The 51,160-nt window shown below is 40.9% G+C and overlaps 1 protein-coding gene across 3 annotated transcripts; it reads left to right on the forward strand.

Annotated features, from left to right (window-relative positions):
• Window positions 1-9,655: 9,655 nt before the first annotated feature.
• Window positions 9,656-29,499, forward strand: tmem102 (transmembrane protein 102). Of its 3 annotated transcripts, none has more exons than XM_068308268.1 (6): window positions 9,656-9,978; window positions 11,542-11,753; window positions 22,878-23,216; window positions 23,881-24,074; window positions 24,805-25,017; window positions 25,166-29,499. In XM_068308268.1, the coding sequence occupies exons 2-6, from the start codon at window positions 11,552-11,554 to the stop codon at window positions 25,763-25,765; spliced, it is 1,548 nt and encodes a 515-aa protein (XP_068164369.1). In that variant the 5' UTR covers window positions 9,656-9,978; window positions 11,542-11,551; the 3' UTR covers window positions 25,766-29,499. The 3 variants fall into 3 exon arrangements, with proteins under 3 accessions (XP_068164369.1, XP_068164370.1, XP_068164368.1); XM_068308269.1 differs by having other exon boundaries at window positions 9,656-9,929; XM_068308267.1 differs by lacking the exon at window positions 9,656-9,978 and adding an exon at window positions 10,026-10,181.
• Window positions 29,500-51,160: the final 21,661 nt, after the last annotated feature.

Below are 51,160 nucleotides of genomic sequence, written 5' to 3' on the forward strand. Positions count from 1 at the left end.
CACACAGATCAATAATAGACTTGATTGTAGTTAACAAATATAAACATAATATGCTTCCCCATGCAATAATCTGCAGACTGACCAGGCTATACGTATATGGATCAATGCATTCTAGGTGATATTACACCTCGTGGAATGTGGTTTTCACTGAGGGTCAGACCAGTCGGAATCGGTGGCTGCTGCAGCCGAGGGAAATCATTGCTCCAGCAGCGCTCAATGCCTTTACAGATTCCAGCACTTGATCCCTTAACTCACAGAACACAAAGGAGTTCATCACCCATGGCCTCCCTTCATCAGTAACATTTCCAACCACTCTGCATTCAAATTGGAAGTGAAATCCTCTGAAAGACTAATTTGCTTTACTAACTGTAGGCCAACGAATGGGTATGTTCAGAAAATAGCGGTATAAATCTCTGGGTCAATTTGCCGGGGTCGACACATAAGCCGAGGCTCTGCACAGAAGAGGGGGTTATTGACTGAACACATTACCAATGAGCTCTTGATCACGACTCATGAAACCCTCATTAGAATTAAGTAGCTGTTGGGAAGCATTGCCGCTCCAGGACCAAGCAATCGCACCAAAGAGAAATTCACATATCTCTGAATCACAACATCACGCTTTACTGGAGACACTTCGCTGAAAGTTGCAGGGAGCTCTGCACTGTCATATACTATAAATATATACATTTATATTTGAAGTGTCATCATCATTTCAAGGGAACATCATGTGGTTCCCTGACTAAACGTCAGCTGCAGTACAAATTTTGACCGGTTTCACACAGGAATCTTATTCTCAGGATATTTATGTCTCTCCTGTGCGGCTGACTCTCAGATGTGTGAAGGCTGCGGCTGCCAGTATAACATCTCTGTGCTAAAACCCATCTGGATCGAGATGTTCCCGTTCACAGAAGTGAATTGTTTGCTGTGCTAAATTTATGAAAAGTAATAAAGGGAGACTGACGGCTGCCTCTGTATATTATATCTTGCTTGTAGTTTCTTTAAATTATTTTTCTACAGCTCAGCTTATAGTTCATTTAATTCAGTTTTAATGTAGTGGCTTTCATGATGATCAGATGGAAAAAACTGTGTAAAGTGAGCATTCAGTTTTTTCTTTATTCACTGTAACAAAAAACTATTTTACAACCATCTATTGTCAAAGCAGGAGTGTAGGAGGGGAATAAGTCAATAAAAAACTTCACAATGTCTAACTTGCAGAGTCACATTTACAAAACCCTTCATCAAAAATCTGTGGAGGCTTTCAAAACATGTTTTGGACCATAATTTAAAAAAAATTATGACACAATTTCACGCCAATTTGTAACGTTACACAGATGTATTGATGTATCCAGTAGAGATCTGGAGGGACTTTGCCTCTTTGTTGGGGAAATGAGAGTTTGACTGGTGGAAATGCAAATTTCATGCCAAATTTAAACCTAAAGATAAGAACCCCTATCAGCCAGTTGTGCAATGTGTCCATTCACTGCAGGCACGGAAAATCTGCAAACAGGTTGAGCCCCACTTCCTCTTCCTGAATTGACTGTTCATAAGATTTCCTATTAGATGGTAACTCAGCATAGTTTATGGGAAATATGAACATTAATACCTCCTGCTCCCAGCGGTCTTTTAATTGGGCAGACTCTTAAACCAAACTCAACTATTAAAGTAGTAGGAATATGTGTTAGGATTAAACCACTGGAAGTTTTTACTCATTCGCCTCTACAGACTCAATCAACACACATTTCCTTTATTCGGTTACATCGTTAGCCAACCGTTCAATATGCAAAGCAAGGTCCTACAGTTTTATTCAATTAGATTTGATCCAGCAGAATGCATTCATAAGAAGATAGCATCAGCACACAATATTATCAGCTGCCGGTTAGCTAGCTTAGCATAAAGATTGGAAACAGCTTCATAAGGATAATTAATTATAACTAACCCAGGTTAACAGTACTTACATTGCTTATTTATTAGCAAGTTTTAGTTTAAAAATGATGATGTGCATCTGAAATGTTACCAGGTAACCTTCACAGACACCATGATGATTCTATGTCCTGCGTAGAAAAGCTCAGCTTATGGTCAATGTGTTCTTCTGTGTCGTTTCACTTTTATTTTTTTTCCATGCCTAACATGCTTATTTGCATATGGCACAGGTGGCACGGTGGGTAGCACTGTCAACACACAGCAAGAAGATTCCATGTTTGAGTCTTTTCTGTATGGAGTTTGTATGTTTTCCAGTGTCTGTGTGGGTTGTCTCCTAGTTCTCTGTATTCCTGCCAACATCCTAATGCATAAAATTTAGATGAATTGATCCAAATTCATTGTAGGTGTGAGCGTGAAAGGTTGATTGCATTTTGAGGAGACGAGGCGTTTACGGTGGATGAATGTATGGATGGACGCATATACAGTACATACATACAGGAAATAGGCCTTCTAGCTGTGCTTCTATTTCACCATGGGACCGCCACTGTCGCTTATGCTTGCTCTGGAGGGTTCTGTTGGTTTCTTTTGGGTTTCACCAAAACCTATTTGGGATAGGATAGAATGGCGGTACGTGCACACGCAGAGCCTCCTCTCTCTCCCGCTAGAGCAGTTCTTTAGTGGGTTTTTTTCTGCCTGTGGGTCTGAGAGGACTGTAATTTCATCTGTGCTGTATGTCGTGCATATATGGTACACTTCACAATAAAGTTGATTACCTGTATGACTATGACATTGATCAATAGCAACAAAAGCCTCTTCAAATCCTATTTATTTCATTCTAAGGTAAGAAGAACATTTTGGGTAGGATGAATATTTCTTTATGGTTCAATCCACCTAAAATAAACCAGGATTCTGCAGAACCATCTTTGCTGTAAAAAATCTTATGTGTGGTTTTACATCTCTGCTGTTCTTTATTGTTGTGAACATTAGAGAATGAAGAAGCACAGCGAGTAACAGCAGATATTGTTAATTATATCTCCAGGGACTTCCTCTGCACTTCACAAGCTTTCTTATGCTTTATTTCTCTTACCCTGCAGTCGGATTTAATTACATCAGCTTTTTCTGACTCCTTGATCCACTGATTTCTTGGTCTGAGTCTGTTTTGGTCAAAGACGAGGAGGAGCGATTTTGTGAGAGTCAGCTGTCATGAGCAGGTTAGGTAATAGAGAGCTTACAGCTGATGGGTTGGCTGTTCATGGATGTGCGTCACCAGATCCTCTCTTGAGGACCTGGAATGAAACTTTCTGACCAGGCCATACATGATTACCCACAGCCTCATTCTTCTCACTCACATGGAACGGAGTACAACACAAATCTACCCACAGACACACACAGACTATATATACACCGCAAGACCGGCAAATCTTCACTCAGGCATCAATCAGACAGCGGCAGCTCACACAGCGAAGCGGAATGACGGTATGGCCATTTCACATTCCCACATTTCAGTCCTGTGGCTGATCTTTTCAAGCTACTTAAAGGATGGTCAGCGCTATCACACCTCCAGATAGATGACTCTCTCACTCCAGTGGACACTGAGGCCTCATCACTACTGTCCCCTCTTTATGGCTTGATACCAAGTCATTTCACTTCAATCTGCGGAGCAGTGATGATTGCTATGCATCAAGGGAGCTGAGGGGATTATGCCGATGGGAGCTGCCATTGTTACCACATTACCATAACCACTATCAGCAACAGCCATCTCAGAGTAATGTGATGTCTGGGAACTGTTATTCACCAGCAGGGTGATTGGAGACGCTGGCAGAGGTAGGGGTTATGTTACCTAAATCATTACTGTCTATAACAACACGATACATTTTTACAAGAGAATGGAATGACCTCTCAACCTCTAATCATACCACAGTGATATGTTAGTACTCGCTCACGAGAGCTAATTTTTTTCTCTTGTTAAAAGACATGGCTAAAATCATATGGTAATTTTCCGGATGGCGGCACGGTGGTGCAGTGGGTAGAGCTGTCATCGCACAACAAGGTGGTTCTGGGTTTGAGTTCCGCTCTGTGCGGAGTTTGTATGTTCTCCCCGGTTCTTTCCGGGTTCTCCGGCTTCCTCCCACCTCCAAAAACACGCGCTTCAGGTTTATAGGCCTGTCCCAAATTGCCCGTAGGAGTGAGTGAGTGTGTGCATGTTTGTGTGTATATGTGTAGCTCCGCGGTGCACTGGCGTAGTGCATGGAGTTTGCCCCTTCTCACGCCCTATTCTAGCTGGGAATGAATGAGTGAATTTTCCAGACCAGACCACATTAGATATATTCATGACTTTATGTAGAGAAGACTAAATCAGTTTGTGGATCCAGCTACCAGTGCTCATTCAGAATGTCATTGTCAAAACCCTGACAAAAACTATGAAATAGAACCACATTTCACCAATTTACACTCCCAATCAGTCACCCATTGAATTGATTTTAAATTCTTGGAACTCACTTTTATGCAACTCGGTGGTTCTGGGCCAAAATACACTTCCTTATGGGCCAAGTGAACCGTCAGGATCCCCGGGCCTGGCCTACTCTTTGCCCCAAGAGTCAAAACTCAATGCAGTAAAGCAATAATTTGTCAATGGCAATGGGAAGGGCAGGCCTTGGCAGTTTTCCCAAGCCATGCTACAACCATGTCTGTGGAAAGGAGAAGCGCCAACTGGTCCAAGATGAGATCCGGTCGGGGGTGGAGGAAGAACGCTGCAGCAAGACGGTCGGCATGTCCATGCAAGGGGCGCGGTGTCTGTGGGAGCAAGTGGATCCTCGCAAACTCACATGGGCAGAGCTCTGGAGAGCTGAACCTCTGTGCACAAAGTTTCTCATACAATCCGTCTATGACGTTCTCCCAGGTCCCGCCAACCGTCACACCTGGGGCCTGACAGACACTCCGTAGTGCAAGTTATGCTAGAGGAGGGGCGCCATGGAGCACATCCTGAATTGCTGCCCAAAGACGTTAGGAGAGGGGCGGTCTCGCTGGCGCCATGACCAAGTTTTAAAATCCTTGGCAGATTCCATCTGCACAGCGATACAGAACAGCAAGGCTCGAGTCACCCCGAAGCAGCCAATCACGTCTGTTAAAGCATGTCAGAAGGCAAACCAACAGCCATAATCTTCAGGAGGGCTCCTCGCTACCGCTTGTGATTGGCTGCTACTAGTTGACCTGGGAAGGCAACTTAAGTTCCCAACTAACATAGCTACCACTTCACTCCGCCCAGACATGGTGTTAACATCGGAGTCTACCAAGCAAGTGGTCATATTGGAACTGTCTGTCCCATGGGAGGACCGTATTGACGAGACCAATGAGCGCAAGAGGGCCAAATACTCTGAGCTCACCAGTGAGTGCCGAAGAAACGGCTGGAAAGCCCACTGTGAGCCCATTGAAATCGAGTGCAGAGGTTTTGCTGGTAATTCACTCCAGGGAGTGTTCAAACTCCTTGGAATTAGGGGACTGCAGTCGAGGAGAGCCACTAAGAACATCATTGAGGCCACAGAAAAGGCCTTGCGGTGGCTGTGGATCCGTAGGGGGGATCTGTGGTGGGCTACTTGGACACAAGCTGGGGAGTGATCGCCCCGGCTGGTTCGCCGGGGGGGAGGATGTCTGTTGATTAAAGACCCGAAACACCAAATGAACTCAGGTTCATCACCGATGACGTCTGAAAGTATCAATAATTTATTATTATTGTCAAATTACACTCTTTTTCTGCACAATACTGCCGCTGTCTTTGTGCCTCTGTTCCACAGGTGGAGAACGCGGATGGAAGACAGGATATGGAAAGGCCTGGAAAACCCGCCCCCAATTCAGCGACAGCACACTATGGACATTAAACTCAAACTGGCCTATCTGCCACTCTCTCACTCTCTCTCTCCCTCTGTCTCTTGTACTTGACCTATCTCTTTCCCCAATGTATTTCTCTTTCCCAACCAACAGGTCAAGGCGGATGACCGCCCTCCAAAGCCTGGGACCTGCCCGGAGTTTCTTCCTAAATGAGGGAGTTTTTCCCCGCCACTGCTTGCTCTGGAGGGCATTGTTTGGCTTTCTATCTGTAAAGCGCTTTGAAATGTCGTCAGATGTGATTAAGCGCTATATAAATAAAAGTTGATTGATTGATTGATTGATTGATTGATTGATTGATTGATTGATTGATTGATCACCGTAAGGGGTATTGAAGAACTGTCACCATACAACAAAGACCAAAGCTTAATCTATCTACCTACCTACCCCTGCTCTTTCCATCTTTCTCCATCCATCCATCCATCCATCCATCCATCCATCCATCCAAAACCATTCACATTCACTAGCTACATCCCAAATATTTGCTAAATTGAATCATTAATCATTACCTGTGTTCCCTTAACTTGATAATCGTTGGTTTTAAACATCACTGGCTAATTTAAAGAGTATTTTCTGGCCTTACCTGACATTTTAATCATAAACTTCATACCTTTAATGTATTTCATTTCGTTGTGAAGCGTATCGAAATGCTTTGATGTATGAACTGTGCTACAAAAATGCAATAAACACATTTTTGTCTGTATTTGCCTAATGTTTCCTACATGTCAATTTGATGAATTAGTTGAGCTCCCTCAGCCATTATTTAGCTAATATAATGTATATTTTCATCACCATCTGCTAGCATTTGCTAATTAGCAGTAACAAAAATAGACCACCACAATGCTTTGCTGGTATTCGATCACCATATTGGACAAAGAAAAAGCCTACAATTCAACCCGACTTTTCAAAGAGAGACAATTATTTGATAGCCACAATTCTAGACTTGGAGTTATAAATGGAGCAGAGACACGAAAGCTGGTAATCTCTTTCCATTTCTGCCCTTAATGCATAAACAGAAGGCAAAGGAAGAGAACAATTTGAAGGCAGTGAGCATTAGGGACATTGTAGTCCTTTCTTGAGGTATCTCACCGTGTCTGCTGAAGGCCAGGGTTGTCTCTCGCCTCTCATTTGGCAGGCTGGTATCGTTACACCCTCTACTTACTCATTCGACCCTGTTTGGTGCAGCGTTATATTGATAAATGTCCCACTTACACCACAGAATAGGCTGATGAATCAGAAACTGTATGGCAGCATATGGACAGTTCTTCTCTCTGTCTCCAAGACTACAGTTTGTAAGCCTGTAATAATCCATCAAAAGACTAAGAGAGAGGTTTGACAGGTTATTCCAGGCCCCATCCATCCAATGAAGTTTAGCAGCAAAGCAGGAAATGAATATCTTTCAGTGTAATCAAAGATGTTTATGCACATATATTAAATAGAAAAGGAGCCCCGCGCAGTGATGAACTGATATAAATTCTGGGGTGTCCCAGGTGAACAAACAACTGAAACGTTTTTTAAATAGATTCTGTTTTCAAGACACAAGAAACATTATCTATTCCACTCAGCAAGAATAATTCATCTAATTCACATTCGTCCTGGAAATATATGGAAATCAAGATAATATTTATCTAAACAGAAGAAATATCTGAGTTGAGTCTTCCTTAAGGGCTGTCACCTGCATAAGTGAATATTCGATATTTAGCAAAGAAAGATGCATTGAACCCGTTACATGTCCCCTGGGACAACGTTTGGAGGCCAGTCTAATCACTCTTGTTGTCTCAGTTTGTCTCCACATTCCCGAGTTAAACACTGGACATGCAGTTGATCTTTCTTGTGATGAATATATAGGAGGCAGTATTTATTTGTGATTCTTAGTCACTTGTAGAAAGTCTTGAATTTTGAGCAGTTCAGTCCAAAATAATTGTATTAATTTGATTGTTTCATTTAAATATTTTACTTTAATTCCTAGATGTCCGAAAAATTAGATTATTAGATTATTATTTAAAGATAAGAGACAAAGTTTAGAAACATGAAAACCAAAATGGCCCATTAAAATTTATATCCCATTAAGTGTTGCAATTGAGGAACCCACATAGACAGGTAAAATGTTTCTCTTTCCAGAAGCCCCTAACTGAACTTTTGCGTGGTGATTCATAGCCAGAAAAATAATTGTTTGATTCTGTTTTAATTGTGCCATGAATCACACAAACAATGTTTGTCAGTTTAATTTTCCTATTCTGGAAACTGCTCATGCCGGTCATATTGATAGCTACAGCTATAAGAACAGAGAATCAGACATTTCAGGTAGAAGAGTGGTGACTCCATCTACACAAGGTCACTCTCATTGTGCGTTCCATTTACTTCAGAGACAGGAAGCTAGAGCCAGGAATGACATTATAACCAAGATGAACACGTTCCAGTAAACAAGTTACATAAATAACTACCGAAGTTGTGATTTGCCCATAAAATGCCATAGCAACACATCTATGTCAAATGATATGCGTACAACTGATTTAATGAAAAAGACGTGCTAATAAAAAAAATGTATTACATGAGCTATCCTGTTAATATGTAGAGTAGAAATCATGATCTTGGATCCTTCCTCAGGGGGATGAAACTCCTGACAGCTGGAATGCACCATTAAAAAACAAAATGTCACTTGTGCTACTGTTGGGTGGGCAATTTTCTGTTTATGTACTGTCACAATCTTAAGGACCAATCACAGAGAGATGTGTCACCTCTATATTTATATCAATGGCATCTACCCCAAAGCTGTTATGACGGATGAGGCTACTGTAAAACCCAGAAAGATAGCAGGTTTGCTATTATGTTGATGACTACTGACGTGAAATGTTTCCCTAAGTATCTACGTGCAAAAGCTTTTTTGAAGCAGTGCAAGTTGTGTAGAAACGTGGGACTAGACAAACACCAGGGGGTTATACAAAGCAATATTTATGAATTATCAAGGAATGTTGGAACAAAAAATTGTTTCAATATCACAAATGTTCCAAGGGTTAAACTGGATGAATCACAGCTGTGACCTATCCTGCAAACCTAAGCTGGTCCAGAGCAGGTTCTGTTCGGAACTTTGGATTAAAACATCTACAAAACACTAACCTTTCATCATCAAATACTTATGCAGATTTACTGAGCAGTAATGTCACGATACAAAGCCGCACAATTTCTGGAGAATAGAAACTTTATGCATCTAGTGTACTGTATTATTGTGTTCTGTTTATTTGCAGGAGAAACTTGCAGATTTGTTCAGTTGTATCCTAAAAAACCCTAAATCAACAGAAAACTGAATAGATATGATACACTTCTGTGGCATGCTCTTTATGGTATTACCCCCAGGTACGCACAGTTATGTCCAGCTTACATAAAACATGGGTATCAAGGGTAATCTTTAAATATCTATAGAAATTGATTGAGAGCAGTGTCAAATATACTATTATGATGGAACCTGTTGAATCAGAGGGGACACTTCAGGGAGCAATCAGTGTCATAGCCCATCATTTCTACTCTTAGGATAACTTTTAAAGCAAGATGTAATGTTTTCACAGCCATGATATTTGGAACAGCAAATTGATTTGTATGAAACTAATCGAAAAGGCTCTCATCCAAGCATACGAGATTAAAAAAATAATAAAAAATATTTATTTATGAAAAACACAGGAGCCATAATGCAAAAAAAAAAAAAGCGACATCCAAACCCGTAGTTTATCCCACCCACGTCTGTCACGCGTGGTGAGGGCATCCACACCACTGGACCCCGATGCTTTGCTGAACATTGGTCTGATCGTTCCTCACATGCGTTTTAACACTATCTGTGCAGTGGTGGTGGGGGAAAAAAACAAAAAAACACCCTCCCCTGCAACAACTAAGCCGTAGCACAGTCTCAACCCCTCCGCGAGGACAGAGGCACAATTTTAATCAGAAACCTGTGCTGTCAAATCCGTCTGTACTTGTGTGATGTGGGTCGTGCTGCTACTCACTACTAATCCCCGCATCCTCAGAGACGGACCGTGATTTCTGGGACCGTGTTGACAGGGGGGAAGGTGGCGCTCGGAACCTGTTGGAAATGACGGCTGACGAGGGCGGATGGAAGCACAGGAATCATAATAACAGTAAACTTAGAAGATAGCGAACAAACTCCCGTGCAGCAGTCCGTGGAGGGTGTGTGTGTGTTCTATTACGCTATTTGACGGGTTTAGCTTGAAAGCTAACAGTTTCACTGTGACCCACGACTCCTAGGCTAACGGGAACCGAGTGCATGTGTATGTTTGCGCGTCTAGACTTTAGTGTAAATATGTATTGGTGCAAGTGTGTGTCTGTACCAGGATGGGAACGCTTTCTCCGTCTATATCTCCACTTGGCATGTAAGCTAGCATGCTAATTTGGGAAAGCTAGTTGGATAATATTGGCTAATAAAAAAAAATAAAATTAGCTGCCTGTGGCCAGGCACCACAGCAGCAAGTGGAGTAGTTGGTTAATAAAAAACGTTACAAGGGTATTGTATGTCTATCTTATGTGATATTAGCGTTTATTTCGAATTGTGTAATTAGTTTATTTGAACTATCAGGCGACAAGCTGGCTAATTTGCTCGATTATTAGCTTAACGTTAGCAGCTAGGAGCACACGAGCCGTTTGCTAATTGACCCAGTTGGAGGGGCAGAGGCCATGTTGTCATTCCGCTCGGCTCAACTTTGTTTACGTTTTTAGCTCCTGACTTCCAGGGCCCGTCGTTTCAAATTGCTATGGAACTACGTAAAGAAATAGTACAACATTCTAACACACGACCACAGGCGATGGAGTTGCTACGTCACACTGAGTCGTATTAGACTCTTGTTTTAAAGTACAACACATTCCATACTTCCAGAGCAGATTAATTTAGTTTGTTTAATGCGTTGTTGAAGCAGGGGTTGGCGAGGTTAGACAAAATAATGAAGCTGCTTAATTGTTTTTTGTTTACAATGTCCTACTCGGGTTAAAGATTTATTTTTGAGGACAGGCAGGCAGAATTGTATTGTTGAGTTATGTTTTTTGCTTATTTATTTGCTTATTTAATTATTTTATTTTTTTCCTTGCCTTGTCTGAAATAAATTAATTTAAAAAAAGAAAAAGAAAAAAGGACGGCATTTTTGCTGTAATTCTCGCATTAAAACAAATCTCTCACGGTGTCACCAAATCTCGCGAGAGAAACAAGCAACCAATGACAGTGGTCTGGTGAGAGGTCTAACACGTGACTTCACCTCTGAGCTGTTGACATGGGGATGTGAAAAATTTTCTTTTGAAATATTTATACGAGAATTAAATTTCATGTGAAAATACAGCATCTTACTCAGAAAAGTCATTTGTTTTATGATGAGTCGCTTTATTTGGTCAAACTGAAAGAGAATAGCGGCACAATTCATGTCGCTGTTGATCATCTTAATCATTAATGTTTCAGTTGCCTGCATCAAAATACACTTAAATATTTTATGGAATCAAGGTTCATGTAAATGCATTTACAATAGCACCACTTTTTCTGTTTTAAAATGTAATGTTTTCTGTTACTCCTGAAGGTCTCATGAGTCACGCAAGGCTTTTTAAACAAAGCGATCATTATACTAAAAACATGAAGGCTTGCCCAGTAGTGGCATAAATTCCTCAGTTACCACTGTTGAAAATTGACAATTAAATCCTGAACCTATAGGCTACCAGACCTCGAACTTCTTTTTTGTTGTCTTTGTTCTTCAGGGTTGTAGAGATGGAATCCCTGATGAGTGCAGTGGCACCACGTTCCCCAGCCCCTGGAAAGAAGTTGTCAGAGGTGGACTTCCGTTCAGGCACCACCCTTGATAAGCTGTCATCCCAAGTGTCTGAGCTGGTACTCCTGGAACAGGGAGAGTTTGGAGACCAGACCGCCTTAGAGGTCCACACTGCCAAGGACTTCATTTTTAATATGCTAGGTATGTTCCAAAACCCAGCGAATGATAGTGTGTGTCTGACAGCTTGTGCTTCTCTTCATTCTTTAAACAAATGATCATAGAAATCAGATGGAAGAAATTCCTCCATAGATCTCCCACCTATGTAGGCTTTAACATAGTGTTATGGTATCACAGAGTATTTTATAGCAATGATTTAGTCCAGCCTGAGTGTGTAGTATGTCTTTTCTGAAGTTTAACTATTAATATACATTACGCTTGCTTAATGAAATGTCATATCATATTATATGCACAGATAATGCAGTGCGTAGAGCAGTGGCTTCCTTATGTAAGTATCAGTGTACATTATCATTCATCCAGGTCACTGTAATCATTGTAGGTTGACTTAGAGGCAATGGTTTACACAAAGTTTTAGTAAAGATTTATTGATGTGTTTTTCATTTTATCAGATGAAACTGAACTTCCTGTCATCATTGTCAGTGTCAATTCATTACATGTTTATTAGTATGCAGAAGTGCATAAATTGATGGTATCACTGTAAGCCTTGCTCACACATCATTAGACACATCATCATCCAGAACCTGCCAAGTACAGTCACTATCAAAATGTCCTTACCGTGCATTCAGCTGTACGCTAGTACATCCTGCTGTTTTTACTAGTTATACCTCCAATCAGATGGAGGCTCATGGTCTGTCACTGAATGCTTCTCAAGGACACTGTCATGCATTACTTTTTATTTTTGTCCTTATTTTCTTTTGTTTGAGCTGTGATTCAATACACACAATTTATTTTTTAGCATTTTAGTGATTCTTTTGGATGTCTCTTTCTGGATGTTACACCACATTTATAATCCCAAAACGACAGAGATTAAGGGACCAGATATGAAAAAGACTGGTCATGGTTCGCTTCCATTCTTTTGGGCCTGAGATGCACTCTTTAGCTGTGTGGATTTTAATGATTTGAAATACCAACTTTTTATATGTGTCACTTTTTAAGGGACATGTAAACATTCAGTTTTGTCTCATAGTTTTGTTGTGTTTTATTTTGTTGACCACATCTGTTGACTTTCATGCCTGATCAGTAGAGTTTAAAAAGCATCAAACTGTCCCGGGTCTGCTTTTTCCATTTCACTGTATCAGCTTGTGAAGCTGTATAGAACCTTTTTTTTCCTCTCTTTAGACATCCAACTTAGCAGCCTTTCTGCATGTTGTGTGTGTTTGGATTTAATTTTTCATGAGTCTGGTTCAAAACCTTCTGTTCTTCTCTTTGCTTTCTCTCACTCTCTCTTGGTTGAGGGTCTCTCAGGAACTTATTTAGATTTCAGGCTGCTTTCTCCAACGGAATGGCCTATGGTTCGTTGGGATGAGTATACCCTGTGTCTCAACCCGTGCGGTGACAGCTCTGACTTGGAAAGAGGAGAAGAAAATGGTAGTCACTTTCAAATGAGAGAAGACTCATGCTGATATGCAGTAGTATCTGAAAAGCAGATGCTATGCCATTGATGGAAAGGCCTTGTTCTGACATGCTGGTCTGCTGAAGGAGAGTAGTTGAAGTTGTACAATTTGTGTTGTACGTGCATGAGTTTGTGTGGATTATTGCCGAGCATGTGTACCCAGGGTTGTGTTTTTTCCAGGTTTTTATTAAATTTGAGTGGCAAAGATATGCCCACTGGGCTTTTTTTTACACATTGTTACAGAAAAGGAAAAAATAAAAGAGATTTAATTGGTGCGCATATGCTCGTCAGTGCAGCGAGTGAGTTTCTTCACAGTCATAACTGATCCAAGAGGAGACTCTTATTTACCCTCGATTTGAATAAACACTCTGTTTTGCCTTCAGGCAAATATGGAGGGGGCTACAGTATATGGGTCTGTGTTTTGAAATCCAAACATTTGATAAAGGCAGAAATAAATCCACACTGGCAGCGAGGCAGAGGATAACACCCCAAACCCAAATGTTCAGATCTTAAAGTTTGTTGGCCAGCTTGAGAGAGCGAAAAAGAACGAGAGAACATTTTATAGGTATTTTCTCCCCTAATATCAGTGACAATGGATTAATTTGATCTAACTTTAAAAATTCAAGAATGCCCCACTTTTTGTCTGTGGAATGAGAAAAAGTAAGCTGTTGCATGTACAGATTTTGAAGAATCAAGTCCGTGTGATATGAAATGCTCAGAATGGAATGTTTCTCTGATTTCAATAGGTCATCACCTCCACTTCTTGATCTCCTTCAGGGCTTCTAACATTTGCCCCTTTGTATTCTTCTATTGTTCATGCGTAGGCTAGTTAACATCACACATGCTGTGAATTCAACAGTGATAAGTGGACGTAGAAGCAACACCTGAATGTATTTCTAGCAAGCCAGTAGAGACACCAGTCAGACATTTACCTCAAGCTCTTATAAACAATGAGAAACAGACTGATAAAAAAATCAAAGCCTGTCTTTGTGAGAGAATGATGTTGCATGAGATCCTCCATATTTATCAGCCTCATATTTATCAGAGACCATGTATTTTTTATTTTTTTTATGGATGTTGCCCCAAAATAAATTTATATATATATATTTAGGCAAGACCCTTAATGCTATACCAGCCTACCTCAAACATGAGTGAACACAATAAAGACACATGTTTTTTATATATATATATATATATATATATATATATATATATATATATATGGCTGTTTACTGACCATGTAGAAACACTGGCCGGTCACTTATCTTGGAACATTAAGTGTGTGTGTGTGTGTGTGTTTGAGAAAGAGAGACAGTTTGGGATTTGATTAATTGGGTTTTGTTAAGTGTTAAGAACAGACTTGGGTGAGAAATCAACATCATCTACCAGCAGCTGACACTTAGAAAAGTTCAGTTCACAACCAATAGTCAATCATTACTGAAGTCTACTCCCCACTTTGACATATTTTATGTGGACTTTTGATGGTGGCTGGTGCTGAAACACTGAGCCAAGCAATGAGAAGCATCTTGCCTGTCATAAATGATATCACCGTAGCTCGGTGACACTTTAATCTAGCTCTTAAAGCATTGAAGCTTGATTGGAAAAAGCTAGTGCGCCATTTAAAATGAAAGCAATACAAACTTCAGTTGCTGTTAATTTCTCTCCGAGCACAACCTCAAAATAAGATGACAAATCAACCAACATTTGTCTGTGATTTAAATACAATAGAGAGACCACAGACAGATGTAACATCATTCTTTCTTTCATGGTGTCTAATTAAGTAGGACTTAAAGAATGTGGTGTGTTCATTTAGCTGTGTTTTGACATTGCATGACATATTATCTGCTGTGCTGCTCATTTTAATAACCAAGGCTGACATAGTGATTTTTTTTTTGCTCTCTCCTTATCACCCTTCAAGTATTCCTGAGGCAACGAGGGAGGTATCATTTGGCTTGATGCTGTCAGCTGATAACGCAGACATGTGTGCAGACCGTAGCTGTCTATGCTGCTGCAAAATCCTTTCAAAACTGAACTGTTTGCCGCACAACTCATCATTCTCTCACAGACACTTTTTAGTTGTTCTCGAATTTCGGCTTTTTTTTGTCATGTCTTGGAAAGTTTTAGGGCACAGACAGACCATTCAAATAATTTAAGAAGTATTTCTGAAAATTGCAACACTTTCAAATGGAGGTACTGGATGTACTAATGGACAGAGCGACTAACTCTTAATTATTCATTTAGGTTTGTTCTCTACATCAGTCAGTTAGACAGAAGTCATTCAGTCTGAACCAGGAATGGGCAATATCTTGAAGTTTTCCATTTGACCTTCATTGATGCTAGCTACAAAGCCCGCGGGCCAAATGTGGCCCGCCATATCATTTTATGTGGCCCGCAAGAGCATAAAAGGTCAGAGTGTCTAAAAATAAATAGGTCAAAGTGTGCTTTGACCAAAAACTATATTTGCCACAATGCAGTAATGAAGCCCTTTTAAACTTAGACAAAAACATTTTGAGCAAAGCTAATGTCCTAACTTGTGTCTGATTTCATTACCTGACAAATTAAAGGAATCCCTACCTATGTATTTGAATGAGCTCACTTGGAAAGTCTCACGCTGTCACTGTCACAAACTCCACCCCCTACCTGTCAATCAAGCGCCCAACCAATCACAGCGCATCTGCCAGAAGGAATCACGTGAACAATATGGCGTAAGGCATCTGCTATGTTAGGAGAGGAAATAACTATACATGGACTTCCCAGTTAACATAATTTTAGTGTCATAACCGTTCCAACAATTTTCATGTTTTTGAGCAGAGTCCAAACAGCAGGAACGACACAGTAAACAACAATAAATTCTGAGTGAAACTAGCTGGCTAGCACGAACAGTATCCAGTTATGGTTTCTACTTGGAATGGGATAATCGATGTAGTATCCAAAACGCTCCTCTGGCATCTGACAAAAACAGTCTTAAGTAAAGACATACAGTTCTGTTCATGTAGTCAGCTAACAGAACTATCACTTCTCTAAAATTTATTTTCCACTTGCGCGTTTCCTTTAATGTTGGCTCCTTTCCCAATCTCACAAGTAGTTGGCTTTCTTTCTCCAGTTAGCCTGCTAACATTCATCTACGGCTTCACAATGCCCGCCCAGCGCAATCCATGATTTGCCAACACAAAGTCGTTACTTTGATTTTGGACTATGTTGGGTGCGCTTGATTTATAATTCCATGAAGTCTGATATTATTTTTTTATCGTGGAATTTATACATGTTCCCGCTAGTTAATGTTATAGCAAAGCAACAAGCAAGCATATTTTTTCCGTGCAACTGTGATCTTTGTATTGAGTTACATTTATAAGTTACGTTTGGCTCTTTAAGGATAGCCATTATACTGACATGGCCCTCAGTGAAAATGAGTCTGACACCCCTGGTCTACTATTCATCATGGTGGTGCTACAGAAGTGAACTTCCAGCAAAGTGCTTTAAGTTCACTTCTGTCTGCCCGTGTCTGCACGTAGTTTAGACAGCCTTCATTTCTTGTGTTGAATGCATTCACACACGGCCCTAAGTGTGCACACACCTGGCTTAGTGATGTGACAGCATGCCTCCTCCAATCAGATTAAATTGGAGCTTTTCCGTTCCTCTTCTCTATTTGCGAGCTAATCTCCTGCCTTGATATGAATCCATAAACAGCAAGCACACAGAATGGCTCACCTTTCAGCTCCTGGGTTGTCTGGATTAATCCTGCTATTAATGTGCCAAGCAACAGAAATGCTGGTTTAACAGCACTAATATCATCCAATTGACACTACAGCAGCTAGGAGTATTTGTAATGGGTTTTGTTACTCTTTTTTGACAGGAAGCTGTTCTAAGGTTATTGTTATTATACACTCTGCAGCTGTGTAAGAGTTTCACTGTCAAATATAAGTATAAGAGAGAGGTCACACAGAGGTAGGGATGTGCTCCAGGTAACCTGAGTCAAGAAGCTAATCCAGCCCAGTTTCACTGGAGCTGCTCTGTAATTTAAAATGAAATTCATTTGAGAAGTACAGTAGATTCTGACACGATATCTCATCATCGTTTAATCAACATGAATACACTGAATTCTGAAACGCGAGGATGACAAGGAGCCTTGACTTTTAAAGTACGTTTTTCAAAGGAATTGAAAAGAAAGTCAGACCGTAAAATCGAATTCAGACATATAAAGTATGTTTTTTAATAGGAGCTGATGTTCGCAGACAAAATTAGCTCGGCTTAGCATAAAGACCACAAATCAAAGACAAACAGCATGCTTCCTGTTCCTGGCGGTGGCCTTTGGAGACTGCTGTGGCCGCATCAATCACTGGTGGATGACACAGGATCGCCTACATAAAACGTGTTCATTACCACCTTTTCATGTCCTTACCTCTGCTCCTGTTGCCTAGTAACTTTGACAGGTGGAGCTAATAAATTGATGAATAATCAAAAGGTTATTGTAGCATTGTTAGGTATTAAATATCAATACCAATCAGTCAATTTATTTTAATTGCATAGATTGATATCACAAAGTACAGTTGTCTCAGGGGGTTGCACAATTCCATTCGAGAGAGGGAAAACTCCAGGGAAAGCCAAGAGGGAACAAATGAACCTCAGGAAGCGCCTCAATAGACAGACGTGCAATAGATGCCACGAGGACATCTGTATGTATGAATGTGAAACTAGACGAGCAGGCGATGACCCGGATGACTTCTGCCTCCTCCACCGGGACTGAATGTTGGAACTGTGTGCTGCCATTGAGATCTGCAGATGAAAGGAGGATGTGCAGGGGCATAGCTGTAGTTTGGTTCGGTGTGGAAGGCATAGCTTTTTCATTTAAACTGTTCTCTTGTTACAAATCAAGCTACAAGATGTAATTATTGGTGTTTATGCTGTTTGGCTAATTACAGATTGTAGATTCATATTGAGCCTGAAGGCAAATATGGTTTATCATATCCCATGTAACTCTCAGCAAGTAATGAGATAACAAAACCTTTAAAACAAACCGTGGCCTGTTTACATTAGGATGTTCAGAGTACATTACAGACAGAAAATGTATCCTTACATATCCATCATTAGTTAATGTCCCCCTGCTGCCGATGGTTCCATCTTTTATATTCATATCAAACATGGTAGGGTACCCATGAGTCAGTCAACAATGCTCTTGAAATTATTATAACCCCAGTTTAATATTTCCACCGAAGTGTAAATGTGGTGGCCTTTTCAGCTCGCTATAGATGAAGAAAAAATATGCATAAATAGGGGGGGGGAGTTCAGTTCATCTGTATTCATACACGCAGTCAGTGAGTTGTAATATTATATCATCTGCTAAGTCAGACAAATGAGTTAAATGAATCCAAAAGAACACGATTGCCAGTTTTGCCTTTGTCTGCGGTCCACATTTCTGCCACCGCTGTTTCAACCATCTTCTCCAGCAGCAGCAGCGTAGAAGTCATCAGCTTATTTAGAGGAATCGTATTTTCCACAGAGATTTACAGAGCTATTTTTGGAGTCTATCAAACTACAGGTGTGTGACAGAATATTTTCACTCCTCTCTGGCTGTGATGAGAAAGAGTCTTTCCCATGATTCCACTGCTCAGCTTCAGGGATTTTCTTCTGCAATGTCACATTGTAGCTTCATTTTGAAAGCTGCTATGTCTGACTGCTCCCTTAGTCTGTGCTTTGTGTAGGTGTTTTATGGTTCAATCTCTTCCTTTTTAATGAAGTATAAACACCAGCAAAGTCTCTCAGATAACGCAATTGCCAGACGTATCGATAACATGTCTGCAGACATTAAAAGTGTTGTTTTGGAGAAATTTAAATTGCAACTTGAATTTGTTTTGCGGATGCAGATGACATCAGAAGAAACTTTATATTCTGCAAGGCATTACCAAAAAAAAAGAAGAGGGGAAGTTGTTTTTGGGTCATGCCCAGGTCACATGGTAAGGTTCTGACATTGCTCACATATTCCACAACCTATGTGTGAGGTGAGCTTTACAAGCCTGACTGCTATATTACAGAATCTAAACAGGCCCAGGTTTTACACTAAGTATATTTCTTTGACTGCTTCAATAGAACATGTACTGACACTGGGTTTGCAGGCTGATAGCGTTCACGGCGCGGGACTTAAAGTTTTAGCTACAAGTCCAGCAACGCAGTAGCTAGGTTTGAGTGCTCTTTCATTTGCCTTTCATGCTTTTCTTATTTAACTTTCCTGTTTCTCAGTGTGTTCACGCAGGTTAATGAAATAGTCTACATCCTTGTATTGAGTCATCGTGTTTCCTTTGGAGATGGGTTTTAGCTAGTTTACAGCTCTCGCTCTGTTAGATAGCTTTTCTCCACACACACAGCACAATGTGACAAGGGTAGATGCATCGCTGTTGAAAGAATTGCCTTGAGCTCATTGTCTTTGTTTTTTTTTACACCTCCACTTATAGTCTGACCTTCATCGCAGTCAGAATTTTGTCCTCAGTTTAGCATTGGTATTTTTCCTTTCCTTCACCCAGCGGCATGGAAGAGTATTACTTTACCCTGCCAGTGCCTAAAATCTAGATTACAGCACTAGCATTTAACAATGGCATTTTCTAGTCTAATTAAGTTAAATGGGATTATTCGGCACACCTGATGTTCTCTCATGGCACACTAGTGCACCACGACAAATTGTTTGTAAATTACCATTGTATACCGCCGTGTACACATGTCGCAGTATTATGAAGAAACTTCAAAAAAAAGTCCTGATTTTCCCTTGAAACTCGCATTTGTCAAGAGTTACTGTTGTGTATTTCTTTTTTAGCATTTTGCTCGTAAGCTTGGTTGTTTGTTTGTTTATTTTGTCATTATCCCAGCAAATACTGCCAGCCTTTTAACCCTGCCACCATAGGACACTTTCAAAATTGAATGCACTGCTATTTTTTTTACAGGATTTTCAACTATAAACAATTTACAAATTTTATTGTTTTATTGATACAAGGTCGTGCTTTGGGTAGGCACTGTAGGTAGGCTTTGCCATAATGCCATACTGTGATTTACAGAGTGGCCAATAGCAATCAAAGTCAATTGACGGACACGGAACTGGGTCTAGTCTGGAAGTAGCTCTTATCATAAAACTCCTCTTTAATGGAAATCTACATTCAAAGACATTTCTTACAGGATTAGTTTTAATCCATAGCTGTGAAACCAGCCTCGACTGTCTCCATTCCATGACTGCAGGAGTGTGTTCATGTGCGTGTTCGTGCAAGTGTGAACGCTTCCTGGCCGATGCAGCATGCGACTGTCGATTTGAGGGTTTGGATTAAAAAGTAGAATGTGTTCCTTGGAACAACCTCAAACTTCTCGCTGCCAGGCTTGGAGAAGCGTTGTTCTTGGCCAAAGTTTTTCATCTTCTCACCCCACTTCAACTGACGATATAGCTGAAGAGATTCTTTTTTCTCTTTTTCAACACCTTTTTCCTTCTGCTTCCCCATTTGACCCAATTTATCAGTGTCAGATAAAAAGCAAGCAAATCAGAGGAGTTGCTTTTTGGCCAACGTTGGATTCATTCCTCACTCTCTTGTTTCCCTTTAATCATCTCATCCAGTTTTCCACCACTTTCTCCTCTATTTCTTCCTTGTTTCATCTAGCAAGATTTTACATGCTTTAAATGGATCATCCATAGTTTGAGTGATCTACAAAGATATGATTTTCCTTCATGGTGGGTCAAAATTTGTTTTCATCTAGATATTACAGTGCGCCTTCGCACGATCATCTCCGTCTCATCGCGGATTTTTGGTCGGCAGTCACGTGATACTGTACACGCATTCTATTGGCTGACAGCATCCGGAAGTGTGCTCGTTCCGTCAGTCTCTGACTTTCGTGAGACACAAAAATGCTTTAAACAGTCAATAGGAGTGTGGGAAAAGGTAATACAGATAGAAGGTGGTTTAATATCAGTATGGGGAGGGTCATAAACATTTAAATCTTTAATAAGATAAATAGATCTTGAGTGTGGATTCCCCAATTGCGTGTGGTTCCTGGAACCCATTGACCGCAAAGACCGAGGGAGCACTGTATCATTATAAAACTGTATAATGATCCCAAAAATGGGTCCAAAAATCTCAGGGTTACCTCTAAATTGAAATATACAAATGAGTTATTGAACAAATTACATTTGTTCCATAACTATCATGAGCTGAAGTAATATATACAGTGTGTTATCAGAATGGTAAAATTATACATTCAGTTCTTCTTTTTGAAAAGCAGGAGCACACTTTCCACACCCTAATCCTGTCGTTACAGAGGGGTGGAGACAGACTTAGATAAGAACATTCGACAGTGTGCCTCTCATACTTTCCCCTTCTGCTGTCAAACTACTACTCCTGTGGTTGCGTCAAACAAAATGCTTTTATTTTGCTACATTACAAGGTAATTCACCGTTGAGCACCATGTCAGCACATTTTACTTTGACTCCCACATTAGCTGCTCATCAATTTTCCCTTTCTGGTTCTTTTCCCATCTGTTTTTATATTCTATCAGAACACTCAACCTTTTTTGATGTCAAGAAGGTTGCAGGATTCCCTGGGTGGGAACTCTTTAAATTTATCACGTAAATCTTGCCAAATCCACAAGTGATGAGGCTTTTTGTGCATCTTTTTTCTGGTTTTAAACACACTTACTTTCACATGTCACTAATACAGTGTGACCCTGTATCTGGATTAGAATAATGTTTGTAGCTTTGTGCCCCATAGCCATAGCCAGGTCTGTCTCTCCTGCATCCAGTTCCTTGCCCTACCTGAGTGTTGGACATTCAAGCGTTAGTGCCCCACCTTTTCCTTTGAACCAATGTAAATAGACTAGCAGTTAGCTCCAGACCAGCACAGGTCTGGCTGTAGGTTCAAGCCTTTCTCAGACTCACTTTTAAAGCAGGCAAAACATAATTTACTTGACTCCAGTAGTGTGACTCCCATGGGCCCCAGATCCTGGGAATTTACAAGATAGTTAAGTAGCCATAAAGGGATTTAGAGGCTTGAGTTTCTTACATAAACTGTCCAGAGATGAGAAGAGTGCTTTTTAGCACTCAGCAAAATGATGACGCAGCCAAGCTAAAAATAATTAGAATATAATAAGACGAACCTTAGATTGCTTTGACTATTGCTCCATGAGACTTCCTCTTACAGCTTTATCACATTTACTGATCTCAATCAATCAATAGCGCAAGCTACAATAAATGAAATGTTTCCTTGTTCATTTCCTTTTGTCTGTTCTTGTTTGATCCTTAACAATCCCTGACTGTCATCACGTAGATGTTTCTGTGAAATGTACACTGTGAATGGAGGCTGAAATTATCCTTATCTGAACAGATGCAGGGGAGCATTAGCATCTCTGGGTCAGCTGAGGTTCTTCATTTCAGCTCGTCTTCGTGTGGTTGCAGCTCAGACTGTTGCATAAATGAAGTACCTTCTTATAACACGCTAAGCAGAAAGTTTCCCAGACTTACATCCTTACTTACTTGTAGACCTGCTGTTTTCTGACCCAGTTTGTTGCAGTGCATACTCTGAGCTCATCCGTACATTTTAATAAGAAATACATTTTGGTGTGGATGCATCTGCGAGCCAATGGGGAAGCTGTATCAAATCCTCCTTTCTCAGTGTGTTTTCACTTGAACCAAAGGGTCTGAATTTTCTGTTATTTACTTCCTCATCCCCTACCAGGCTTAGTCCAAAAGGTAGACCAGCGCCTCCCAGTTGCCAACGAGTACTTGCTGCTGTCAGGTGGTGCACGGGAAGGAGTGTTGGACCTCAACCCTGAGGACCTGGGGGACTACGCCAAAGGGGCCGACTTCGATTTGGACTTCACCCTGCTGGTGCCTGCCCTCAAGCTCCACGACCGAAACCAACCTGTCACCCTGGATATGAGGCACTCCCCGCCCTGCCACTCGTGGCTCAGTCTTCGCCTTTGTGATTCCAACATCCTGTCTCGCTGGAACATCTGTTGTCAAGAAGAGAATGGGCTTCACCCTGAGGAAGATGAGGAGGAAGAAGCAGAGATTGGTAAGTAGAAAAGGTAGACTAATTCTCGCATGGGACAGTTGAAGGACAGCAAAGGAGAAACCGGTGCCGAAGAAAAAGTGGAGTGGAACAAACAACGATGAAGTTTCTGTCGCAGCGCAACAACAAAACAAAGGAATGGGGGGTAGATTGACTTTTGTTCATTTCACCGAGATTGTCTGATACATCACGTTTCAATGCATTTTTCCCCACCAAAGCTGCAGCATAGGTCCGAGAGGTGAAATGAGAAATCTTTCCTCAGGAAACACATTGAAACATTCATGAGTATCCCTTTAAAAATCACAAGTACACAATTGCTTTGTAGCTTTCAGATTGAATGACAACATCATTCTGAACATATTTGAGAGGCCCCATAGATAAACACTCCAGGTGACATTTAAGCATTTTGAATCACATGAACCATTTCCATGAACCATTCTTGCTTTACTTAATGAGGTGATATAGTAAATCACATTCAAGGTTAGCTCAGGAGACATTTGGATTCTTTGCAGGACAGCATAGTAAAGGCGTTAAGAGTTCTTAATGATGAATCCGTGTACCAACGGTTGCTGATTTGTTCAGATTTCAGTGTTTTAATATCAGTGTAATAAAATTGTTTTGTGAGTTGAATGGAGACCTAACAGTCATCCTCTTCTCCTTTGTTCAGATAAAGGTTGCATCCCCTCCCTGGGTTCTCCTCAGTCTCTGGATGGCTGTTACTTTTCTCCCACCCTGGTGACGGACTGGTTCTGGAGCGTGGTGAGCGAGGCTGTGGAGGAGCTGAGGCGAAGCCCCCAGAGAGGCATTCCAACCCCAGAGCGCCTGGAGAAGAATGGACCCCTCACCACCATCATCCTTCAGGTACAGATTAAAAAACAAACAGTTCCCATGCAGCCATGTTAATTTTTTGTTCTAGCATGTACTGGTTTAGATCTGCCTCTAAGACGTACCATAACTCAAAATTTTATCAGCATTTTAATATATCTTATTGATATGAGACAGTAAAAAAACATGTCTAAATGAAATCATCTTCTTTCGGCTTTTCCCTTCAGGGGTCGCCACAGCGAATCAATTGCCTCCATCTAACCCTGTCTTCTGCATCCTCTTCTCTCACACCAACTACCTTCAGGTCCTCTTTCATTACATCCATAAACCTCCTCTTTGGTCGTCCTCTAGGCCTCCTGTCGACAGTTCAGAACTTGGCATCCTTCTACCAATATATTCACTATCTCTCCTCTGGACATGTCCAAACCATCTCAGTCTGGCCTCTCTGACTTTATTTCAAAAACCTCTAACATGTGCTGTCCCTCTGATGTACTCATTCCTGATCCTATCCAACCTGGTCACTCCCAGAGAGAACCTCAGCATCTTCATCTCTGCTACCTCCAGCTCTGTCTCCTGTCTTTTCCTCAGTGACACTGTCTCTAGACCAAACAACATCGCTGGTCTCACCACAGTTTTGTACACCTTTCCTGTCATTTATGTGTAAATCAAATGTTTAGGTAAAATTCAGAAAAGCACCCTGCATTAATGTATCAGTAAATGACATGTGAGTGGATGTAGCTCTAATGCTTCGGCTTCCTCTCTTCAGGCAGGCTCCAGCCGGGTGCTGTACGACTTGCTGCCTGTGGTATCGTTTCGGGGTTGGCCGGCTGTGGCCCAAGGCTGGCTGACTGCCAACCACTTCTGGGATGGTAAAATCACAGAGGAGGAGGCCATATCTGGCTTCTATCTGCTGCCCTGCTGCTCCCCCCTGGGTGGTCGGCCTGACAGGGAGTGGAGGCTGGCCTTCTCCCGCAGTGAGGTTAGGGCTGTATTGTTGCGACTTTTTTAGTCACCTTTGGTGTCTACTTGTGTTGAATTTAAAACAGACTTCTCTCTCTATGAAATTGCCATTTTAAGCGCACCTCCAAGTCTGTAATTCTTTGTCCCCTTGTGACTCTGATAACCAGGTTCAGTTGAAGAAGTGCATCCCCTACCCGATGGCCCAGGCATTCCAAGCAGCCAAAGCCGTGTTGTCTCGTATCCTCGCCCGTCCACGTGCGGGCATCAGCCTCTACCACCTGCGTACTCTCCTATTCTGGGCTTGCGATCGACTTCCTGCTGCCTACTTATCCTGTCCTGATACCGACACCCCCGGTCGCCTCCTCCTGGGTCTTCTGGATGATTTGGCTCATTGCATCCTCGGAAAAAACTGCCCAAACTACTTCCTGCCCCAATGCAACATGTTGGAGCACCTTACGGACAGCCAGGCGCTGCTTGTCGCGAGGAAACTTGCTCACGTGCGCTCCGATCCCAGCGAGCACCTCAGAGCAGCTCTGGACCAATCCCAGCAAGCAGGCCAACTGAAGAAGGAGCTATCAGCGAGCACCAATGGCCACGGATCCCCCGGGCACCACCCAGCCAACGGCATCATCTCGCCTTCGGAAGACAAGCTGGCGCAGAGACTGCAACAGCTGGTAACGGAGAACCCTGGGAAATCTATATCCGTCTTCCTCAACCCCGACGATGTCACCAGGCCACACTTTCGCATTGATGACAAGTTCTACTGACGCAGCGACAGGCGGCAGAGACGAAGCGTGAAAGTGTCAATCTGCTCACAAACACGTGTTGACATCACATCAGGGGGTAGGGAGACTGAAAATCAGGCAGGTGTTTCTCTGTGTGGACACCAAACACACTCCTCTTCACCATCTGAAGGTTGAACAATGTAACAAAGCCTTGCTGCTCGTCTGACTATTTAAACCAAAAAAACCCCACACAATGTCCTACTACTGACGAATGACGTCCTATTTGACGGACGGTGCACAGCAGACTTGATGTCTCCCCCAACTGTTGCCTCGGATAGCCCTTTCCTAACAAGCTGGCCTTAACAAGACAAGACGCACAAGTGTGTGTGTGTGTGTTTGTATATGTACCCCTAAAGGGTTGGCGTCCACTTCTTCAAACGGAGGGAGGAAAGCTATTTGATTGCGGTGTTTACCCCCCCCCCCCTTTTTTAATTTAGATCAGAGGTGGAGAATAGCTGATGGCTGGGTGAGAAAGACGAGGTGTGACTGATGTAAGTGAATGTAATGGACCGCCGAGTCTTTGAACTAAACATCTCCTTCCTCTGTTAACTACTTTTTAGCCCCTTTCTGATCCCCAGACCTTGATTTATGACATGTTTTTCATTAAATAATCTTTCTCAGGTAACTATCTTTTTAATATAGATTATTCCCTTTTAAGAGATTTTAAATATTTCTCAACGATGCTTTACATTTCATCATAATGAAAATGAAATGTACCAAAGATCTATGTTTCAGATTAGTGTCAAATTTTGTCCCAACTAAATGAGTGTACTGAGAACAATGTTAAGTTATATTTGCTCTTTCTTCAGGCCTGGTCACATCAGCATTTCAGATGGCTAAAATTAGCTGCAAAATCAGTGATGCAATTCAATTGTTGTCAATTAGTAGGTTTATGTGAAATAAATTACCAACTTTTTAAAGGGTTGAAAAAGGTTGGGAAAAAATATTAGGTTAGTGGCTTAATTGCAACATGCAGTCTAATGTGACCTGGTTATAAGTAATTTCCATATGAAATGTTTCAGGTAGTTATGAAAGTAGAGTCAAAACGCAGCCACTGGAAATAAGTAGCGGTACAAATTATTAGCAACTAATACGTTTTTCACAAGTTAGAAAGTTAGTGTTTTGTTTTTTTTTCTAATTCTTTTGGATTAAATTATTTACTGTCTTGAGAACAAAATGCCATAAGGAGGACAAGCATTAGTACAGGATAAATAGATAAAACCTCCTGAGTCATTGTGGCTAAATTAGCAGTAGCAAGTTAGCAACACGCCACGACCACCAAGTTTCAACACTAAGCGCACTGTCGGTTTTTGAGAAAAATTAAAAGCTTTTTAGGTGCGTCTTACAGTGCGGAAAATACTGTAGTTTTAAATTTTGCAACACGTTTAGGTTCCGGATTGTTGATTGGATTTAAAGTAGGGATAAAATCATTAGGATCGTTAACATTTTGTGTTTCGAAATATTAAATAAATGAAATTGTAGCGTGGTATAGTAGTTAAAATAGTTGTTATATTTTATCTAGCATCTCAAATTATCAACCAATTGACAGAAGTGAAACAAATTCAGTGTTCAGTTGCATAAAGTTTATGCATCTGAACATTCTACTTCAGTGTTGCACTGTATGTTGTGTACATTCCAGTACTATTACACACAAACAATTAGGGGAAGGTTTATTTCACTGCCAGCTTGCTGTGTGACTGGGCCTCGCACAGCGATGGAGTCATTAGTTTAACTGGTTATTATGACTCAGCATTTTTTTCTGCTGTACAAAGATGTTCGAGTTGTGACAACACTGAAGAAATCCTGGAAGCCGATCGGGTATTATGTTCCTGGTGAGCAGAATTTTTTATTTGTTCCGTGGTGTTTGGGCTGTTAAGTGATTGAGAATATCTAACCTAGCATCTTGAGTTATGAGGAATCAAATCTGCAGAAGTGTATTGATCGAATGGAAAAAGGTGTGGATTAGATAAGACAGCGGGTAAAGAATAGCTTGTGAGTCACGACTATTTATCTGCTGCAGTCACGATCAGTCAAGGTGCTTAACGGTGTGCAGCACGTCCTGTTGCTCATTCTGGCAGCGTGTCTAGAACCAGTGATCGAAGAAGCTGACAGTTGTTTGTGTCACGCAGTATTTTTTATTTTTTTTTGGAGACTGCTTCTGATAATTGTCCCCCGTCTCCTCTGCTTGGTTGGGCTTTTTTAATGAGCTTTGTGTGTGTGCATGAGGGCAGTCACTGAGAGCAGAACCATGTTGAATTATATTGTCAATGGGGGGTGTTGTCAGTCTCTGGGGCCTATCCTTTCTCAACAGAAATGAGTCCCTTCTTCTCACTCTCTTTTGCTTTCTTTGCAGAGGTTTAGCACCTTTTTTTAAGAGAAAAAAAAGACAAACACTTATCAACTTGGTACTAGTCCAGCCTTATGTTTGATCCATTTTCACAGATTTAATTATGATCTGTTCAGTAGAAAGCGTAAACATACAAGCTTTAATGCTGCCCCTGGATCTTAATGAACATGAGAATCAACATTATCTACAAATGGAAGTAACATGGGTTGCCAGGCACTAAAATGCTGCTTCCAGTGTTTGTGGAAAGGTGGGTGTATGAGACGCTACCAGCGCTCCACTGGTTCCAGTTACATTTCTGTAAATATCAAGAAGACGCGTTTGAGTCCATCATGGGTTTTTGGTTTTTTTTAAAGAAGGACGTACGGCCATTCATGAGACTCCTGTTACATTATCTGCACTGAAAGTGCTTTTGTCTAAATTTCACATGCTTACTACTGAGTGAAGGTTTTATCAAATCCGTCTGGCGACGGGTGTGTTGGAATCAGAACAAAGGGGGAAAAAAACCAAAGGTGGTGCAGAATTTCCAGGCACTTGTTTGTTCAGCTGCTGGGTGTTGGCGTGCATTATCAGCACTTTTTCAAGTCAGGCGTAGGTGTTGTTAATTATGATTAGTCACAAAGATCATTTTATTTATTGCAGAATATCGTAAATGTAACGGTACTTTCTCCTTAGTCTCTGTAATATTTGATTGCGAGTTTTCATGAACAGAATTTATGGTCTGTGTCTCTTTTAATGATCCTAAATGGGCCTGATTAGAGATGCTGGAGCAATCATTGTATTTTCCTGAATTGTACACATGGAGAAAGTCTAGTGGTGGAAGTTTTTTCGATATGCAATCAAGCCTCCTATGGAAGGGTTTACTTCAGCATTGACTTGAAGTGGGAATCTCTCACCTGATGTACAGGGATTGCACAAGACCCCACCTCCCCAAAACAAATCTCTCCTCTGGGCTCCTGGATTTTGATGTTTGTTTTATGATTAAACTAGCGATGACTCCGTTTGAGACTCGTTCAACCCGTGTGGATAAATAGTTGACCAAAAACGATGAATGTATCCACCGTATTGTCATGATCTGCTCCCCACTTGCCAACACATTCAAAACTAATTTCTCACCGTTATCTCAACAGATGTACTCCGGTGCTGAGATAACAACCTGCAGTGAATTGTTCCACAGCAGGAGAAATTAAATTCCATATCTCTTTTATTACTTGACTTCCTCCTTTCATTTCAGTTTTTTTTTAAATAAGTGCAAATTATTTTCTCTGTATGATGTCTTCGCAGATTTACTGTATTTATTACTGTTTCCTTGGGATTTTTATTGATCAGTCTTCAATCTCCAGCATGAAATAAATCACTACATTTTACGTCACACCGTGTGGAACTCTTGTTTTTTTTCCCCTCCCCTGACAATCGGTAAAAGGACAATGCCATTCAAATATCTTGCTTGTGTTTGTCCTCATATCCACTAGCAGGATATAATTTCAGCTGCAATGCATCATCAGTCCAACAGAGAGCGCTCTAAGCTAGTGCACAGGAGGGCGTTAGCTCAGAGCCCCACTCTTATTAAACGAGACAGATTCTAATGCCTTTATGTTCAAACTATAAACTGAGAATGTTTTGCTTCCAGGTAGATTCAAATACAGGAAATGGATATTTAGGGTACCAAACTTCTCACCGCACTAGAGTGTCGGGTCTGATCGACTTACAGGGTCAGTCTGTCGCCTTACGAGCATCTAAAGAAAAGAATATAAACTGTTGTACTGGTGTGGATGGGTTCTTTGGCCTCTTTCAGGCTCGGGCCAAAGGTGGTAATAAATCACATCCTCTTTTTTTTATTTTTTTTTTGCTTGATCAGCACAGATTTTTTTTCTCTGTTCCATCTGGATGATCCTTAGAGGAAATTGACACAAGCGCAGATGTCTGCAGATTCTCACTTCTGATGGTGACGTTTTGGTCTGTCAATGTTAAAACGCTAACGTTCCTCGCTGTTGCACATCTAAAATGTTTTCACGGTTGGTTAAACAGACTTATCTTGACTTTTGAATGACTGGATTTGGGTTCTCAGGACTTCTGTAGATGAGGATTGCGATATACGAGCTATATTAAGTCATTTTATAGCCTGAGGTGAGCAGAAAATGATTTTTTTGGGGGGGAGTTGATTTAATAAGTGCTTTATAAAGACTGCTGCTAATATACATACTAATAAGCTGCTAGTTAAGAGTTTTATGTGCTCCATAATTCTGAGTGATACCACATAAATACACAAAGTTTTACGCATCGAGTTGATGCCAATGAATTTTTTACAGACTTGTCCATCCCACCCGTGCCCTCGTTCTATCTTCTCATCAGTGTTTCCAATGACTGCAACCCAATCTTCCTGTTAAATAGGCCACTGTAACCTCAACCGACAGGCGGCCTGTGCGATTTGTGCGTTTGTGGGTTCGGTGAGAATGGCCAGGCTGTGAATAAAGAGCATTGGGTTGCATGTCACTGTTTAGTTGATCTGCCTCCTTGAGTATCTGTGTGCAGATAAAATTGACTCCACGATGTTCATACGATCATCTCGATCTAGTAGCTTTTACACAGGCTAGAGGTTGACCTCACCGCCGTGCTGACCCGATGAGGATCACACACAATCTGCTGCTGCGTTTCATGTGAGACTCAAACACACGGATCGGCGAAATCCCTGCTAGTTTCTGATGTCAACTGAGTGCAGCATCAATCTTTCATGGCTTGTCCTTGTTTCTTCCTGCCCAGAGCGCCCCTCTGTGAACACACTTGTGCTTGAGCGTTAAACTTGATTCTCCGCCAGCGTCCAAAGATCTCGACTGAATAACGTGTGTTCAGAAATTGAACGTGGGGGCGGGACAACCAGTAGCAGGCTGTGATTTTCAAGCAAATCACAGGTTGTGGGTGTCTCTCCGCCTTTTATCCTAGTTCAACTTCAGCTGGTCTTTTCGGGCTGGGCAGCAGAACCACACATCCTCATAATTGTCCAGTCATAGCTGACACTAAATTCTACTTTGTTAAACTACTATTTCTCTGTTCTTATTGGCTGACACACATTAAACCCATTATAAATCACATAATTAACTCTCTTTTCACTGTTTCGTGGCCACATTTTATTCTCCAGCAGGTTTTGGCTAAAAGGAGCTGTTTTAAAAACACATTTTCCCTCCTTAGATCTCATAAGTCGCAAGTGTACAAAAATGCAGACTTGGGTTTCATAAACTCCAACTGGGATGGATATATTTGAACGGTAGCTATTGATATGGGAATGAGCGCAGAAAAGGGAACACTGTTCAAGCAGGATCACCACCTCGGCAAGAGATCAGATCGGAATCAGTCCCTACAGATATGTTAACACAAAGCATAAAGTTCACAGTCGTGCTCAAGTGGGTCGGATGGTTGTCATATATTTAAGTTGGTGAAGTTGGTCGAATCAGGCGTACTACTTCCTGTTTGAATCTGAGCTCAAAGCTTTATTTGCAGGAAACAAATGCAAAGTTGCAAGCAAAATTTCCACATGAACAATGTCTCTGTAGCTTGTGTGGATTAATCTTTATTAGAACTTCCACAGGTGACAGATAGTCATGGGATAAATACAAGCTACTTGTCTGCTAGCACAGCACAAAAAGCAGTTAAAGCTTTAGAGAAACAGATTTATTGCAATAAGCAGATCAGACAGTGGAGAGGAATCAGAAGTGAGCCGTTGATGATGACTCAATAGAGTTATAGAGAAGCAGGAAGATCTGCAGACAAGAAGAAATATTCAGACAAAAGTAAAAAATGCCTAAGATTAGAAGACCCTGATGGATACCTGGCACAGGCAGACTGAACAATCCGGAAAGGGGATAATACAATAAAACAATGTAATTTGAACACCCTGGATTTATTTGTAGATTCCTTGTAGAAAATAATTCACTGTACTTATGTATGTTTCTGATGTTTCATCCAATAGGTTAGAGATATTTCTAATAACAGTGTGGACAATGGGAGAAGTGATTGCAGGTGATCAATAACATTTGGTCAGAAATTATTTTCAGGACACTTCAGAATGTGTGAAAGGTCAGTGTCTGTCTGACATTTAATGCTGTGGGCCACATTTTCACCTGTTGTGTTTATTTTCAAGCTGATCCATCATCATGTAACACATGAATGCTTTACACAGAGGACGTCCTGTGTGTTTGTCTCGAGCCTGAAGCAGGAAAGCTGCATTAATCTTTGCCCTCATTGATTTTTGATCCTGAAAGTGAGACTGTTGAGGTGTCACCTCCTGATTGATGTTGGAAAAGAGAGTCACCCTGAGGGTTAGGATCCACCTCATTCCGTCCTCCTCACATCCTCTTCCTCACATCGTCCTCCTCACTCGGTCCTCCTCACACAGAGATTGTTTCCCCCACTGTTCTTACATAAGCATTGTTCTGTCAGTCTGTTATAGTTTGCCTCATCTGTGTGTGTCTGCGTGTGTGTGTGTGTGTGTGTGTGTGTGTGCATGCATGCACTGAATGCCTCTGCAGAAGGTGCCTGATGACGTCACAGTCACTTGTAATTCTGGCAGTCATGTCCGTCTTTGGACACAATTACTTTTATTGATCAGCATCTCTGACTCCTCTCCTTCACTATCCTCCTTTCAACTTTGCAGATGCTGCTGTTGCCTCAGGATGTGTTTGTGTGTGTGTGTGTGTGTGTGTGTGTGTGTGTGTGTGTGTGTGTGTGTGTGTGTGTGTGTGTGTGTGTGTGTGTGTGTGTGTGTGTGTGTGTGTGTGTATGTGTTTGATTTGAAGACAAACTTGTCGACAACCCCTCTTATATCCTGTTGAACTCAATCATTACTTTCTTTATAGTTCATGTTTTGATGCACTAAATCTAGTCATTTGTTCCTAATTTACATCAGGAGAGAGATTCAGGAGTCACAAGGACAAACCTGTGTGTGTGTGTGTGTGTGTGTGTGTGTGTGTGTGTGTGTGTGTGTGTGTGTGTGTGTGTGTGTGTGTGTGTGTGTAGCCTAGATAAAGCGCAATTTCTTCCTTTCACTCACGTTTGCAGCAGATAGTTCAAACTAATGTTGCACCATCCAATGCACAGAGCATTCATCAATGTCCAATAAGAATGGATTTCTCATTGGGTGATTAATTGATTGATTGATTGATTGATATCCAGACACAACTCACTGTGCTGTGTTGTTATTGATACGTTTCCAATGGTTTTGGAATTGACTTGCCATTTTATTTGACAAATTTCTTTAAGTTGTAGTTGGTGTTCATTCAATGATGTTGCCGTGGAGACACCCCACCTTCCTTGATCTCACCATTTTTCTCTATATGTTTATTGTTTACACTATTTTTGACCATCAAAAGCTGCCTGTTCTGTCTCTCTTTATTTTAAATCATTCATGGACAGTTTGCCTTAATTTTCCATCCTTGAATGAATCTTTGAACGGCATCTCGTCTGATATTTGCTGAAATATGACACCCTGTTTGTGATTGTGGTCCAGAACCACAGACACAGAAAAAAAAAAAGAAGGTAAACAGAGGAAAACGGAAGACATTAACAAGTTTATTCAAACTATTTCTTACATGTTCTGTCCTGAATAACAAACCACCTGCACCCACCTTACCGGTCCTCTTTTTCTCTAACCCTCCTCCATTGCTCATTAGCCCTTCATCAGTGCTGAATTATCCTGCTGTTCTATTATTCTCCAGAGACGGCTGGTGCTGACGCAGCGCTGAGGAGTTGTGCTGTCGACTTTTTTGTGTTTTTTTTCTCTCTCCTCTCTCATCCACACGAGGCATGGGAAGCTACCATCCCACAGGGGGCCACACATTAAACTTCCAGCGTGGAAAAGATTAGACGGTGTAGACAGATTGACACAGGAGCCAACAAGAATGACATAGCATGGACTCACTAGAGATTTTTGGCCTAAGATCTGGCTCACATTGGCAATCTTTAATAACTTGCTTCACTCTCTAATCTCTCGCCCTCTCTTTTTTTTAAAATCTCTTTCTCCATAAACAGGCAGTTCAAAGACCTCCTTGCTCCTCTCTTCCTGTTTCCCACATTAATTAAATCTGCGTGTAATTATGATCATCAAGAAAGGAATCTCGAGCGAGTAAGAAAAATTGGTCACAGCTTCGTATCTTTGGAGTGAAATTATTTCGGCAAACATTACAGCCTGAGTGTGAAGACGCCGTCCTTCAACGGAGGGAAAGGTAAAAACTGGCAGAGCTTAACCGAGTAGCAGATCTGAACCCGGCGTGAGGACATTGGAGGTCCATTTAACCCACAGAGATCAATACAGACTGTGACGATGTGTTTTGGTGGCTGAATATCAAGGCTGCCTGTCCTCATTGCATGACCTTACAGAAAATGTTTCCCCCTCGGCATCGAGAAAACAGCTTGTAATTATTCATCAGCTGCTCCGGAGTCTGGAAGGCACGTATGTGTAACCATGTTATGGGAATTCAAGGTACACAGTACCTTGAAGATATTGAGAAAATTAAACTTAATAATAATAATACTAAAAAGAAAGAGGGAAGAGAAGGGAAGGCCTAGCAAGTCACCTGTTTGGGTTTTTTTGTATTAAAAAAAGTTTTGTTGAACCAATTCTTGGAGCTGCAGGATATGAGATCATCCATGTTTGCTTACAGTTCAGCTTTTATTCTATCTTCAGGTTTTCATAAACTACAGGTTAACAATTGGTCATTCACATCAGTACACATAAGTTCAAGGCCTGTGTGCAGTTTGACGTCTAGTGATGAAACTTTTATTTTTCCTTACTAAAGACAGCATCTAATGGGTCCACACACTTTCTCTAAGCATCATGGGATTTTTATAGAGGGGGATCATGCAGCTATTCACTGTTCTCAACACGGGAAATAGGGAGAACAAATTCATAATAGACATCAAAACAGCATTTGTGCTCAAGGTTGGATTGTAAATCCTGTGAACTGACCAAATGTGGATGTGTGACATTACGGACATGGAAAACAATATACGTGTTGTAGTTACAACAATATTACAGTCACTTGACTCTGACTTGTCTATTGACTCGATTTTAACAGCTTAATGTCGCTTGGAAGTCGTTGAACTTTATAAAAGAGCCCCATAAACTCTGAAATACTGTGTGAGTTTTGGAATCGATTGAAGTTATGAGCCGTGGTGTGAACCGTACCAGCGCTGTCAGTAAACCGATGGAACCGTTACATCATGTGATTGACGACTGGATATATTCACATGCCCATCTGGTCAGCAGTTTAATACCCCCATTACAACTTGCGTGATACACAGAGTTTGTAATTCAGTATATATTTCAAAGCAGGTATGATATGTGTTAGCTGTCGGCTAATAGTTTTGGGCAGGTTTACTATATAATGAAAGGCTACAGCTGTGAAGATTGAAATTTTATCATGAATGAAATCAAAAGACAGATTTTCAAAAACCTATCAAAGCGACAAAAATCCTGCCAGGTTAAATTCAATCTCAGGAGTCGGTTTTCTTTGTTTCAGAAATCACAGCCGCCCCGCTGTATTACAGCACCTAGTCACTCCACAGTGAGCCAATAAGCTTTGAGCTGTCATTCATTGCCGGCCCTTCCAGGCTAACCTGCTGCCATCATCTTTTCTTCATTCTGTGATTATCTTCCTTTCCCCCTTCTGTCCTTTTCTCCTCCTACATGGACTCCTAAGGCCAGTGCAGGTCAGACGCATGAATAATTCTGCAACAGAGCTGTGTTTGTTATTGCACTTAGTTTAATAGGAGTTTGTGTGTGTGTGCGTGTATGTGTGTGTGTTTGTGTGCGTGCATTTTCCCGGCTTTCATTGACATTGAGCTAAAGAATGGACATAAGGAGGCAATTGCAAATCAGAATATGTGCTCGTGTTTGTGTGCAGTCATGCTCAAGAATGGAAGTGTGTGTGTTTGCTTGTCTATGTGTGTGCGCATATATTTGTAGACATGAAACTCACACACTCATGCACAAACACACTGTCGCATTATAAGCTTCTCCTGCTGACCATATGTGGGCTCAGTGATGTATGCCTCTGAAATAATTTGAAAAACGGAGGTAATACATTTCTGCATGAGGTTTTGTAGTGGAGTTTGGGAGGGGGGGGGGGGTGGGAGGAAAAGGGGTGAGAATGGGCTGATTGGATGGAAAGGAGAACACTCCAGGGAGAGATAATGGAAACAGATGAAGGGAGTGGAGAAGAGGAATGTGGAGGTATGAAATGGAGTAATACTCTGAATCTAATATTACTTTTTATGTACAGGGTCTGGTATGGACTTATTAAAAAGCAGAGATGTGCATGTGTGAAGGGAGGACTGGGAGTGAAAATCAGGCCTGGACTTCTTGACTCAGACCAGTCCACCAGCCAACCTCAGCAATCCGAACCACGCAGTATAAGATGTTCATGTAAGGAATTATGAGGTAAAATAAAGGGGAATTCTGCTCTGAGTAGGGGAGGAACACAGGGAGAAGCACCAGGCATCCTACTTCTGATTGAGCTGTCCACTGCGAACGCACCATCCACAACCTGGATGAGCAGGATATTAGTTTAGTGTGTCATTAAATAAATCGTAAATGGTTAATTAAAACTACAAACTCATCCGACAGCACAAACACGAGGCTCAAAAGTCACTTTTCACCAATCAAACTCAAACCCTGATTCCAACAACAGCATCCTTGCTCCCAGCGGCAGTCAATGGTTACCAGGTGGTGCATCACATAGGATGCATCTGCCTCTTCATTCAGAGCTGATCTAACATTAATCTGTCGGTCAAACTCTCCCACCAAATTGCACAAAAGTCTGTCCAGTTGTTTTTGTCTAATCCTGCAAATATTATCATTTTTTTAGCAGAGGTAAAACTACTGATCATCATAGGCTAGGCTACTTCTTGTACAATATCTCCCCATCTACAGTATATATTTGAATAAGCTCACTTGAAAGTCTCATGCTGTCACACTGTCACCAACTCCACCCACTACCTGTCAATCAAGCGCCCAACCAATCGTGGCGCCCAACCAATCACGGCGCATCTGCCAGAAAGAATCACGTGAACAATATGGCATAAGGCATCTGCTATGTTAGAAGAAATAACTATACATGGACTTAATATAATTTTAGAGTGTCATATGTTCCAACAATTTTCATGTTTTTGAGAAGAGTCCAAACAGCAGGAACGACAGAAAACGGCAACGAATTCTGAGTGAAACTCCGACTGAAAGAGAGGAAAGGATTCACAAGAAGAGAAATAATACTTAGCCAGAGGTAATGAATGCGGATATACAAAAAATATATTTGCAACGTCCGTCCGTTTGTGAACAGCAGGGGGTGAAAACTTTTCTAAATGCTGAGGTACCATCGTCAAAAAAATGGGCAAAACTCAACTGAAAAGGATGAAATCAAAGGTTTGCTTTGCAAGTTTATTAAGTTTCTTTCCAGCCTTGCTCATGTTTTCAATCAACAACCAATCTATGGCCAAAACAACAAGGAAACATCATCAGCCCATCCAGTTGTGTTTCTGCTGCAGACCCTGCTGAGTTTATTAATGTTCCTCCAATGAAGACGAGCTGAATCCCTGCTGTGATCTCATTCTGTACGGATGATTTTGAAAAATCTCTCCACCAGATTACAGAGGTCAGGATGGCGTCGGCACCGTAATGGACATCCTGCTGGTTCTGGTTCCTGGTGTCCAACGTATGCAACAGGATGTTTCCAACTATGGAAAGTTACATCATCAAAAACTTCAACTTTTATTGTTCTAATAAAATGTAGAAATCACTGTTCAGGTAAGAAATTTATCTAGAAGGAATATGTTCTAGCATACATGACATCACCGTGTCTCACTTTGTGTTGCAACAGAAGCTCGGCCAGCATCAGTTGGCTATTGTTTAGCTGGATCTCTCCATGTTAGCAGTGTAGCGTTAGCTCCATAGAACAAGGTAGCTATTTATTCTTTTAATATGTGTGGCATGAAGTCTGTTATAATTGTTTTATCGTGGGATTTCCACGGGTTCCCGCTAGTTTGATATTTAAAAGGATTAAGAAATTTAAGAAATACACTTCAACATATTTCCTCACCGATCGGATCCTTTATTCACATACTGTGTTTTCCCAGAAAAAAGATCTGCATTGTCAGTCTCCAAAATTGAAGGATCTGATTAATAATACATATCTGGTCATGCATAGCAACTACTTCAACGTTTGGAACATTTACCACAATATCTACTGTATTTTAATAATCTGCCTCATCAGGCAGTCAACGAATGGATTTACTTAATGACTAGCAACCATCATTCAGTAAACGGGACCTAATATTGCTAAAAAAACAAACAAACCCACTGATCTCAGTCTTATCGTCATCAGTGTCGTGGCAGCAGTCGCCAAACTTGAGCTGCTATCACTGGTGTGACTGAGCTGCTCTCCTCTGCTGCTCACTGAGCTCAGGTGACTGGTAACCGCTACTAATAAATAATTTACTATCTGGCTGCTTTGGCCTGGAGGGACTTCCACCTTTTCTCTTCATTTGTCAGCACCTGTTTTATGTTTATGTTTTATGCTGGTTTTGGATGTAAAACACATGTCTTTCAAAGCAGAGGTGTAGTTATCACATGATGGACATTCATATCCTTTAAAATAAAAGGAGGAGCATGTTTTATGTGTGTTTACATGCAGATTATGGGTATCCTTGTGGAAACAATCACAAATAAAATTAGCAGACATTGTTTTAAAACTTTAACTACCATAAAGGACTTTCATTTATCTGATATTCCAGCCACTAGTTTTCTTCAGTGAACAATCGTATTTCCAGGTATGGTTTGAAAATGGTCACCTGTTAAAAACACACCTGTACATGCCCTTCTTAGACATCAGTTGTGAGTGTACGTCATACATCCCAACATGCCACACTCCAACACATTGTCAAAGCCTCCTCCCACTCATCCAGACGCATGGGAAACACTGAAACGTTTTGGAGATGCAGTGCCTGTTTCCACTCAGGGATAAGTCGTGTGTGATCCCCCACCCAGATGTATGATGTCATCAACAGTCTACACTGACACGGATGTGTTGACACCAGAGACCCATGAAATCCTCATTAAGATGCTCAACGGTACATTCCGTTGGCTTTTACATAAGGATTTTTGCTTCCTTTCTTTTTCATGACCAGAGTAACAATTTATAATATTATATAAAGGCGAATGGTTTCAGTACTCCAGTCACCACCAATGAGCACCTGACCTGTTGTGTCTGTCTTAACTGAGAAGGCAAATTACCTCCATGTGAACTGTCACTGATACTTGCCACAAAGCTGCAGGAATCTAGGGTGATTGGGGGATCTAAGTCTGACTTCAGAGTTTAAACTGAGGTTCAATCATGCAGATAATTATATAAACTTCTAAAGAAGTAAAATTCTGAAAGGAGCAGAGTTCTGTTTAAGTAGAATGTCAAGTGCGTCCAGGCATCCAGTGACATAAAGTACCAGCCCCATTGGGTCGACAGAAGGTGGTCGAGGGACAGATCCATCTGTATTTAAAATATGTGATCCTTTGTCACAGCCACTTACTGCTCCTGTCCATCAGGGCTCACGTATGACAGAGCTGGGCCACGGATCGGTGCCTCACAGTACTAGACAGTGGGAGGGGGGCGGGAAGAGACCCTGGAAGAGCACCAAGTGTAAGGATGAACTCAGTGAGCAATTCACGTCTTTAACGCTGTAGGATGAGTCATCCTGCTCGGCACTGCGCTGTGAATGAAACAGAACGGGGAGGGACACCTGCAGAGAGAATGTGTGTGTGTGTGTGTGTGTGTGTGTGAGTGTGTGTGTGTGTGTGTGTGTGTGTGTGAGTGTGTGTGTGTGTGTGTGAGAGAGAGAGAGAGAGAGAGAGAGAGAGACCATCACAGACTATCAGACAATGAAACCCTTGGCTCAGACCCAGAATCACTGCTCTGACAGACAGTTTTTCCAGTGTGTCCTACGCTGCTGGCACCAATCACTCCCTTGATGGTGCTCCTCAGTCGATTGTGCACAGTGAATTGGTGATGGAGCCCTTTGGTGTGGGAAATCACTCTGACTGGTTGTCCAGCTGAAAGTGAAATGGTGTACAAGAAGGAAGCAGAAGTGAAAACCGTGCGCACAGTTAGTTTGTTGTGACTCATTCCAATACACAAATCGCAAAATTCTTCCACAGGGACAACAAAACAAACACAAATCTACACATGTGGAATTAAAACACAAGAAATGCCAAAGTACTCATCAATTCAAACTGTTATATAAACATCGTGTCTGGTCAAAATATAGAGATAAGGGTCTTTAACTCAAACTGCTGTTCTGTTTTGTTAACATGTGCTCAATGTTTCCTTACCATCTTTGGTATTTTGTTAATTACTGTTGTTGGCATTTGTCCATTGTCATTGTTGGTATATTGTTGATTACCATTGTTGGTATATTGTGCCTTCCTTACATTGTTGTTTGAATTGCTATTGCAATGTGATAATTACTGTTGCCTATGTCGATGCCATCTAGATGCAATTATTGTATGGTTGTCCTTGAATGAAGTAGCAGTGAAGCTCAATGTGTTAATCTCTGAATCAGGAACTGGGGTGGGATTAAATAAATTTTCTTCTTCCCACTCCCTTTCAGGCAGAATTGTATTGTTGAGTTATGATCTTTGCTTATTTATTTGCTTATTTAATTATTTTGTTTTTTCCTTGCCTTGCCTGAAATAAATGAATGAATGAATGTTTGACTTTCAATTAAAACTATTGCCACCTGCCTGTGTGGAGGCTTTTGCAAGTAGAACCCCCCCCCCCCATACCATCACACATGCATTCACCTGTAATTGATAACTGAAATGTCAACATGTCTAATTCAAACACAGGTATTTTACCCAGCATAGCATTTATACATGAGTGTATGATTTTTGCTGAGCACCTCAACTCTCAACAGAGATAAGGAAACTGAAAAATGTCACACTCCTGATACCGTCAATACCTTCAATCCACTCTAGATTGGAAGATGGAAGATATGTTCAGTTCTTTATTTGATCTTGTTTCATCTGATGTGTTACCTGCCCAGAGTTTTTGTTTTTAGCCCAGGTAAGAGGGTAACCCTTCAGCAGCCCCTGCTGTATTATGAGGTACAATTCACAAGTTATAATGAAAATACACATTCTCTAAACACTCACCACGGCAATAATTTCCGAGCACAAAATGAACAATTCAAGTTATTGCCAATTAATATTTGGAAAAATCATAAATCTGACTTTGCTCCACTGATAATTAGGAAAATTAGGATTGAGGAGCCGCAGGGGAAGCTGCAATTAAAGGTCAACATATGAAAATATGAAGGGCTTCCAGATTAAATGAGATGAGATCAAATAAAATGAGATGAGATAGAACTTTATTAATCCTGAAGGAAATTCTTGTGGCAGTTTGTTCAAAATCACATTTAACAACACAAGATTTAAAGGACGGGATTAAATATAAGTGTGCATACAGAAGTGTGTAAGCATGTACAGTATGTGTGTGTATGTTAAAAATCTAAAGAGGATGTTTACTTTGTGGATATACATGAGGTCGGCATGTTTGTCCAATCCCACTGAAGTTAATCACATCTTGCTGTCCAGATTAGTTTGAAGCTAATCCCCCAAGAGCATTTGACACACCCTCACACACATGAATGCCCACATATGCCTCTTCAACACAGACTCTCACACACACGCACACGCACACACACACACACACACACACACACACACACACACACACACACACACACACACACACACACACACACACACACACACACACACACACAGTTATAGAACCATTCATTAGTGTGATTTTTATGCTCTGACCCTAAATACAGTATAAGTGGCACTGATGATGAACGTATAGAATCTCAATCGCTGGTCTCCTTTCCTGGCTATTATTGTTTGCCCCCCCCCGGCGCACACACACACACACACACACACACACACATACACACACACATACCTTAGGGACTTAAACGCTGAGGAGAGGAAGGACAGATGCCACAATCACACCTTATGAAGTTATCTAACGTCACGGGTCGACTGACCTTGAAGGTGCTGCCCTGAGTGCTGAATGTCACACATACAAATGTACAATAACAAACAGAATCTGAATCAGCAGCATTTAAAGAACTTGACTCATGATGTTTGTGTCACCAATCGTATGCATGTGTGACAGACCATTTAGCTTTGTGATTCACTTAATTGCTTGTGTTTTTCTTAGTGAGTTTTTCAGTCTCATTTTCTCCACACTGATGATGACGATGTCAAAACGCCCAGGAATAATTAAACAATGTGACTACATTAACATGTAATTTTGATAAAAATCCTAAAAATCTGTTCCGCGGGTTTTGCAGCATTGTTCACCTTGTTGTGACTATTGAAGTGCGATCGCGCCCTCTTGGGCCAAAGCATTACACCAGAATGTGTCGCCACTTGTGCTGGGTGAGATACTGTATACATTGTGCCCTGTAATACAGATAGAAGGTGGTTTAATATCAGTATGGAGACTCTTCACAAACGTTTAAATGACTGTAAATAATAAAATAAATAGTTTGTCGCTGTATTGCGGAATTCTCATGTGTGGTTCCTGGAATGCATTAACTGAGAGTAATGAGGACGCACTGTAGTGTTGATGCTATAGAAGAATGTGAGCTGGGACATAGTGAGAGGAAACTCCAGTGGGGGCCCACAGTGATCGTAACATGCAAATCAGTGACCCAACCTGGATATAGAGGCGGAAAGACGAATGGAGCCATCTGGCATCTGGTTCCCTCCCAAGTTTCTCTCCAGCTACTGTAAACCTCAGAACATGTTTCATGTGTGGATGTGTTCTTTAAAACCATCATCGTCAGACCAGACACCAGACACACTTGGTAGCTGCGAGTTTTTCATCAGATAATGGTCCTGTCTTGAGAAGAATGACTGCAATGGTAATAATAAACTAAAAATCAAGATAAAAATTTGGACAAAAATAAAACATTTTCAGAAGAATGGGACTAAATTAAACAATAGCTTTACACCACGTGTCTAGTCCGGGAGCTGCAGGGCCTCAGACTGGAAGTCTCTGCAGAGAGTGGTGAGGACAGCGGAGAAGATCATTGGGACCTCACTCCCCCCCATCCAGGACATTGCACATAGACGCTGCCTAGCCAGAGCACAGGAGATTCAGTCTGACTGTACCCACCCACACCATGGACTGTTCTCCCTGTTGGCATTAGGCAGAAGGTTCCGCAGCATCCGCTGAAAAACAACTAGATTAAAAAACAGTTTCTTTCCCCTGGCCATCAGATTGCTAAATGCCAGATAAATCTCCCCCGGTCCGTTCATGATCTCAAACTGCACTTCTGCACCTTTTACAATATTCCCATGTGCAATATTCTTCTCTAATGTTAGCTGCTAAGTACCGACACTGTACATAATTATATAATATTATCTATTATTATTATTATTGTATATATATATATATATATATATATATATATATATATATATATATATATATATATATATATATATATACACACACACACAGTGTGTATGTATGTATATGTATATGTATATATATATTATAATTATAAATCTATAATCTATCTATAATATATCTATAATCTATACATAATTTTCAACATTTCAAGTTTACATGCCATGCCTTAGGCTCTGTGCAATATTATGTATTTATTTATTAAATTTTATTTATAAGATTCATACTATTAATAACACTTAAAACATTTGTGTGTGTGTGTGTGGCTTGCATGTGTGTGGGTGACCAAGATGTATTAGAATGATTAAGATTTCCATCAGGGGGAATCCTCTGCTGTGATTGGCTGGCTTTCAGTCTTCTATTAAGAGGGTTGCGTTTTGGTTATCAGTTCATTACCCTCCCAGGAATACAGGAATGTGTTTGCGTGCTGGTGTATAACAAGGACGGTACAACACGCATAGTGTTCCACGTTGGAAGCAAGAGGAGGTCAGTGGAGGCATCCAGAGCGTTCCTCCACGTAGGCAGTAGTGGTGGAGCTGATGATCCACTCACCTCTGTAGAGGGCATATCTGTGGTCCCCAAAGCCCAGAGGCCCCTGAAGGAACATCAATCACTGCAGACCTTGGACAATCTGACGCGTTGGCTCTATAGGGCTCTAATGTGCTATAAGGACAAGCATGGCCACCCTTTTCATGGGTAAACACTGTTCTTTCTCCGTATCAGACACACAAGGATATCTCACATAATATAGGTGAATGATGAGGTGAATGATGCCTGTATACTCAAAGGCTATTGGAATGCATGCGATTTGTGGGCTAGTTTTGGCTACTTGTCTAAACAGGAGATATCATGGCATTTGATGGTGAGATCAAGGTTCTTTCTGATGACCTCATCTGTCACACTAACCTCCCTGAACTCTTCACACCATGTGGAACACATTTAAAGCACAAGGACAAGAGGGGTGATCATGCTTTTGCTCGTGCCACTGCTAAGGCAAATATGGACAAATGCAAACATCGGGTCAATCGACTTCTGACAGGAGTAGTTCAATTGTTAGGAAATCTATTTTCTGGTTAGAGAGAGTGAGAACACCAGCATCCCTAAAGCTGAAGTGTCTGTCAATATCAATACCTCATATCATTTCCTTAAAGTCCTTCAAATGTCATCCTTATATTTTGGCTTATGTACAGGACAACCTATAATACCCTACAAATTTTTGTAGAAACCGATTCTATCGGCCAAGGTTGTGCACACGGTAAAGGAATATGAGTCCTGTGTAAATTGCTTGCAAAGAACAATGTGTTTGGAATTTTACCTTTTGTTTAAACCATTGTCCACAATAAAAACAATAGTACAGGTTAGGTATCAGGTCAGTGATAATAGTGAAATATGTATATCACATTCAAATCGAAGCTTCCTTTAGGTTATCTATAGCCACATCCACTGAAATATTCAGCTTTTTCATTTAGAAAAATCACAATTTCACATGTGATTTCTTCTCAGCTGGATGACAGAGTTTTGATTTGGCTGCATTTTTGGGATGGAACATATTTGTTAAAAAGAAATACCAACTAATTTTCAGTAGACAAAGCCTATCTGTGTCTTAGCACTTAAAAGAGTTTTGTAAATATGTAGTGAAAAGCAAGTGAGGTCATATTTAGAGCTTTTTGTACTTTCTGGATATGACTGGCAGTCAGTCTTCTATTGGCAGAACAACATCACAAAGAAGGCAGTCTTTTTTTCATCATTTGTGATGTGAACCAAACTTCTTTGCTTTCCTAAACTTTCCTTAAAGTATACAAAAGCTGGTTTTGTTTTAGCTTTAATGGTTTTTTAATAAAATGAGTAATGTAGCGGCAAAACTTTGGGCTGCCTGTTTTCAAACTTCACAAGGAACCCAGAGATGATCGGTGCCCTGGCCTAGATTTTATGAGTTTTCTTTTTGCCTTCCAGCAGAGCATCAGCAGTACCGTTACTTATGCATGCAAAGCCTGGTCAGAGCTGAACGGATGAGTTTGGCTCGGAAGCAAAAGGTATCTTCTGGCGATAACAGCAAATGCTCTTATAATTTATTTCTTCAATAATAAGCGTTACCCACTCTAACATACAAATGTGAAGTCTTATGAATCCAGACTTGGTGGCAAAGAGAAGATAAGTATTTAGCTGACTGAAATATGCATAAATGAGTTAAAAATCCTGTTCTGTGCACTCAGCACTAAGATGACTTTTTAGTTGTTTTGAAATATGTAAATTTCATGTATTTAATTAGTATTACTGAATTGAGAAGCTTCTTGCTGTGCTGTCCAACATTACAGCTGCGATATTTATTTAGCATTTTGGAGTTCATGTGGAAAATGATGGATTTTGAGGACGCTGACATCGTCTTGTGTCACCTTCAGCTTGCGTTATATGGAATACTGATTGATAAAAACAGTAGATATAGAATAAATAAAGTGAAAATAATTTCTTTAAAATTTTTAGTATTTATTGACTACATTCAGCAATATTAAAGCTGGTAAATCACTGTAGTTTCACCCTTGAAAAAAGACACCTACTCTCTTCTTCAACTTTATAATTAATTTTTCTCAGCATCACACTTTGTTAGGCTCAACTGGAACATGATCTTTCCAACGGTTGACTAATATAACAAACTGTGTTGTTAATATTTAACCAATCATTAGTATTTTTATTCACCATCTCAGTTTCACCAGTCGACTCAATCGCTGCTTTCCATCTTTTGAGAATGATGATACTAAGAGACTCCATAATGAGGTGGCTTAGCGGGAGATGTGAAGTAAAAACAGTCAGAGAGTGAATTCATTTTAATGGTTTGCATAGCTGAACAGTCGGACACCACTTTTTACAACTGTCTACAACAGGCTGTCATTTTAGGTTGATTTTATCTGAAAGCCTATTTCCACCACTGATCATAAAAGAAAATTGCAGTTATTGTGTCTTCTGAGTTAGCCTGACAGTGTGATCACTGCTTATATGCGAATTGCTACATGTCATGCTGTTGAATAGTTACGTCAAACACTGGCTCTTGTTTCCTCAACTATTTTCATCACTTCCACATTTACTGGCTCTTTTTGTCATTACTCTTTCCACATCAAGTATTTTTACCTATTATCAATCCATTTTCCAGTGACTGAGAATCTCAATCATCTTGCCTTCAGCCCCTCATCCACTTTGTGTGTCACTTGTCTGCTGGAACATTCCTGGCTTGCTACAAGGGAGTGGCAGGGCACACCTTAGATAAGACGATAAATCGTCATGGGCCACATAAAAGACAAGCAGCCACTCACATCTATGAGTAATTTGATGTCGACCAATTTTCATAAGCTGTATGAGAGGCACTTGGAGAACCCAGAGAGAACCCACACAGACAAGGGAAGAACATACAAACTTCACCCAGAAAGGAACTGAACCCCTTCTGTAGAGGCTAGCATTAACTGTAACCCTAATCAATCAATCAACCAATCAATCAATCAATCAATCAATCAATCAATCAATCAATCAATCAATCATTCATTTTCCAACCCGCTTAATCCGCTAACGCAGGTCGCGCGGGGTAGCCAGTGCCTATCCTGGCAGTCTCAGGGCGTGAGGCGGGGGACACTCCGGGCACGACGCCAGTGTACCGCGGAGCCACATACAAACAAACATACATTCACACACACACTCACTCCTATGGTCAATTTGGGACCGGCCAATCAACCTGAAGCGCATGCTTTTGGAGGTGGGAGGAAGCCGGAGAACCCGGAGAGAACCCACGCAGACACGGGGAGAGCATGCGAACTCCGCACAGAGCGGGACTCGAACCCGGGTCCGCTGTGGTGTGAGGCAGCAGCGCTAACCACTGCGCCACCGTGCCGCCCATCAATCAATCAATCAACTTTTATTTATATAGCGCTTAACAACATCTGAAGACATTTCAAAGTGCTTTACAGATAGAAAGCCAACAATGCCCCCCAGAGCAAGCATAAGCGACGGTGGCCGGGAAAAATAGTCTGTATTTTGTGTGGCCCCCTGATTAGCTGGAGTCCAGTTCTGCCCCACCTATCACCCGTAAACAGCAAGGATAGACTCTAGCAGGTCCCATGACTTGCAAAGTAGAAAAGGGGTCCTTAGACGAGGTGATTATAGTTGTCTTGTCTACAATAAAATGTATGTATATATGTATGTATGGATGTATGTATGTATGGATGGATTATAAGAGAAGGCAATCATTTTTACAAAACTTTGGAGAAGTGATGTGGAAAAAATCCTTTAAAGGATTATGGGTTCTCTCTGGGTTCTCCAGCTTCCAGGCAGCAGTCCAGACTCCAGCTAATACAATTGAATCACTTAGAGATTCTTCTTCTCTTTTCGGCTTTTCCCTTGAGAGGTCGCCACAGCGAATCAGTTGCCTCCATCTAACCCTGTCTTCTGCATCCTCTTCTCTCACACCAACTACCTTCATGTCTTCTTTCACTACATCCATAAACCTCCTCTTTGGTCTCCCTCTTGGCCTCCTGCATGGCAGTTCAAAACTCAGCATTCTTCTAACAATATATTCACTATCTCTCCTCTGGACATGTCCAAACCATCTCAGTCTGGTCTCTCTGACTTTATCTCAAAAACCTCTAACATGTGCTGTCCCTCTGATGTACTCATTTCTGATCCTATCCTTCCTGGTCACTTCCAAAGAGAATCTCAGCATCTTCATCTCTGCTACCTCTAGCTCTGTGTCCTGTCTTTTCCTCAGTGACACTATCTCTAGATCAGTGGTTCTTAACCTGGCTTCGACCGAACCCTAGGGGTTCGGTAAGTCGGTCTCAGGGGTTCGACGGAGACGGAGGTCAAGACAAAACACACAACACGATGTGTCGGGTGTTTTTGCCAAACATACACAAATCATTGTGTACGTTTGACACGTTGTGTCAATTCGTAATGACACGCCCCCCCCTTAGCCATCACTGGCTGCAGGTGATCACTCTACATCGATTAGCCTACCTGTGCTACTTGGGATTTTGCGCACTTAGTAGTCGATTTATGCCTGTCATGATGATACGTCATCTGATTGCTTTCTTAATATTGTAATTCATAGTAACTATGTTGAGCAAAAAAAGAAAGTGGTTGGATGAATATGTGCAACTTGAATTTGCATGCTCTGTATAACGGAACATGATGGCAGTCAGCGTTCTGCATGATTTACAATGTCAAGCACTGGCAAAAATAAAGGAACACTCCCTTAAGCTGTATGGAAAACAAAAGAAATAGACGTATCTGTGAAAATGACATAAGAGTAGCACTTGCCAAGGTGAAGCCATGCAAATCTGAACTGGTCTCTAAATAACAACAGCAGAAGTCACACTGATTTTCAGGTAGGTAATTTCATGTGAGTTCATGCACTGTCTTGGTTTTGTTCTTTGAAAAAGGTGACATTAATGCACAATTCATTAAATACACTAGTAAAACATATACTTATGTCATAAATTTGAAAAAAATATTTATTTATTTTTTACTAAAGAAGGGTTCGGTGAGTGAGCATATGAAACCGGCAGGGTTCGGTACCTCCAACAAGGTTAAGAGCCACTGCTCTAGACCAAACAACATCGCTGGTCTCACCACAGTTTCGTACACAGTTCCTTTCATTTTATCTGAAACTCTTCTAACACACATCATACCTGACACTTTTCTCCACCGTTTCCATCCTGCCTGTACACGCTTCTTCACCTCTTTTCTACACTCTCCATTGCTCTGGACTGTGGACCCTAAGTACTTAAAATCCTACACTTCAAATAAATCACTTAGAGATTGTATTACTCAAACATTGAATTACGCAAATGTCTTCCAAGGGTCCCTGTATATGTTTTGAATGTTCCCTGTATATGTTTTGAATGTTTTATCTTTTCTTTTAATACCACCACAAAGGTTCAACAGATTAATTTGTATTCAATAATATTGTATCTCCTAGTGATACCAACCGATCTGTATTGATCACAGGTGACACGCCACTCATCATGCTTGGTTCAGGTATGCTGAAGCACCAGAATGAGAGGATCTGATCTAGAGTATTATCATTTTCTCCCTGAGAACTTAAAGACATCCAGGGTGTCCATAAATCTCTCACACTAATATACTGTTTCTAATATGGGTCTTTTCAATGGAACAAAAGCTAAATCTTTCCTTACAGGCATGCCAAGATTTTTTTTTTAAAACAAATCCTTCAAACGTGGAATAGATAACACTGTAGACATATCCTTGATTCTTGAGCCTCGCTCCTGGGACGTCTGTATTTGACAGCCATGGAAATTTTAAATCTAAAAGCTTTTTAAGGTCTATATTTAATTAATAGACAGATGTGACAGGATTTAAAAAGAAGGCGGTTAAAAAGGAAACAACAGCATAGATCATTGCTATCTTTTCTTTGGGTCATTCACCATCAAAAATGGATTTAGCCAATGATATAAGTATTTAAATGAAATTTTAACATTCTTTGATTCAACATGTAGCAGATTGGCAGGGGTCACTCTTGTACCATAATTACCTTTTATACCCACTTTATGCACCAGCCCTTCCTTCTGCTGCCCCACCAACCCTTACCAATCCTGGCTTACCACAGCAGCGTGATACAGCTATTTTTAACAGCACCTGCTTAGTCCGTTTGTTTTCATTACGCCACATGAGACCTGAATGGCCGTTTTCATTCTGGAACCTCAATTAAGGCACAGACTGATGACAACACTCTTATTTTGTGGGCATCTGAGGAGTCAGCCGTCTGGAGGAATAATGGTGACAACAAGAGCAACACTGTGCTTTCCTGATGACACCTCTCCATTAACCTGCACTTTTCTAATGGTAAACACTTTCCACCAATGAAGAAGTCAGAAAATATTTTAATAAATATAGAATTCTAAGCTAATGACACAGAATTTATCTCCCCGCTATTTGTTATTTCTTTGGATTTTCCATATTTTTAGACGTTCTTGAAAACAGGAAGCTAGCATCAAAGCGAGAGATGTTACTGAAATACTATTCTTACCAATCCTATCTTAATAGAGCGTCATGCCATTCTGTGGTGTTTCAACCTGCCAGTAAAATCATAGGAATCTAAGACAGTGTTAAAAATTTCCAAGTTTATATTGATTAGCAATTGAAAATGAAAATTTGGAAGGACATACAGTATTTCGTGGTTTAATAAACATATTTTGTGACCTATTAGTTTGTCTGCAGCAGCAAAGGTTATCATTCAAGCCTTCTCTACTGGGGTTACAGTTTTAGAGTTCGACAACTAGCAGGAGCCTGTGGAAATTCAACAATAAAACAATAATTTCAGACTTCATACCAAACATATGAAAACATACGTATTGGGATTATAAACCACGTACACCCAACGTAGTCAAAAATCAACATGGTGACGTAACGACTTTGTGTTGGCGAATCATGGATTGCGCTGGGCGTTGCGAAGCTGTAGAGGAATGTTAGCAGGATAACTGGAGAAAGAAAGCTAACTAATCATGAGATTGG

This window comes from Antennarius striatus, chromosome 23, assembly GCF_040054535.1.
Source record: "Antennarius striatus isolate MH-2024 chromosome 23, ASM4005453v1, whole genome shotgun sequence".
Classification (NCBI taxonomy): domain Eukaryota; kingdom Metazoa; phylum Chordata; class Actinopteri; order Lophiiformes; family Antennariidae; genus Antennarius; species Antennarius striatus.

Excerpts from the sequence above, each read along its gene's own strand:
- tmem102 (XM_068308267.1), top strand. The coding sequence starts at position 10,144 with ATGGGAACGCTTTCTCCGTCTATATCTCCACTTGGCAT. Across the intron at positions 10,182-11,541 it reads TCTATATCTCCACTTGGCAT|GGTTGTAGAGATGGAATCCC; the intron begins GTAAGCTAGCAT and ends TTTGTTCTTCAG. Across the intron at positions 24,075-24,804 it reads TCACCACCATCATCCTTCAG|GCAGGCTCCAGCCGGGTGCT; the intron begins GTACAGATTAAA and ends TCCTCTCTTCAG.